This window comes from Apteryx rowi, unplaced genomic scaffold, assembly GCF_003343035.1.
Source record: "Apteryx rowi isolate R43461 unplaced genomic scaffold, aptRow1 scaffold_136, whole genome shotgun sequence".
NCBI lineage: Eukaryota > Metazoa > Chordata > Aves > Apterygiformes > Apterygidae > Apteryx > Apteryx rowi.
In genome coordinates this window covers 1,003,239-1,075,177 of record NW_020447597.1, presented here as the reverse complement: position 1 = coordinate 1,075,177, position 71,939 = coordinate 1,003,239, and the positions used below count along the sequence as shown (strand labels likewise).

Sequence of the window (71,939 nt, the reverse complement as noted above, 5' to 3'; positions counted from 1 at the left end):
ACCAAACTGGTGCCCTGTCTGCTGCCCTGACAGCCTCCAGCAAGTGCTTTAACACAATCATAGATACATTAACCGCACTGATTTTTTGTTTTGTTTTGTTTCGACATTTATAAGTAAAGTCTGCCTGTACATTGGGCCTCTCCTGCTGAAGTTTCCAACTCTTTTTGTCACTTGTGCAGTATTACCAGTGGTAGAAATGGAATTAAAGAGGTTTACCTATAAGACTGTGGCTTTCAACAAAAAAAGCTCTAAAAGTGCACTAGAATAAAGAAAAACTAAGTGTTATTAGGAACAACAACTGGACTTTATTTATGAAGAATGTATTAGATGATCAGAAAAAAAAAACAGACAGTTTTAGTTAAAAGACCTTTTGACAAGTAAAAACAACAATCAGAAATATTTAAAAATAGCAGCATATAACAAATGAGAAGAATGGAAATGTGTTTTATGATTTCTTTCTAATTAGGCGATTGATAAGGGAAGTTAAAGACATCAGACAGAATCCAGATCTGACAAGACCAAAGACAGGAAGAAAGAGGTCTTCTTTAAAGTGTGTCAGGAACAAATTAAATCCCAGTAACAATACAAGTAGCATGTTTCTAGTCTGTTTGTGGGAGCAAGCAGGATGATACACTAATAACACGAGGATGATAAACTACTTTCTGAGCCTTTTATTAGTACAGGAGAACACGAAACAACTCTTTCTAGGATCAGCAGGCCTGGATAACTTTGACTCGGGTGCCTTAAAAGTGAAGCTGGTGTGATCTCTGGTTCCCTGATGTTTTGTTTTAGTTTCACAATTCCCGGGAAAGTACAGATGGCTGGAAAAAATGTTAATTCCATGCCAGGATTTGCTGAGGACAAACATGATGATACAAAGATAGGCTGAAGGCCAGCCAGACCTTCATATCAAGTAAGAGACATGTTCATAAATCAATACAATGGTTAAAGGCTAGGACTATAATTAATGACTACTAATACGTTAATATGGAAAATAACTCTTATCAGACAAAACTGATCTTTTGTGTATACTAGTAAACCGACTGATTAAAGGAAATGCATAGCTTGAACATATTTGAGATTTTTTTTTGTAAAGAGTTTTAGTACCATATAAAATGCTACAAATAAATAAGTAAATAAAGTACTCCCCATACAACACTGAGATACATTGTTGAATGGATTAAACAATCACTTAACTGACAGCTCACTTTTTTTTTTTTTCTTTTTTTTTTTGCTAGGGAGACTTTATCAAGCCATAGGGCTTCTGGTGGATCTCACAGGGATTGGTCAAAATCCTACCCCCTTCCAATTTTTTATTAGGGACTTTGGGATTGAATCTGAAGTTTCCCAGTGACACAAAGATTGACAGATGAATTATCCTGTGACAAAGCAATGGGAAAAGCGTGATGAAACATTTTGTATGTTGGACCCATTCAAGCAGTTGAGTAGAGGTGCGTGCAAAGGAAAACAGATGGGATGAAGGACTGCAGGCTGCACCTGCATCCTCGAAGCAGAGATGATCCTGGATACACAGATGAACTTGAACTTTCAGAATAATGCTGGGTGAAATGGCATTGCTGATGTGATCATCAGACCTACACAGAGGAGGAAAGTGAGTAAGAGAAGGGATGTGATTTCTCCCTGTGTTTGTAGCAGCTGTGTGTACCAGAATACTACATCCTGGCCTGACAGCTATGTTTTGAAAAAATGCTGAAAATTTGTACAGGAAGCAGAGAAAAGCCACAGAGAAAAAGTAAAGAGCTGGAAGAAAATATCTCACAATGAGAGATTTGAAGAATGTGGTTTCCATAAGTTATTAGAAAAGAAGAATGAGGTAACACTTGGTAGCATGTAGAAAGTAAAAAATAAGAAAAGCTGCACTTGAAACAATGGCTAGCAGTTAAAATGAGATTAACTTAGGCACAAAGACTATCAATCTCTCCTCAGGGAARCTGATTAAATCCCTGAACAAATCACCCAGAGGAATGGTGGAAGCTCAGTCTCTTGCAGTCTCCCTACATGGCTGGATGCTTTTCAAGATGACACTTTAGCAAGAGCTGATTACAGGCAATGGATGGCATTCTGTGACTTGCAGTWCACAGACAAGTCAAGATGGCCTTAAAACCTACAGAAATAGCCCTGCTTTCTGCTGCCAGTAATGGACAAGGTGAATCTATCTACATGATACTGTGCAAAGATTTCAGACCTATTGCATTACTGTGTGTATCTCACTGTTTAATAAAACATATCTCACTTTTTAATAAAAAAAATTATGAAGCAGGAGAGATCTCACTCTCCCATTTTTCTCTGCTCTTTTTGACACCTTTCTCTTACATTAGTGATGGCAATCCAGCATGTCAAACGTGGCTGGTCCCTCAGACCCCAGTGTGGTCACGCATCTACTATTGCCTATCTGTCAGTGCTGCATTTCCACCATGTACCAAATTTCCTACTGAAAAAACAAACAAACAAACAAAAAAACCAGTTCCATGGACAAGTGACTTCTGTGGATTCCCATAAAAGTCASTGAGGTGGGGTTGGTCTCACTCCATGGAGATCTCCACAATGAATGTAAATTTGACCAAACAACTCCAGGTTCCCATTGTGGTCRATGGAGAGCCATTCAGTACAGCCAGTGGAGCAGAGGGTTCATCTCCTTGTAAAGTACACACCTATAAGTGGCTGGATAAACTGAACCATAAGCTCCATTGACTCAGCTGGCTATGATGGGAACCCAGACTGCTAGCTCAGGTCTACTTCCTACAATGGCAAATGTGATGAATTCCACCTTTTGTGGTTTAACACATCTTCCCCTACTGATATTGCTGAGGGCTTTGATGTGAGCAGCATACAGGGCCAAACTGAGTACAGTGCTGTGGCATATATCGCAATTACTTTTATTTCATATGGTAAAGAAAACCGAAAGCCTCTGCTTTWTAGGACACAACCCATCAAATCACTTCAGCACGTAGATAAACTCCATGTGAAGGACATGATCACATTAGGAACTTTGGCCAAATTGGAGGAAGAAGGGCATCCATCATCATACCATCTGYTTCAAATGAAAAAATTGATTAGAAAAAAAAATTAAACCTTCTACCTTGATACATCTGTACCTGTAATGTTTCTTTTCCCTTGCTCCTCTCATCTGAACATGGAGCGAAGGAACGGCACCCTGAGTTCCTGCCAACTGCACATGGCAATGTCATGATGTAATATAATTTCCTCTCCATGGTCTGCATGTGCTAAGGCAAAGACTATGCAGATACACCGTATTTATGGGATGATGACAATGTTTCCTGAAACAGAGCAGTGCTTTACCGCTTGTGCCCTGATCCAAATCATTACCACATCTTTACAGCAGTATTTCCCTAACCTCATGATTAGTAGGGTGAATGTGAGGAAGTGCTGCAAGGAATTATTAAAGATCAGAGTCATTTATACCAAAACTGTATCACATTTCATTCTGTTTGCAGTGAGGGAATATGGTAATCGCATAATCTAAGGCTGATTTTAGATCAACCCATAAGCGCACTGGSATATTCAGCTCCGCTATATGTCCTCTGGCTCACTGGAAAGGCARCTGTCCATGAAGCATTGTTCTCCCCAACCATTGCTGCTAGAGAAAAGCTTTGCCTGGTTCCCAAGTGTGGGGTCACGATCCCACATAGGGTGGCAAGCCCCAAAGTTTTTGACTTCAAGTCCCACAGGCTACTGTGGGAGGGAGTTCCCCAGTGCTGGTTCTTGTGAGCCACTGTGCAGTAGGTATGAAAATCATACAGCAAACAGAAGGAATAGACTGAGGATTTGGTGTGCAAATCTCTCTGAGGCCTTAGCCTTCCTGCACGTGCAGGTGCAAATCAGTCTCCACAGACATATTGTGAAATCGCCTTCATTTTTTTTTAAAAAAAAGCTTAAGCAAACATTATCAGTTCTGACTTACCTCTAACCTTGAGCCCACCTCAGTGTAAGCAGTCGGACTAGGTGTTCTCCTAAAATCCCTTTGAGCATTATGTCTGTGATTTTAAGAGTTACGCCTTTCAGGCAACAAAACCCAATCTGTAAAGACCAGATTCTCCAGGGTACTCCAACTCCTTTATGTTGCTCTGGGGAAGCAGAGCACTTATAAACTGCTTCTGCTTGGTTTATAGCTGCTTTGTGTCTCTGGGGCAGTGCAAAGTGTTTGATGTATTTTCTCTTATAAAGCCTAGGGCATGCTAATGGTAGGTGTAAGAGTAAATGTGCTCACCTGGGAGTAGGGAGCAGAAACAATCATGCCCAGAAAGCTTCCAGAGACCCCCATCAGACTAAGGAGAGGTGGACTTACAGCTAGCTGAGGAAGCAGGAGTATATATTTTATTGAGTTTTCCAAATAAATTGCCAAAAGTCTCACTTCCAGCTAAGAATGGGTACAGAATTGCTGTTGGATGTGTGAGGACTAGCACGTGTGGTTTAAGGGATAAGCCGTGGAAAAAATTCTATCATCAGGAGCTAGATTTGAGACTTATRTGCCCACTACAACTCCTTCTTCCATGCTGTAACAGTATTGCACATTATCTAGCCRGCCTGCAGACCAAGATCAGGAAAAGTTCATACATGTGAAACATCTGTTTTATCATTCATGACAATAACTCAAACAACAGATAATTCACTCCAGCACTCTCCTCACCATGCTTCTCCATGGGAAAATATAGTGGAAACATCTATCCCTTAATATGCATGTGCAGTTCCCATGAGTGCTTACTGGGAAGATGGCAAAAGAAATGTAGGCTTTGGGCACATCAGTGTGTGTGTGCTGTCATTTTGGCTTATTCTAGAGGAGAACTTTTACGAAAGCTGGGAAGGGATTTCTGCGCATTAGTATATGTGTGAGACCATTTAATACCTATTCCAATTCAAAATGTCCCAGTTYTCAGGGAAAGTGTGTAATTAAGTGACATTGGTAACTGAATACAGAGGGYTTTTGCCATCTAATGACACAACAGCTCTTTCTTAGGCACCCCCTTCTCCAACCCCGCATAACATTGAGGTTACTCTTCAGTTTGCTTGCAGAAACAATGTTCCTACAATATTTTCTTCTTAGTAGCCTCATCCTGGTGAAAAGGAGTTGGCAAAAGATTCTGGTTCCCCCAAGCTCCAGACTAGAGGTGAAACACAGCCTGTGCTGGTAATGGCTGGCAAYTGCACACATCAGACAGCTGGTCGATGAGGACATGCAAGAAGTGGAAACTAGGTCAATTTACTAAAGATGCATATAAAAGAATTGCTGGAGCATGTAGGGACAAAATCAGAAAGGCCAAAGCACRAAATGGGATACAACTAGCAAGAGACATGAAAGGTAACAAAAAGCATTCTATTAATATTTCATCACAGGGAGGAAGATGAAGGAAGAAGCTGGTCCTCTATTTAGCAAGAAAGCAGAGCTAATAATGCCTGGAAGKCTGAAGTGGTTAATGTCTTTCACATATTAGTCCTCGCTGAAACAGCTAAGAGCTAATGACTGATGCACTAACACCACTGCCTGGGAAGGAAGAATTCAGCCTACAATAAGTAAAAGGGAAGCTAAGAGAGTAAAGAGACTGATTTTTGTTCAAATCAGAAAACTGRCTGGGCCCWACTAGCCACTACCTTGAAGAACACRTGAGRCTTAAGAGAGACAGTGAGGGCAGACACAGATCTATGCTGAGGCAGAGGAAAAATAACACCCAGAGCATTACGAACCAATCAGTCTTATTTCAGCACCTAGAAAGATACTGATACAACAAATGAAAAAGAYTATTTTGAACACTTCAATTTCAGAAGGAGGATAGCAATACCAAGCACAAGTTTGTTAAAAAYAAGCAATGATTAAAACAACACCAAATCTGCGACAGATCTAGAGGATATGGGAGATGATAGAGTATATGCCATAGAAGGAAATGAAGTTGCTCTGATATGATTTGATCCTGACTCTAGAAAGACTTTTGGCACTATCTCATGTGAGATTTGCTCAAGTGAGATGGGAATTTAGTCCAGRTTAAATTCCACAGTGTGGATGGCCATCTGGTAGGAGAGTTATCCTCAACAGGGAGTTATCCGTCTTGCCATGGAGGAACGCCTGGAGTGGAGCTCRGGGATCTGGCCTGGCGTCATTCAAAATCTTCCTGTTTTGGGCAGCAGCATATAGGAGTTACATCTGCAGATGATATGAGTTGAGGTTAAAAAGAAAAACAAAACTGGAGAGATCTTCTAAAACAGTCAGGTTGCAAAGGATGCTGAGATAACTGTCAGCATGGGTTTGGTTCAAGCTCCCTGGTCATGTAAGCAATGCTGAATTTTTTTCTCCAGGGATGAAGGGACAGGATTGAYCTGCCTATGCCATAGGAGAATGAACACAGGAAAAACAACAGAGAGGCACAGCAGGAGTAGAGCCCTGGAGAGGCAAGTTACTGCTTCTGCCAGGGGATATCTGAGGGTGGYAACTGTTGTTGCTGGGATTTTTTTGTTGTTGTCAAACATTTTATTCCATCAGGTTTAACTGATTTCACAGACATCCCCCCTCGCCAGCAGCACTAGCAGCCAGACTTGCTTTACAGGATGCTAACAGTGGGGCCATGGCCATTTGGGTGACTGCCTGTTTTGGCTATGCCTGACTAGGGACTCGCTTGCCTCCACAGGAACAGTCAGCGCGGTGGGAATCRGTGGCCTCATGGAGACCCTGCAGGTCAAGAAAGTGATGCTCCTGGGAAGTTTCTGAACATTGTGATGTGTAAAAAGGAGATCTGTGACCAGAAGTGCTAGGCCAGGTTTTGGGCACCTCAAAGATTAGAGGAGGGCAGAGAGATGATCAGAGAGCTAGAAAACATGATGTCTGAGCAAAGAGTGGGAGAAACAGGGAAGAAGAGAAAGCTGCAGGAGAGATATGCACACTGTCTTTAAACTGGCTGTATGTTGTGATGAAGAGGAAAGAAATAATTCCTCCAACATGTTTGAGGAGTAGTGGACTTAAACTGCAGCGGGGGAGATTTAAAGTAGCCATTAGGCTAAACTTTCTGACTCTGAGGACAGTGAATCCATGGAAAAGGTTGCTGGAGGGTGAGTAGAGGGAAGGAACTTCCCTCTGTGGAGTCTTTTAAGATGAGGCTASACAAACACCTGTCAGGAAGGGTTTAGTTAGTGCTGATCCTGCCTTGGGGCAGGGGAGGTAGGAGAGGACCTCCTGAGTCTCTTCCAACCCTGCTTTCCCTCTGATTGTGCCTCAGATGTATTCCCTTGCCTTCCTCTCCCTCACATTCCCCTTCTGCAGCTCCTGAGTCTGCTCGCTGAAGGCTCAGTGCCATGGCCTTGCTCTCAGCCCAGGATGTCTCCTGCTCCGAAAGCGAGTAAGCCTGGGGTCCTGAGGAAGGAGAGAGGTTGTTGTGACTCCCTCCCAAGGAGGTCTCCTGCCAGAAGCTGCACCCCATCACTGGTACCTAGCAGGATGCAGGTTGGACAYGTACCCCATCATGTCAGGAGCTACCCAGGTGCATCTCAAGGACCCTGACCCAGCACACCATGAATGAATAAAGCCAAGAGGCTTYTAACATGTGAAAGCTTTCCTAAACTGGCCGCTTGATTTATAGTCTCAGCAGCCACCTTGATGCCTCAATTAGGTCAGAGATTTTCTTCTTAAGATGGGGACTATGATCCCCACTGTGCAAAGAGAAGGGTGGTTTTCCCAGGAGACCCTTCACCTCCACTACCTGGAATGGCTTAGAGTAACTGAAGGTCTCCACCCCCAGGGCATTGTGCTGTCTCAGRCATGGCACCGAGCACCATGTTTTCCTGTTTTCCATGCTGAATCCTGCTCTGTGAGGTGCTGGGAGTGCAGCCAGTCAGACCAAGGGTGTCATGCCACAGAGATGCATTTGAGGCTAAAAAGGCAAACAAAACAGATAGAAAGAGACAGCAGAAAAGGATCTCTGGGTTAAGCTAGAACAAGGACAGTCAGTAAGTGGTGGCTTTTGCTTCGGATTCCAGTTTTCTCCTTCAAAACTGAGCACCTGTGGTGTTCGTTCTGACAGAGTTTTCTGTGGGGTCCCCAAAGGACAAGTCTGAGATGTGTGYGCCACATTGTGATGGACTCAGTAGAGTTCAGTGAGTCAGAGTGAGTGGGAGCRATGGAAAACATCCCACGCAGAGCCTAAAGGCCCCAGAAAGGATGGAGAGGCRGCTTCCCTACAGCTGAAATAATTCCCATTGTATTGCATCCCGAAGGCACTATTTAGGAATTGAAACCTTCTTATGATAGGCCCTAAATAACAATCCTTTAGCTTTGCARACTTGCAGACTACACCTCATGACTCAGTAGAAAAGAGCAGTTAAATGAAAAAAGGGCAGAGTGAGAAAGGCCCATGATTCATTGGAATCAGTCCCCAAAGTCCTGAATCTATGACATCGAAGGTCACATTGGTCCCTTCTCAACTCTTAGTCAATGAATTTCTCTCTTGTCATACTAGTAGTGGGTATTACGACAATGTTAGGGCAGGGCTTGAAAATGACTTTATGGAACATGGTAGAGAGTTTTCATTTTTGACATCTGTCTAACAATGCTATTAATGTCAAAGTGATTTCCAGTTGGTGAATGATAGGTGCAACCATCTCAGTAAAACTGGAGGTTTCTCAGGGCTGATGAACATACAGTTTGCATTTTTAGCTTTCCCTTTAAAAAAGAAACGACAGCTACACTTTTTAATGGTTCTGAGAGATGCAGTAGTCCGGTGCTTAGAAACAAGATGCACYTAATGCAGCCTGGAGTACCCTGTAYCACATGCRGGGATCTTTTCCTCTTCCTTCTCCATTCCTGTGTTGTCCCTGTCTCCCCACCACCAGTATCCTGAATCATGTGTCTTCATCATCCAAACTCCTTTTGGGAAGCATATCCTGAACATATGCAGCCGAGCAATTGCTCAGGGACTCAGCAATTTTAGGTGTGATTAAAGGGAGATGGACTGAAGCCATGTAAAGGGAAAGAAATACTGCCAGAGCCTGAGAACCTGTTTTGTTTCTTGATGTAAGGTGAAAAGCATTTGCTGTTTCCTCAGCTTCGGTTGAGTGTTCCCAGGCTTGTGAAGAAGTCACTCACAGMCTCAGGGGAACGGCCCACTTCCTGCTCTTGAGTCAAGGTAGACATCTACTTCTGGACCTCAACCAGCTTTTCTTCTGAGAGCGTAGGTTYGCGACCTTGTTCCAGGGCATGCCTTTCTTCTCCTTTCCCTCAGATTGAATGAAAGTCTATATAATCCCATCTGCCTCAAAATGCTGACAAGAGGAAGGGAAAGTAAAAATAACCCCAGAAGGAAACCTCTGCGTGTTCCCCTTACTCCAGGAGAGTGTGGGAATCCTTCAGTCTCGGGTTGCAATAYGCTGTTCCCTTTCTTCACTTGGGATTGTACCTTCTGGGTTGGTACACCACAGTGCTCCAAATGAAATCACAAAATAAAATCAAAACGCACCCAATCTTCTGTGAAACTAATAWCAAATGCCTTGTGGTCAGCACCCTCCAGGACATAAAGAAGCAGTCTGTTATCTTCATTTCCCTCTTATTGAAATGTTGCAGATGCACTTTTTAGTGGTAATAAACACAAGCATATCCAGAATGCTTTCCATAGGTCTCTTCTGCTGAGATMTCTTCTAAAACAAATCTAAGACCCACATTTTTACTGCCTGTATGAATTCACCTTCCAGAGGCAGAACCAATATACATCCACGGGAAGGGGACTCCATCTTTGCACTTTGAAAGATCCCAGGGAAGAATTTGTGAGAGTTTTAATATTTTCCTTCCCAAAATGGCAGTGTGAAAGTGGACACCTTTGTTTTTGCCCTTTTTGCTTTATAACTGAGACTAAATTCAGGAAAAATATTGATATGGGCTGGGAGGAGAGAAGGCTTTAAGTGCTGCTTGCGAGAAAAAGAAAAAAAAAAGAAGATGAGAACTAGAGAGCCTGTGGACTGCGTGTAGCTAAAGTAGCAGTAGTTCTGCGAGCACTACATCAATAAAGCCRCTTTCCCCGCAGATTTGTATCTGGTGGCTGACTGCAAACTCCAGCTGAAGTTGTTTTCCTKCAGTCGGTCGACTGAGAAGGCTCAGCTATGTGGCTTCTCTGGTGTCTAATAGAGCATGAATAAACAYGCCACTTTTCCCAAGGGTGTCATACTGCTATGGCCTCTTCTTCCCCAGTGCCTCTTTTCACAAAATGCACAGGAATGTAATYATCTGTGAGCTATCTCTCTCTGTCAATTTTGGCTTGATTTTGGCCAAGAAACTCGTAAATTGCTACGGAGGGACACAGACAGACAGACAYGAACACGTATGAAATGATTGCATAAGCTCCATTTCCCCAGGAAACCAGACTGAAAGCAGCTCTGTTGAAAGAGAAACTTTTACTAACTAAATACCAAAGGAAAATTTGAATAAAAAGTTACCAGAGTTAGAATGCAGAATTTGGATACTCGGGCCACAGAGGGAAAACTGGTCCTTGAACATTTCATGTTTAAAACTGARGTTTGATCTCTTGGGGGTCCTATCATACCTCTTATAGACATCTCATAAGGTTTGTTTCTTATTTTCTTTAATATGAAAAAATATATATTTYGTTAATAAATGCAGACAAATTATACATATTACAGTACAACACTTATGGGCTAGAAGGGTAAAGTCTATTACTTTTGAACAGAAAAACAAGCACAGCTGAGATGATTGGAGATGGTTACGCCTTTTAACCCTCATTCTTTTCACTTTATGCAATTTCTTTAGTTTGGGGTTTTTTTCAACCAAAAATTTGTAAAATCTAACCCGACTTTGGAAATGCAGTGACATATTTACAGTGCTGGCAAGCCTCAGTGTGTGATTGAAATGGTCAGACCTGATTCTGACCTTACCTAGACCTGACTGGGAGCAATGACATTGGACACAGTGAATTTCCAGCAGGAGAGATTTCCCTCCTCACATATCCAGCTCCATCCCAAAGTCTCGAGAATATTGCTAAACTAGCAGAAGGAAAAAAGGCCCAGATGAATGAATAGTTCTGCAATTCTGTGGTCACTGATCTAGAGAATAGAAATAYCAGGGTGTGCATATTACCCACAGTGGCTGAAGTCATTTTTTTGGAGCATGCCRTAAAATTGCTTGTCAAGGAGACCATGATATGAAGCAGGACAACCTATGAAGGCAGCAGCCTGTGCTGCTTCAGGAATGTCTGCTGTATTTGCTGGGATTCTTCATCCTTTCATAGTTTATTAGTCAATATATTTTCCTCTCTTTTCATGTGCATCAAGAAAAACATCAGGAGACAGGAGGCAAACCCAAAGGYTAAATCCTCTCCTGCACTTCCTGCATTTGTTCAAATAGTTGAACTAATATTTAGAATAATGCATTGCACCCATGAATGACACAAATCAATGCAGCTCCAAAGACTTCATTTTTATACCAGCTGAGACTCAGACTCAATCTGTTATTAATCCAGCCTCTTTTATTGCTTTGCAAATATTGTGTATATCTTCATTATCAACAAGGATTTCCCAGAGCTTGCCCACATTTCTGACAGGTTCCTGATCCTCCGTATCCTGTTCATTCTCGCCATTAATTTTTCATGGAGTGTGACATCTGAATTGTATGGTGTGGGGTTTTTTTTTCCTTCTTCTTTTTCCTTTTTTTCCTTTTTAACTCTAATTTTTGCTTGAAAGCTTTAATTAAGAAATTGTTATTTTAAAAGCAGGTATTGAGACAGACAGTTGCTCAGGAAAAACATTCGATACTCTTGAGTGCTGTTGCCATTGTCATGAATGCCTGGTTCAAAACCATTGAAACAGCATTTTTGCCCACATAACCGTCAGATAAATATCCAAGAGAAAATTGAAATAATTTAAGACTATATATACACAATAGACAGACTATTGTTTTTCAGGGCAAAATCCAGGAGAAAGAAAAGAGGACAATATATGAAAAAAAATACAATAATTTATTAGCATCAGTCATTGCAGATCTAATATGACACATATTTGTAAATTGACATAAAATTCTACCATTTTTTTTAAACTGGAAGTTACAGAAGCTCATATTTCAATGGCTCATGTTTTCTCTACTGTCATTCAAACACTGGATGTTTTTATTCACAGTGGAACAGCTCAGCCGCCCTCAGCCAGATTAATACTGCTGAAATCAACAGTCACACAGACTGACACCAGCTGAAGAGCTGTCCTAATAAATCCGGGTCTATTTATGGGGAATGAAACCACAGTCGTGCCTCCCCAAAGGCAGTATTCACTTGAATACAAATTGATTTAGGCTGCATGAATGAATTAAATTTTGAAGGCTCCATTTTTCAGACTTAGATAGCTGCRACTTCGCCCATTTCAGTGGATCTGATTTATACCAGTTCATCGGAAAAATAATCATTCAGTCCTGGAGCGCTGACTGTAAGGTTGATTTACCTTAACTAGCAGCAATATAGCTGTTGGGTGTGTTATCAGTCTAAGCTGTATGACAGTGCAGGGAGTGCAAGCCACACAGCACCATACGTACTTCCTCAGTAATGGCACATTTCAAGGTGCATCTCATTGCATGGCACTTTTTAAGGGATTTTTAACATAGGCAATGAGGAAATCCAATGAGGGATTTACCACGTTAGCTCATCCCTCCACACCAAGTAGCAGCTGGAACCAACTGGTACCATCTGTGTCATGGTGCCAGGAATACAAGTCTCCGTAGGAGCTCTTGGCTGTCTATCCATCCTGTGGTCCTGGGCCATCTTCTTTGGGCAGACTGTTTAGAAAGCAAGAGGGTGAGTCCTCTTGCTGTATTTCAGCTTCTTGCTTTCTGTGATGTCGAGTCTTATCTGCAAAGCCCACAAACTTGCTCGAAATGAGATACTCACCTGCGTTGAAGTGGGGCTGGCTGAGTGCTCAGATGCTCGATGCTATCAGGAGTGGGCTAAACCAGATGTTTTCAGACTCCTGCTTCTCAAGTTCCTTTGATATTTCAAAGGGCCAGGCTGATGTAACTCTTCTTCCTATCACCTAATTAACAACAGCAACAACAATAATAAAAGACGGTGCAATTTAACCATCCTGTACAAGACTTTTGGAAAGAGTGAGGGTCCCAGCCTTGCTATGATGGCAGGCACGGCCGTGTCCCCGCTGCGCAGCAGGCAAATCCTGCAGGAGAAGGGAGCCTCCTCCACCAGGCTGGGTGAGGTGAAAGGCAGAACAAGGGCACCCTGATGAAAAACCAACACGCTACTTGTTTGGCTTGTTTAAAAGTCAGACTCWTGTCTCTCAGCCTTTACCTTTTATGAGTTAGTAAATACCAAGATGCTCTCTTTTTTTCCCCCTGGACTTACAGACAGACTCTGGTCTCGCTTGCGTTAGGGTAAATCCACTGCAGGCAAGGAGCTATTCCTGCCACACATTTATAAGCAGAATCCATCCTCCCTGAACTCTCTTTCTGTTCTTCCTAGGTCCTGTTTTCTTTGGCCAGCCACCGCCCTCAGTAAAAGTGTCAGGCACATCAAACAACATAAAATAAATCAATCCATTTCCCAGTTTATTTAGTGGAAAAAGACTGTAAAAGGGAGTCAAATCGAGAAATCAGTTTATGTGGCCAAGGGGCCTGGGGGACTTATTGAGAAAGGAGCAATATTAAAGTGTTAGGCTACCAGAATCAGAGCTATTTTGCACTGCACATGCTGTTTCCATTTCACTGTGGATGGTGTGGATGCAGGGCGATGGATAATTGCATTCACAGGCAAAATGTCCATGGAGGGTAAAAGRTGATCAGGGAAAACTCTTTAAAACTACAAGATTGTTTCAAGGTCCAGAAAACCAATTGGCCACTGAGACTTAAAAGCAATGTGGCTTCCTTGTTTTTCTGAGCAGAGTAAGGGGTGATTTATTCAACCCTTGCAAATTTATATGATGGAAGAAGGTCCTGAATTCTCATTAGACAAGCAGACATTGGCAGATGGATGAAGCTAGCAAACTGAGACTGAAAGTAAGGCAGAAACTTTTAATAGTGAAAGCAACTGAACTCAACAGAATGTGAATCTTCCAGCATTTGAAGATCTCAAATWGAGATTATCTCTTTGAATTAGACAGAGAAGCATCCTTAATGCTTCCAGTTATTGGAGCTGGTGCAAGATTCTCCAGGACTGAGCAAGAGTGAGACATGATTGCGCTGATCTCTTTTAGCATTATCGCCTTTGGAAAAGACTGGCAAAAGCAGATGCCAACGTGTGAGTTGCCGCCATCACTGTGTTCAACAAGAGCCTAAATGCCCCTGTCACTTTAGTCTTAAATGAGGTAGCCTTATCCGCGGTCACCCTGTGAATGCACCAATGTGCCATACACACAGGGGAATCGTTACTGGAAAGCCTAACAAGGCAGCTGGGTATCTGCACCTCTGTGCTGAAGCTGCACCCCACGCCTTGGCTCCTGTCTGATCCACACTAAGGCAGTGTCCAGCTGATGGTCACCCCTGGACAAAGTCCCACGACAAAGAGGAGACAAGCAGCAGAGCCGCAGACAGCTGGATGTCCACGTCACAGGGACYTCCATCCTTCCTGGCACGCTTGACCGCAGCGTTAGTGCAGGAATTAAGCCAGGGGAATGACCYTCAGGGGAAATGGTCTGAAGTGAGTGGAATGACTGAGTGCTTCGGCGGGGGGGGGGGAGGGACAAACAACAGATTGCCATTTTTGGTATCACTTACAGAAATGTTCTTTCCTTCATTTTGCAGTCTGATCACTTGGAGTCCTTGAACTCTTGTTCCTTTTGCAGTTGTAAAGCTACTCGCATGGCCCCTGCAGCTCCAAGCCAGCTCCCTTGTAAGAGGCATTTGCCACCCACTTTGCATCCGAGCAATAACCCCAGGCTAATCGATCTACTTTTTCCTCTTGTAAAAAGGCATCTCACATAGGTGGGAGGAATTGCACTCTCAAAATGSTCCTTTTACTTCACAAACCATGCAGGGAGTCGGGACCCCAAAATCAGATACGATGTCTAAATGGTAGACACCTGCAGATGAATCTCAGCCCAGATGACATGAAAACAGCAGACTCCTTTCTAGACTCCTCAGCAGAGAAATGAAGTCCCCACGGCCTGGTATTGCTGGAGGATGAGGGAAGAGTGTTCAGCCACCCATCACTGCCCAGTCTGCCACACCAAGCAGAGGGGCTTTGCCCAGTTTTAAATTTTCCTTGACACCTCTTTATACCCTGCCTGGATCCCAGCTGTTTCACAGTGTAAGATCTGCAAAGTTGTTTAATGTGACTTTTCTTCCCCTCTGGGAGCACTCATTTCTCTTTTACTATTCTAGGGAAAAGGGTRTTACTAAGGAAGAGACTTTAAATGCTTTCAAAATCAGATTTAGAGGTGTGAGGGAAAACATTATGCCCATGCTTAAGTAAAAAGAGGAGAACGCATCAGAGATAAGAGAGGTAAAATCCTTCCACCAGGCCAGGACGGTCRTTGCAGGTACAGGTGATCAGAGAGTTTAGCTCTGTTCACAGGGGGGTTGCGCTCCCGTGTACCTGGGCGGTGTTTCCTATGCACATTACTGGCACAGAATAGAAATGAAARAATATAACAGGGCCCTGAAAACTGATCCATGCTATGATGCTCACCACCAAAATCACAGAGGGATGTGAGCACGGCATGGCACAGGAGTGCGTGCCAGTCCTTTCATGGCGGCTGTGGGTTACTCTATAAAGAGCAGGGTCCCTAGGGAACGTGGCAGAACRCCTCCGCGGGGCACGCTCACTCTTTGTGGACTTAAAAGAAGCCACTATTTGTTTGTTTGTTTGTTTTTAAAGAGAAATATATAAATTAAACATCTATATATGTTTGCACACATTTAAGTTCATTAATCACAAGCAGCAAAGCCAGTCTCTTGTTATACCAGTGGGTAAGCTCTAGGCATTTAAATAGAGAGTTAAAATCTCAGCCTGCTGGACCACTGCGCTGTAACGTTCCCTTTAAGAGCCCTTTGGCTAACGGCGATGCACTGAAATGCAGGAGGTGGGACAACAACACACGCACAAAAATGAAGAAGTGAAGGCAGGAAAAGTTTCTCCAGAGGAAAAATGCAGGGCTTGTCCTTCACCCTGACGTCAGATCTGTCTTTAATAAAATCCCCAAAGAGCCAAGAGAAAAAGGCAGACTGCCTAGGCTAGGTTGCCAGTTCAGGATTGCTCTGAATTCCCCAAAGTGGTGTTTTTGCGCAAAACGGCTCTAAATCTGGGTTCAATCAATGTATTTAATCCTGGCTTCCAGGGATGAGGTGGCTTTTGCCCTGGCTTCTAGCAGCAAGCAGCATTTTGCAGGTGAGTGTGGAAACCGGAGGAGAGACTCGTCTTCTGCAAACACACTTGCTTTCAGTGCGCGGTGCGCTAGGGAGAGCCGGCGCGTGGTACCTGCGGGAAATTGGGCAGCAGTGAGTTTGGGGAGGTGGGAGATGTGAGAGTGGGGAGGGAAAGGTGAGCTCTGGAGGAAAGGAAAGGAAAGGAAAGGAAAGGAAAGGAAAGGGGAAGAAAAAGGGGAAAGGGAAAAGAGGAAAGGGGAAAGGAAAGATGCAGATGTGTCTCTGAGTTGAGTCCATCTCTGCTCACCATCCGTATGGATCTGCACGGAAAACTGTATTGATTTGTTTGTTTGTTTTTTAATTGCAATTATTCTTATTGTGGGGCAAAACAGGGAGGAAAGCCGCTGCCCGCAGCGGCCAGGTCGCACTGTCGGGGAGCCAGCGGGAAAGGCAGGGGCAGGTCCCGGCACCAGGGGCAGTGGGGGGCGCCTGGGGCCGCGCCGGGACCGGGACCGGGACCGGGACCGGGATCGGGATCGGGACCATGCTGTGCCGACACCGGCACCGGCACCGTGCCGTGCCGTGCTGTGCCCGTGCCCGTGGCCGGGACCGGGACTGGGACCGTGCCGTGCCGGTACCGGGTCTGTGCGGTGCCGGGGCAGGTCGCCGCTCGCCCGCTGCCGCCCCGGGCGCCGGCAGAGGAGRAGGGTTTGCGTGTCCCTCCCTCCCAAATTTCTCTTTGTAGCTGCCCGATTCCGCAGTCCACGCAGGCAGCAGCTGCTTCCCCTCTCCTCCCCTTTGGAAAAACCTGTGTAGGAAAGCCACTCATTTGAGTAGGTGTCCTGTGTTTTTCTTTTCTTGTCCTGGGKCGTGCTTGCTGCTTGTGTAAATCCCCGGGGGAGAGGGCGGCTCGCTCGGAGCACTCGGGGTTAGGGAGGTGATAAGCAAGGCAGGGAGGCAACAGGTAGAGCCAGGGCCCCTTCCCCGGCGGAGAGCGAGTGAGCAGCGAAATCTGGAGCTGTGATGCCCCTCGCCTCATCCGCATCCCCAACCGCATCCCCAGAGGCAGTGCTGGACGCAGGGCTTGGGGGGGTGCCTGCAGGGAGATGCAGAGGGTGGATCTCAGGGACACGCTTGGGCTGCTGGACTCAAGGCTGCAGCATTCCCCGAGCCAAACGCGTGCGAAGCTGTGCCTGAGCACCGCTCCTGGTCAGAGGGCGGTAAAATCAACTGCTTTGCGCAGAGAGGGGTTTGCTTTGCAGGGCTTCTAGCTTCAGAGGTTGGCTTATGCCTAGGCAGATAGCGTGGGGTTTTACACCAAAAAGTGGCATGCATGGTGCGGTATGCCAGGTGCACCTGGTGAAAGCAGATGGCAGAGCGATAAGTCTTGTGTGAATGTGGAGATGGACTGATACGGTCCCCCTTCTAGAAAAAAAAAAAAGCAAAAAAACCCCAGCTAACAACAAACAAACAAAATGTACCTCTCAGATGCTCTAAGGTAAGACTTGACTTTGGTTTTTGATAAGCAAGTAAAAAGTCACACAGAGGGAGGGGTAGTTCCCCCCCCCCCCACATCCCCTGGTGTTATTACAGAAGAGCTGTGAGGGCCCTGTACATTTTATAGTGGCTCTCCTGGGTTCCCTTGATATCAAAGCTGTCTGGAAAAAAAAAGAGAAAGAGAGGAAAAAAAAAAGCAGCTATAGCATAAAAGTATGTGTGATTGCATGCAGACACATGCGGCTGCTGTGGGGATGAGTAATACTGGTGGTATGTTTGGTCTAATGAGTATCTAAAAGAGAGTTCAAATCAGTATCTAAAAAAGTATAAAGAGAGCCCTGGGCCTGGACTGTTTCCTGTCCAAAGCTTCAAAGCCTCCACTGAATGTTGCAGATAGAGCTCTGCCTTTCTGGAGCATCCCATGGGCATAAGGCAGTGAAGGGAATGGGGATGAGAAGTGTGACCAAGTGCATGATGGATGAGAGGGGTTGGGGAGAGCAACTTAGGGAAGAGTATTAATATTAAGAGCAATAATTAAAGGACTTTGGGGAGAAGAGCAGGTTTGGTCTGGTCAGCTTAAGAGCAGGCTGTCTGCAGGAGCAAGGGGTATYGCCAGTGGTATGGGATATTGTAAATATTATTTAACGTGCATGGCCACGCTGCTCATGAGAGATGTCCCAGGTAAGTCACACAGACTGTAACATATGAGAACTGATAAAGCCCTAACACAGCCCCACCTCACTGTATATTTCGTTGGCTCTTTGGTGGCATCATTGCATCAATGACAAAGATCTTCCCAACACCCCAGATGCAATCCATGGAGTGACGGTGCTGGGCAGACCACTGTGTATATACAAAGCCCTGTGGTCTCCATGGGGATGTATGACTCCCTAGGAGTGCTGCACATATGAAGAAAGAGGGAGAGGAAAAGATGATACACTGGAATAGAAGAGGTTTGACTATCCGGTTTTATTTTGTATAGCTGGGATATATGTGCTTGTTCCAGAAAGAAGGGGAGAGGAGTTAATATGGGAAGATSAGCCACATCCTACAGGGCATTTAGAGTACAGCTACCAGGTTCTGCAAGAGCTTTTTCCTCCCACTCCTCAGTTCTGTATTAAGCCACAGACAATTATYGAGTTCTTGAACAATTTTATTGACAATTTTATTGAAATTTATTTGTTTTTATTGGGGTATAACTGTACAGGCAACGGATTTGAAAAGAGAAAAATAACTGAGTGTAGTTAGAAGTTCAGGAGTAAAAAGCAAGGATCTTCTGCCTTTAGCCCTGACAGCTCAGTAGATATGGGATCCCTTATTCAGATAAAGGAAATTCATCAGGAAGAAGGGCAGCATCTTGGGTTTCTGAAACATTTAAAGGGGGGGAATGAGTAGAGTGCAGGTAAGGGGTTAATGCAATTCTGTAGACTTTTCCTTTAATGGTGCTGGTAAACAGTGGGTCAAATAGCAAAGAATGACATTTCTCATTACCAAATAAGCCAGTAGGCAGTTTTTGACACTTTAATTTGATGTGGATGCCCATCACAGCACACAAACTTTGGCTTTTGGCTTTAGTGGGGATGAGAGGGAACGACAGAGATGTTCAAAGATGGTTTTAGATAGGCACCATATCCTCTGTGTGTGTTGATTTGGTTAGATAGTCACTGATAATGACCTGAGCTCAGGGCTGCCTCAGGTCATGTGGAAGGTGGCTTGAGAATTGTAATGTGTGTTTTTTCCTTCTCCTTTTTATAAGATTTATTGGCACAGGTTAGATGCCAAGAATTTCATTTGCAAAATGTTTGGATTTGGTGGCAGGAAAAAACTATTACATTTCTTTAGGCTCTTCCAGGAGAAACCACATTCTGACCAAACTTGAACCAAAAAAAACAACAAAACAAAACAAAACAAAACAAACATGTCTACAGATCTATTTATTCACTTATCTATGCTGTTTGCTAGCAGCTTGTATACTGTTTAATAATAATGATTCCAGGCACCTTTATCATTGTCTGCAAAAATCCCATGACTCTCCGTAGGAGGTGAGCTGAGGTTTGAAAACTGAGTGCTTCTCAATGGAAGGTTACAGGCTTGCTGCTCCTCATAACGGATAAAGATTCATGGATAATCTTATGCAATGTAGATWCAAAGTTGTCAAAGATGTGACTTGGCACTCTAGCCTTCCCACCACGCTCTGTTGCTTGACAGCATCTGTTCACCAAAGGCAAGCTAGCTACACTTCTCCCCTTTACAGGGGACCTCATCTTTCACTTACAGAAGTTGTAGTTGTTGGAACTACTCTGGTTACACCAGCTGAAGAACCTGCTGTGCAAGTAAGCGTCTTGTGGCTTGAAGCTGGTAAGTGTCACCTCTGCAGGTACAACTGCTTCATATGTGTGGTTTTCACTAAGCTAGTCTTTGATTCAGCAGTCCCCTCTCACAAAACCCTCATGCATAAAAAAGTCATTGCCACTTCAGAGGCAACATCCTGAAGGTAGCACTGAAYGGCGTTTCAGATGGATCGGAGGTCCAGACACAAGCCTGTTCCTGAAGAAGTGATGATACCCCCTAAACACAAGCACACACTGATTTTGTTGAGAGCAGCAGGCCTTTATGCATTATTTTTCAYAACTTCTGCCATCCGTCTCTGAATTTGCTTTGACAGCCAACAGCTGCCAGTCTGCAACCATCTCTTTGTCAAGTGACAGCATTAACCATGACAGAGCTGGTGAGAGAACTTGGCTTCCTCATCCCCCTTATTTCCACTGCTGATTAGTTGTGTCAGCTTGGGCAAGTCCTGTAACCCACTTCGTGCTGCAGCATCACCATCTGCAATGCTAGTACTCTGATATCGGGTGTTCTCCGATGAAAGGCATTATTTAAAGATAATGCCTGTGGGTTTTAGCAAGAGCATGAGATTTACATGATTACGTTGTCCTTTAAAAGAGTCACATGTGTTCAAGTTCTTCTACCTTCCCAAGCTGCTAGGAAGAGGCACTGGTCAAAAATGTCAGAAGTGCTCCACACTCACATGCGGTGTTTGACTTCTTTTTTCAGAAGCTTCTGGCTCTCCTGTAGGGACGTTAAGAGTTGTTCTAGCATCTTGCCAGGGCTCAGCTTACTGAGAGCTGCTCTTTCTGGATGGCCTAAGTGTCCCAGTGGGCCCTGAGCATTCCTGTCTGCATGGCCCTGGCTCTCATGCATGAGCAGAAATGAAGCTGCTTTGAAAAAAAAGAAAAAGTATTCTGCATGCAAACATTGGCAGCAGTGGCTTGGCAAAAGCTGAACACCCACAGCTTCAGCTGAAGATGCTTTTGAGAATCAAGCCTGCCAGTGTCCTATGCTGTGGACCAGAAAGCAGGGTAAGGTGGGGTTTCTTCACTCTTTTGATATTGTTTGTCACTAGGTGTAGTTAGGCACCCTATATTAGGATATCCCCCCCGACTCTCCCTTTGCTTTCTTACAGTATAGCTCTACCATCCTTGTTCTTATGGTGCTTATGTTAAAAGTAGAATTTTCTGTTTCTATTAAACAGAAACTTTAAAGCTGTCAGCTTTGCAGTGACAGGCCCAAATAAATCCTGCCCATTTATTGGGTTCTGTGATCTGATGCTCACTAAGATTTCAGCTCCTTCAGCCCAGCTCCTTGGCCTGGGCTTAGGACATCCGCATTTCCCCATCAGTCCCTCCTCCAGGTTCTCTCCTGCTGACAGTTTGCTAACTTGYGAGATGAGTTATGTTCAGCCTGGCATTGCTGCATGTTGGCAGAGGGCTCACAGGGTTTATTTTTACAGATGTGTTCTTGGGTTGACTGCATTAACAGCTCTGTGCATATATTCTCCATCAGCTTACTAGCTGTGGGTGAGGCTCACCATTTCTCCTGCACCCTGGTGGTCTCCCAGTTCTGTGAGATACCTCCACTGGTGTCTGTTATTTACTGCATTTATACTGAAACCGTACATGTTTCCCTCTTGATTGTTACTTATTCTGACATCCTGGTTGAAACTTCAGGACTCCTCTTAATCCATTGTGCCTTCTAATAGACTCCTGCTGGGCTTTGACTGTCATCCTTGCTTCTGGCCCAGATGTGGGAGAGCAGAAGGGAGAAAAGGCAGTCATATTTCTCTGGGTGCCGACAACTGTCTCTGCTCTATACACAATTTTTCTTGTGTATGGGGAAGAAAAGGAGAGCCTTTAGGCTGAAACAGCTGTGGAAGAAGACAACATTTAAACTAAGCTTTGCAGCACAGTCTGAATAATGAATTTCTAATACTCGGGTTGGTGATGCATTCCAGGACTGTGCGGTCATCTCTCTCTTCCTTTTCACTTTCTCAATAGCTCCCACATTATTCTTTTGTTTTATTAGCATGAGTCTGTCATTCTACTTAACCTAGAAAGCAAATGAGAGATGAGCATGTTGGAAGGCTAAGATTCGTGAACTCCAGGATGGCTTGTAATGAGCCCAAAGGGAAACCTGAGATGTTTCATAGAATAATTGTGGGTTCATGCATCATTCGTGAGTCAGCTAAGCACACCTGAATCCTGATGTTACTCGGCATATGTGCAGTTAGGACTTTGCTGTTATGGAGCAATTCCAGCCTTGCAAAATGACCTTATCCTAAGAGCCTAAGAGCTTAGTTCCTTGCAGCTTTGGAAAGGGTCATAAGAAAAAATGACTCATGTTTGATGATGGGGCACCATAGCAAGGTCATGTGGTCCAGCACTTGATTGACACTCAAATGAAAAGAACTCACAATACCTGTAATGCTTTGGCAGCTTTTATACCTTTGTTTCAAAGATGAAACAAACTCCTTCTCTTCAGTTTATAGTCACTGATATTTTAGAAGTTTTTCTTTCCCATCTTAGCCTATTGATATCATCTCCAATGAAATGCATCCAGGTGGTTATGAGCATCGGTTTTATTATTCCACCTCTAGCATGCAACAGTCTAGCTAGACTGAGTTAGTAGCTGCATTAGGCTTAGAAACATGGGACTACTCTATCTAGTATCTGTATACAATGGGAAGAAAGTAGTAAAGACAGTTGTAAGCAACCATGTAATTCTGTACAATATTTGACACACAGCTTGCTCCCTGTCACCAAGAACAGTGCAATCCACATAGACTTAACAATTTTGACCAAAATTGCTCTGGATGACTCAGAGAACCTTTTCTGTGTTAGAAGGCAGCAATTTTTTGAGCAACATGTGCATGGTAGCACTTTCTCCTTTCTAGAATTTACAAATGCATCTCAAGCTTTAATTTTTGAGTGGTTTAAAAGTTTCAGTTCCTTTCTGTGCTCTGCTGGCTTTCCAGAGCACCATCCTGCTTTCAGTTTTGGTGTTTTTGTACTGAAGCTTTTTGAGTAACAACAGACAGCAAGGTGAGTGGGGGACTGTTTCTTTCTCTTGCTGAAGCTTCCTCACCCATAAACTTAGAYTGTGACATGGTGATTATAGAAAAAGAACATGACTTTGCTTAAAACCCCTTTGGTCCCTTTTGGGGACAGCACTAATCACCTGCAGCAGTAGTTCTGGTGAACTCATTTTACTTCATGAAGGAGCCAGCCTTCTTGCACTGGGCAGACAGTCATGTACCAGGGCTCTGCAGGGAGGTAACTTCCCTGAAATGTGCCAGCACAGTCTTAAAGCATCTCCTGACTGCGCTCTGGATGCTGGTGCTGTTGTCACTGCCACACTCTGAGATAAGAGTGCCCTTGGCACGTACTTGTGGTGCAGGAGGTTACTCTGCATCTGTGTTTTGTGCCTGTGGATCCTCTTTTCTGGGTTGGGAAGTCCTCCAAAATATTCCTGGATGTATATGATGACCAAGCAAGCTTTATTTCRCATTTGTGATCACCAGATAATAGCTGTTGTGACAAAGGGAACCATCTGTATTTGGTTTGATATRAAGACAGAGACACAGAAATCCATATGGGGGGAATTAAGCACTGCTCCGAGTGGCTGGCACATGCACTTGGGTGCCTGTGGGCAGCCAAGTCCCCGGTTCTAGAGTAACAGCTGGGTCATTTTMGCTGTTTAGCAGGGACGGACCAAACCGCAAAAACTGTAGCCAGTGCTAAGAATCTGCAAGTGGGTTACACTGCAAATTCTTTGGTTACATGTTTATGAGAAAAAGGGTTGGAAAATTAATTAGGAACATATCCATGTTCCATTAACTAGTTTGGCCATTTAGCAGGCAATTTCTAAGCATTGCCAGCAACCTTTCCTGCTGGCTTTTGGTCTTGGAGGACTAGGTCATACCCACAGCATGCGTGTGTGGGCCGGTATACACTGATATGAGAGAATGAGGGCAAAGTCAGTTGTCTTCCTTTTGTCAATTTTTCTTCCACCTTTCACCCTAGGTATTGTAGTTACCATAATTAGTTTAACATAAAGTGACTCCCTGCTGTTTAATGCTGCAGCTTATTTATGGAGAGAGATAATTTGCTATCATTTTGCACTGTTCTATTAGAGTGATAGTTGTACTTTTTTTTTTTTTAATGTATTTAGTAGATCTTTTGCTTAAGGCATAGCTCTTCATGGGTCTGGGGAAGGAGACAGAGAAGCTGCAAGCTGACATCTATGAGGTGGTGGATTACTGGAGGTCACTTGACTTATTTTTCAAGATTTTGAATCAAAATCAATATTTAGCTTCCTCATTGCACTGGAGTTCCCCAAAGAAAGGTGGTTGAACTGTGCTCATCCAAGCTGGTGAAATCCCACCATCCAGAAGGTCCCTGGGTGTGGGCTGACTCCTGAGTTTGCAGTGGAACTATCTATTACCTGCCTGGTTTCAGGGCTCAGATGCTTCTACTTCTTTTAGATGATAGGCTTAATTCTGTATAATTTACATATTTTTATATATGTATATATAYACACACACGTATTTTTATGGTTTGTGTTGGTTATTCTGTACATGTTGTATAGGCAGTTTGTTTTCAGCACAGGAAGTGTTTGTGCCACATTTTTGACTGACATTTTTTTCTTTTCCAAGCTACACTAAAATGCTTTCCAGAGTGTCATCTTTGTGGGCAAAATTCTGGGAGGCTGATTTTAGCTGGAGCATTTGATTCGATGAATAAATGGATATTATGGCAGCACAGCTAAGATCTCTTTAAAACCTCTCCATCCTTGATAATTGTACCATTTGATAGAGGAATACTAAAGAGTTACATATCCCGCCCCTTCCTCCGTGCGATCATACCATTAYAAAGCATTGATCCCGGTTTTATAGTTCACCCTGTAAATTAATGAGGAAGCTTTCTTAGAARAACTGCCTCTGCAGTGGGAGCTGTGTGGATATAAATATTTTGGCTTAACACCTCCCTCCCCACACGCTTCCCAGGCACAGTTCGGCTGGCACAAGGCCTGCGTGCGGAGCAGCTTCAGCCCGGCGGGATGCTCGGCCGAAGCGGGGTGCTGCGTCCGGGATGCTCGGAGACGCCCGCGATTGCCATCCGCACCTCAGCACTGCCCTCGCGTGTTCACGGCTTCGCCCCGGGCGCTGCTGACAAGCACTGCTCCGCTCCGGGTGGCTGCGGGCTGCTTGCAGGCAGCAGTAAGCTGAGTTATTCAGAGCCGGCGTCAGTACTCATTTAATTAGAAATTCATCTTTATCCTCCCTGAGACAAAGCACATAGCCGACGTCAACTCATCTCCTCTGTGGGAATGCAGAAGCGTTAATCGTTTGAGGGCTGAGATGTTCCCATTTACCAGTTTGAGGTTGCTTAGGATTGGGAAGTAGCAGAATTTGCACATCGTGTTTTTTGAGAGCGCCTGAAAGCTGGGGAAATTTGGGTGTAGAGGAGCCCAGCAAAGTCTCAGCGACTTTTTCCTTTGTACCTGCCAACGTGCTTCCATGCCGGGGTGCAGGACCCACCTATGTCAGCTGGTTTCAGTGGAGCTGCAGCAACACACTGGCTTGCACAAGGGTTTTTGGCTTGACGTCGTTCGTGGTGTCAGCAGGTCTGTGGATGGGAGAGGGGAATTTTGTCACCCAGTCAATTTAGACCTGCAGGTATCACAGCCGTGTGCGAACGAGAGTGAATCATGTGCGGAGCAGGACCTACTACATCGCTTCACACGAACGCAGCAGAGTGTAAACTGCTGATCCCTGCTGATTTGTTCCATCTGAAGGTACTGGAGAGGTGAAAGAGTCTTGCCCTCTTGCAGGCGTAAGGTGCCTGTGATCTTGAAACACAAAGAAGGGAACTTGTACAGTGTGTGCAAGTCTGCTCGGTGGAATGATTTCTTCTGCGCATCCAGTAAGAACTAAACAGTTTATTAGCTGTGTGTAGGAGGCAGGATCGTGTTATGGTTACAGTGTAGGAGCAAGAAATCTCACTGCTATTTTTGGCTCTGCCACAGACATCCTGTCTGCCTTTGGGACAGTCACTTCATCTTTCGGGCCTCAGTTTGTGGACAGATTAAAACAGGGTTATTCAACAATTTCCTCCTGAAAAGCTTATGAAAGGTACTATTTTCCACGGTAAGCAATCACTCCTGAAAGCAGAACATGTTATGCTCTGATTGCGCTTGCAAGTGCCATGTGTGCATTCCCATCTGGAGAGCTGGTACACCTCTGAGTGTATCAGCCTTGACTTTCATTGCTTGCACCAGTTATTTCAAGTTCTCTCGCTGGCATCTTTTTTTTACCAAAGCGCTGCATTTCAGTTCTGTTTCCACTGACTTCAGGGGCAGGAGGATTCATTCTCCAGCATGGTACATAACTTTCCTATACTAATAACTTCACTCCTTTCTTTTTTCTTCATGAATCCGTGCCAGGAGGTGTTCTAGTTTCACYGCTTGTAATTTCCATTGCATTTAATTTGAAAGCAATGATTTTATCCCAAAAGCCTTTTACAAGCCAACGACTGATCTGCTCTGCCTCTGTCTTTCTTTTTTCCCCTTTTCCATTTGCAATGTGTATGCTTTCGTGTGCTGGGAATGGGAGGGAAGGTACAGAGGCTTTTGGGGGCTTTCTGTTGCATACGGAAAGAGCATCTGAGCTTCTGCCGTATCTGGAATAGTGTTTGTCCTGCAAGGCCCCGGCCAATTTGACAGCTGGCTCTGACCTCTTCCGAGCCCCCCTCCTTCCCATCATCTGAGGTTGCTCCTTTTGCTGTTTCTGGGCCAGCTGCTCAGGAACAGCTTGTTCTCCATTCATCACCGCCCCCTCCTCCTTTTTTATAGCACATTGAATAAGATGCTGTCTGTAGCCATCATGTTGCTGACTGCTGCCCTACAGTGGTTCCTGCTAAAAAAACAAGTGTCCCTTAGAGGAGGTGTTTGGATCAGCCCATCTGTCAAGTCTCACGAGCAGCAGGACAGTCTTACGTGGGTGGTCTGTTCGCCAGGCCCCCCCTGTGCTCTCCTCTGCTCTGCGATCCTGCTGGCTGCCTCCTCCGTGAAGCCCTGCTCAGCCACCACTGCCTGCAGCCAAAAAGGGGGCGAAAGGACCCGCCACAGAGGAATGACCCGACACGGCCTTTCTCCCACCCGACATTTAAAGCAAGGCCACCCTGTGCCAAGCACGTGGGTCATGGTGTTATCCTGCTGACACTGAGGGCTACAGTGCAGGGCTGACCAAGAACACAGCTGAGCAACAACCTGTGGCCTGAGTGAAGGGCTTGTCTTTGCTCGTGGCCAGGTTTTCTGCCCTTGTAGTAAACAGGAGAGGTGAGGGGAAGGTGTGAGACTGCCGTTTGACCACAGTGAGCTTGCACACAGCCTCGGCTGCCTATGGACCCGCAGCCTCAGATCATGTCCTGTAGATAAGGGGCTGCAGAGCAGGAGATGGGCAAGTGCCTGCTGTGAGAGTGTGTTGCAGTGTAACGGCCCTGTGAACTTGCATTGGGGCTTCACCAACTTTATCTAAGTCTTGCAAGCTATTCTGGGCCAGGGCCTGCTTATATTCATTAAGGGAAGGAATTATGCTCATAGCAATGAGCTAGGAACCAAAAGAGTTCAAGAATCCTCTCCTGAAGAAACCTAGCTTTGTCAGCTTCTTCGGGTTTTAAATGCAGTGCACCATGGCAATCCAGCACCATACAGACAAGATGTAGAGAGTTTGTCCATGGCAAGAGCACAGAAATTAAGGAAACTTGATGACTGCATGAGAATGTGAAGGTGAATATTTTGAATCTAAACTCAAATTTCTTCTGTAAAGAATGCTGTCAGGTGAATGACAAGAATGCCAACCCGTTAAGAAGCAGCTTCTCTGAAATTCAGAGATACACAGAAGATTTCAGAGCATCTGTGGATGGGAACCTCTACATGTTCAATGCCAAAAAAAGTACTGTTTTGAAACAGAACTGTTCTTTAATTCTCTTCTCACTAATACCAAATAAATCTATATAAGGTATTTGAATATTAATCATTCTGAAGGTTCTTAAGGTTACAAATGTACATGCTGCTTCTTAGCAGTTGCCCTAACTTTTTGGCCTCTGCCTGTGGAAAGCCCCAGCACATTTTTACGTCTTTTCATCTCTGAAGCTTTTTCCAGTCATCTTATTTCCTATTAGCTCCATTAAAACTCAAATGGTGTACACTCCCTACAGTTTTTACTCATATTTTGCCAAGCTGCTATCTTTACAGGTTATCTGATGCTATTTAATATATTAAGTTCTACTAGATGAAATGATACATCAACATTTACCCATAATGGGGTAATCACCTAAATAAAACAACAGGATATGGAACTAAGTCACTCTTAAAGACAAAAAATAAGGTGGAAACGTGGCAGACCGAGCCCCAAACCCAGGCAGCCTCCTTTAAGAAGCCACGAAACAAGCAGACGAGGCTCTGTTTCCTTCTGTTTTYAGATGTTAATGGCTATGTGCTCAGTGAATATTGGGTGCGAGATCCTGGTCCCCAAAGGTCAGCTCTAAAGCTCCCACTGACCACGGTGTAATTTATAACAGTTTTGAAATTATGTGCTGTTGGCATAAAACAGAGGGTATTGAGGAAAAAAAAAGTTGTTTCTTCTCATTTTGCGTCTTTACAAGGAGACTGCTATTTGTAAAATGTTTTTTTGCTTGTGTTTTTGCATTTCGTTTTTCCTACAAAAGGAGGCCAAGAAAGAAGTATACTTCAAACATAATGAGTAACAAAACTCAGATTTTGTTTGCCTACCTTCTGACTTAATTATAAAGACAAATGCATTTTCTATCCATTTTTAATGTTCTGATGAGCTGGAAGGCTTTTAGACAATGAACAGCATTCCAGGTTTACACAGTACATTGCCTATTTATCAGCCCAACAGACAATTTCTAGTACAGAAATAGAGGGAAAAAAAACCCTTGTGTATTACAGTTAAAATGCTGAATCCAACTGTTTTCTTGGAAAGCTAATGGGAACTCAATAGAAGATCAGGAACCTGAGAACAGATCCATGCAAGCGTTTTAGTATCTATTTATCTTTTTTCTACTGTGTGTCTGGATCCAGACTGAAATCAATGAGATTTGGACGCTCCTGCATTTGAGGACATGAGTTTGGCTGATAAAAGGGAGAGATGGAAAATAAAAATTATAACTTTACGGGGTTATTCAGCCTTGGAGAGCAGAGGAGAAAGGAGAAGAGTGACTTGGAAACCAAGCTATATTTGGGGGTGTATGTTGAGAGAGAGACAGAGAGTCGTGGGAGGTCTGGTCCATCGCACTTTGGCCGTTTCTGGCTCAGCTCGACCCCAGGGCCTGGCAGTCATCCCCGAGCCAGTAAATTCCCATTGGGTGAGACTTCCTTGAATCTTTCATGGGCTTTATTTCCTAGCGGTGGCCTGGAAAGTGGATGCTATTGCTGATAAGTGCAGTCCAGCTGCCAGCACACTGGAACCGGTGCTCTCCTCTCCCTGCACATTGTTACTGCAGAACTTATGCAGTTGATATGTTTCTTTTTATTATTAAATCTCAACTGTTAATCTTCCTGGTGCATTTGGGGAAGAAAAGGACAAGTTAAAAAATGCAGTTTTGACTCCAGATTCCACTTTCCTGTTGATACAGCTGTATGTTTCCTACTTTGTGGCTTAGTAAACAGAAAGGAGAACAGAGAACAGTTTAACTCTTTAAATCTTGTGGTTGTGTTGCTTCAGCATCACAGGATTCTCTCCTTAGAGCAAACTTCCCTTCTTGTCTCCTCCACAGCAGCCGTCTTTTTGTTTTTTTTGCTTTTTTTTTTCTTCACACATCCCCACACATTTTACATCCTGTTGTGGTTCAACAATTTATTCAAAAAGAGCAGGATTTCCTCAGGTGTTTGGTGAAAACTCATGTCTACTGAGAATTTCTGCAACCCCCACTTTCTGGCGTTGCGTTCGTGGAGGAGAAAGCAGTTAAGCCTTCTAGTTTTAATTTAAAGTAATTAAAATTCAATCAATTACTTCCCTGGCAAAGGGATCAGYGGAAGACCAGTGTACCAAGCCCAGCAAACAGAACTTTGCCTGTATGTGATGAGACAGCTTGTGTTGGACTTCAGCTTGGGATAAACTACATCCCAAGGGAGTTTCAGCCCTTCATACCAGAACAAAATCTCGATCACATCTGTGTTTCATTCTGGTATTGCAATGACTACTCTCATTGATGGCATTGGTGGTATCCCACACTCTGGAGGTGAACTGGTTGTGTTTGGCTGTGGTGTCCTGAGCAAAACGTCTGTGCTACTGCTGTGGAGCTGCAAGTATATCTGAGCTGAGGGATATGAAAATACTTTGTAGACATGCTGGCTATTTTGTGGCCTAACCTCTTTAGTGATCAAAATGGAGAAACCTTGCCTTTGCTCAAACATAGATGGGTCTGAGGTGCTCACTTGTGGTGTCCCCCTGTGTTTGCAGTCCACCAGACAGCTTTGAAAGTCAAAACCAGCAAATATTCACATGCTACAAACTGAAACCTGTTTTTCCTGTGGAAAGTAGAGATAGAGATAGAATAGACATCCTAGACACATGACCAGCATAGCCACGGGCCCTAAGCCCTTTTAGTAGCCCTGGCTTTCATACTTCTCCCTACCAACTTAAACATCTTCACAGAGGAATTCTCTTGGGATCTCCTTTGTCGATACTTTCTGGCTGGCCATCCCCTTTGATGGCAGTTGCACATTCCTCTGTGGTCTGGGCAGTTCACAGTCTTCAGCGATTGTTTCTTCCAGCAAAAGAACTTCTACTACCCCTGTTCTGCAGACACAGAGAGGTTAAAGACTGTCTTCAGGCAGGCGAAGCTGTGCCTTAATCCTTCAACCTAGAGTTTACCTTCTAATTTTAGCTGCCTTAAAGCTAGGCAGTTTGCCTGGAGTAGTGATCCGGTCTCTTCTATTGTCAGTGACAAGATCTCCTCTGCTCCTGTCAGCTGGGAAGAGCCCATGGGTTCATCTCCAGCTGCTGGGTGTGTTGCTAGTTACATGGAGAAGCAGGGGAAAATGGGATGTTTTACACATAGTCCAACTAGCACAGAAGATCCCACTAACCTCCTCACTGTCTTACTAATGTGGTTTCTGCCTACAGATCTGCAGCCTTTTACAACGCAGAGCAATGAGTAGGTGAGTTGCACAGGGACATTTTCAGAGCCATTGTGCATGTGCATTTGTTTCTCCATGGTTTTTATTTGTGGACTAGCTCTAAATTAACTTTACTGTGTAAATCATCTGGATTTCATTAGTATCAATATTCTTTTAGGGCATTCATATTTTAGTCACGCTGTTCTGGTTGCAATTTATCCTTTTCAATGATTATGAGAAGTGAACAAGATGCATCCCATGTGAAATAACAGTGTGCCTATGTGGTCTACATTAGAAAGGAACCTTCCTTCTCTTAAGCAACTGCCATTAAAAGCAAGCTGCTTACATTGGCTCAGTATAGTAGTCTTAGTTGTAGTTGTGTCTTATTGTACTAGCACCGCCAGGTCCCAGTCAAAACCRATTTCCTCCCACTCTCCTTCTCCCTCCATCTATGTTCCCGGATAAACAAAACCAAATAAATTTTGTGAGAGGTCTTTTTTCTCTCATATGCCTTTTCTGGGGGGAAGATGATCAGATATCCTCTTTGCCATGTAAAAACCAAGTAGCTTCCACCTTCCATACTGAAAAGAAAAACATCTTTCCTTGTTTCTTTGATGTGATGAACTAACCCTCAGATGGCTGTGTACTTCAGAGCTTTGCCCTCCTGATGTACCTGTCTTGAAACCAGCACTTTTTCTTTCTTAGGAAAGAAGTGGAGGTTTGTTTATTTGTTTATTGCTTTTTACCTATAGCTCAGGTGAAGTTATTGGAAATTTTCTAAAAAATAATGATAATAGAAAAGCACTTCATGGTTTTCCTGCTGGTAAAGTTTGTCTTATTAGATGCCCTCTTAGGAATTGTTTTATTGTTTGTTCATTTAGCTGGAAGCAGTGGTGGGGTTGATTTCTAACATGATCCATGGACAGAGTCGCTAATGAAGAAAGATTCTGTGTCAGACTGGCCCCAGCTTTAAGGCATGAATTTTATACTGGAGGGCCTTTAGTTTGTAGACTTCTGATGTTCTTTTGTAGTAGACTATAAATTATTTGGGCAGGCCTGTCTCTCATAACAGATCACAAAACACTCTGCACGGCACTGTCCTGGGTCTGGTACATCAAATATACTCAATTTGCAGTTGCCTCCTTTCTTTTTACAATCTCTAATCTACTTCAATGTCTTGAGTACCATCTAGAAAGGTTAACAAATCCCAGATTTGTTTACTGGTTTCTTCCATCCTTGTAGCTTTATCTCTCATGATTTCCCAAATCATCTGCGCAAAGGGTCTTTGTATATGTTTTGGCAGGTAACGTCTCAGCTCCCCACTGAGCTAGCAGTTCCTTCAGTTAGGCTGGACATGGTCCAGGGACTTGGGGCAGATCATGAGCAAAGCGGGCCACTAGCTAATTGTGACACCCCTGTTAAAATGTCTTGCAGTGAATTTGGCAAGATYGGCTGTGCTCTAACTTCTCATATAAGCTAACAGTGATTCAGCCTTTCTCAGACTTTGGTTTGCCATGTTTTTGGTGAGATATCTACCTGGTGTACTGCTGGCTGTGCTCTGAGCACTTCTGTACGTCTGACCTCATCCAACGCTTGCAGCTACATTGTTATGGAACTTAGTGTTGTTATTTAAAAGTCCTTAGTGATTTTTATATTTTTGGTCTGTGGATTTCTGTTTTTTCTCAAGTCAGAAGACAAAATGCTCAAAAGTGTTTGTTTTGCATTCTGCTGCTTGCTCCTGGTTTTGGACCTCAGATCTCATTTTCACAAAGGGTTTCATANTGGTCTGTGGATTTCTGTTTTTTCTCAAGTCAGAAGACAAAATGCTCAAAAGTATTTGTTTTGTATTCTGCTGCTTGCTCCTGGTTTTAGACCTCAGATCTCATTTTCACAAAGGGTTTCATATTTCTTTTAGAATTCCTTTTTGGTACATTCTAAAACACAGTGACGAAAAAAAAAAAATCTAATTAAATCCATTGAGGGAGATTTTAATAGGCAGTTGTTTGACATTGGTACCCTGTAATATAGCTAAAAGCTTTGTATCAGCCTAAGCAAGAAAACAGATTAAGAAGATAATGTGTCTCCAGAGAATTCAGTGTTTCATTACCTTTCAGAAGTGATTTARAGTAGCATCTGCTCTATGGTATATATTCTTTTCTACTTTTCTTCAGATCCCTGAACCTGAAGCAGATTATTTGGATATGTGTCTATTTGTGTGCATCACAGTTTATACCACTTGGACAAATGTAAGAGAAATATTTGCAAGGATTTTGAAAGAAGCAGAGGGGACTTAACGTGCAGAGTGAAGTCAGAAAACTTGATGATTAGAAGCAACGCAGGCTAGGTTGCTTTATCTGCTGTGCTGCCTGTGTGGCAAGGAGACACCAGTAGAGTTTGGTGGGTTATTGGGAGAGGCAGTAGAAGATGTTCGCTTCTGTTTTCATCTCTGTGACAACAGAAGTACATAGGTAGGGTTATTTTGTGTTTGTGCATTTCCCCCCTCTCCCTGTTAACCATTTCATATATATTTAAATTGCAGGGAGGTTTTGTGGTTTGTCTTCTGGCTATGTGAGTCTCTTCTGCCTGTGCACCCTCAGTGTGATAGCATAACTCTTTCACTTCCCATATATCTTAGCACCCTTGTAGTCCTGTTCTAAGAGACATTTAGATGCCTGACACATGTTCAGGATATGATTCTAAATTTTTGCAGTCTGGATGCACCCCCATCACCTTCAGCTCCTCTTTCCATTGCTTAATTTAAATCCTACCATTCCTAGCTAAATAACTTTTTCCCATCATAAATACTTCCTTCTCCTCCTTGATCTTTCTCCTCTCAGTCTTTGCATACTGTGCACAGTCACTGTTGAGGAGGGGTGAAGATTTTACCCTCTCTTTAGTCTTCTCTGTAACTTTCCAAATTAGTGAAATGAAAATCATTACCTTTGAGATTAAAAAAACAAACAAACAAACTGATTTTCATTAAAGCTCCTTTACTTTATACAGAGGTTAAGGTTCTGTTACACTGCTATAGCCTTATAGAAGATGACTAAGCTGTCTGTATTTGCTGTAATGTTATCAGTAACTCCATGTCATCAGTACCACTTGCAGAAACTGGGAGCTTGTTTTTCCTCTCTGATGCTCACTGTACTTGTTTCTACCTGCATGCAGTGAACACTGATGATTTAGTAGGTTTTTGCACAGATGTTTCTTGGTATAGGAAGTTCAGTGCAATAAGCATCAGTCTGTGATCTTTGGAATTTTATGTGTTTATTCTCATGCGATCTCATGGTGGGTGATATCAGCTGAATCTTCCACAATACTAATGCCAGGGAAGCATCACAAGTCCACCAAGCATAGTGATATTATTAAACCTGCTAAACAAGGATAAATGGGTTTTCAAGGGGCTGTGAGTGAGGTTCTGCATGTGTCTTTCTTCTTTTAATCTCATGTTTCCCATTCTCTCTCACCCTCCTGGAAACACTTTCCCCCTTCTGCAATCAAAAGATCTCCTCTAATCTAATACCTCCTCATCATTCATGAACTCTAYAGCAGTTCTGCTCTGGCACTTTGCTGTTGAGAGGAAGAAGTGTCACAGTCCAGGAGAAAGACAGAAGGGGGTCATATTTGATTGCTTCCCATCCTCATTGCTGAAGCAGAGAAGCTGTCCCAGCACCCTCAGGGAAATCAAGCTGTCTGTGTAGTGGGGAGCTAATGAGAGGATGGGGCCAGAAGCACAGCAGAGCTAAAGTGTGCCACGCAGAGTGGTGGAGACCAAAGCACAAGACTGATATCCCCGACACAGCGATCGCACAGATGGGGTTCTGCATTATCTGTACTTAGAACGGCAGTATTACCATTATTCTGTGCTACTGCCCAGTATAATATCCAATCTGACATTACCTGTCTCCCACACTGGGTTTCAGAGGGTTCCTGATCTGTTTTTCTAGTAACTGCCTCAGGCTCCAGTTGGATACTGGTTGAACATCTGGATTGCACATTTCTGTGAGAGTTCACTGCTTTCATCTCAGGAGTAAGGCTATACCATATCCAGATCAGATGATCAGGCTGTGAGAGATATCAGTGTGGATGACTTTGTTTCAAACCTACTAATGCTGCTTTACTGATTTCTCCGCAGACACAGAGCTAATAGACTTCAGATGCTACAGGAGACTGTTGCCATGATTTTGCCTGGCAAAGGATAAGATAAGACATATCATTTCAAGCTGGGTCGTGCTGTTCTGCAGTCAGACTCTGAATTAGCTTCAGATCCTCCTGGTGTCTACAAAAGTCTGGTGTCTTCTGTTGGTCCTAAGTACGTTGCTGTCCTACATCTCTTTCATCCACATTGTCTGTCTAACAGATCTTATGAAATTTTATGAGATAGAGGTACCAAAATATGCCACACTGGAGCAAAAAATTCTCTGTATGGGACTTTCTGCCTGGAGATGCTGCTGTTTATTCAGTCATGTTGTAGGCTCCATCTGTTTTTTACATAACTACAAGGATTTGGCAATGCAGTCTTACTGCTCATCTTTCACTGAGAGTCTTGAGGTGGCTTTGATCTAATGATATGACACTGTATTACACGGCAGTTGTGTTTTTTGGATGAATCCACACATGCCGTGCATTCCAAAGAGGCCATGAAAGCAGTAGTAGTAGTAGCAGCAGTTTCTTTTTCCTTGTATTATCTTGAAATCCACTAGCTACAAAACCAGACTTCTGGTAGGCTTCCTCTTGTCAGATAAAATAATAATTAGGTACTGAATATATTTATCAGCTGTGCTCATGATATGAGAGGAGATGGACCTGCAAGACAGATTTCTTTTGTCTGCATTAAATGTACTGCTTAGCAAAAAAAGATCAGTTTTTATTTCTCTCCACAAGAACCAGACTTCAGGTAACGCAATACAGGGCTGAGCTGGTGAAGATGTAGTGTTGGTTTTTTGGGTTTATGGCCGTATCCYACATGTGGTTTTGATAAGGTATGCAGGCATAGGGACCTAGAAGTGTTGGTTGTCAGTGCCCTCTGGAGGTCTTCAATCCAATGTYCAAGGATGGAGATTTCACAGCCCTTCTGCATGACCTGTTTCAGTGCTGCACTGCTCTCCTGGTGAAGAAGTTGCTTTCCTGGTGTTCAGACTAAACCTTCCCGCTTACAATTTGTGGCTGCTGCCCCTTATTATACCTTCTGCTACCGCTGAGAAGAGTTTTGCTCAGCTGTTTCTAGCTCCCTTTCAAGTAGGTGTAGGCTGCTATTAGATCCCTCTTTAGCCTCTTCTTTGCCAGACTACACAAGTCCAGCTCCCTCAGCATCTCCTCTGAGCTCATGAGATTTAGGTCTTTGACCAGCTTGGTTGCTCTCTTCTGGATTCCCCTTTTTCTCAATTTCTCAAAGTGTTCTGGAAATTTTGGTAGAAAATTAYTGACACTTGAAAATGCAGATTTCTATTTTGAATAGAAAAACTGTGGAAACCAAGGTGATTTTGAGAAAGACCACCAAACTGCACTATTTTTGCCATTGGGGTGGGGGGGAATGTAGCTTTTTAATTTTATTTCCTTTATTTTTTGCCCATTTGGGGACAGATTTTCTCCAAGGGAGTAATAGGACATAATGAGTCATCCCCTTTGACTTCAGGGCCATGGCTGAAAAATAAGAGACAAGTGAATGCAGAACATGGTTAACTGTAAAGTAAAACCTCTGCCAGAGCAATCTGGTCTTGTCTAGAAGCTCAAGCTATAATACCGCTTTTGTTACCCAGCTTGTGGCTGATATGTCAACATCCTGTTCTGTACAGTTTTAGGATGATTTGTAACCCCACGACCTTGCACAGTCCAAATGCACTAATATTTATTCTCTCCACTTTCCTAAAATTAAAGAYTGTTTACTCCTTCCTTCTGGAGACCCTTCTCTGTTGCTCCCCCAGATGTTCCCTGTTACTTTTCAAACTCTGCTCATTTTACCAGATGAGTTCATTRAGCACGTGCAATGCAAGATGTTGAAACATTCTTAGAGCTCAGAGAATGTGCTGTTTAATACACAACCAGTAGAGCCCATGGTGGTGCTGTCAATTTGTTAACGATGTCCCAACATTTTTAGGTGGACTTACTCTAAGCAAACGCTATTCTGACTAGGACAAAAGTTATGATACATCAGGTCACTTTCTAATAGTGAAGTTTTTTCTTTCTGGATGTTCAGAAAGATGTGCAAGGAGAGCTTTATGGAAAAAATATGAAAAAGTTGCAAGGCCACACTGAGTTTGCCAGTATAAGCAATATTTTGGCAGAGATGAGTATACGTAATCTTTACTTTGTAATTGTCTAAACTGAGTTAGAAAAGACTATTCCAAACATCTGCCTACATTCTTCCCAGAGATATATTTCCCAAATAATGTTATGGGAAGTTGATTGTTCCTCACTCACAGATGCACAGAAATATTAATGGTTAACTCGCTGTGGATATTTTATTTTCTTAGGCTATTGAATGTTATGCTTCAGGCAGAACTTTCCTTTCTGCTGTGCCTAAACAGTGCACAGTAAGAATAAATCTGCCCAGCACCTGAAATCCATAAAACTGTCTTATATTTTCTATATTCAGTCTATTATTTTACAATATGTTGAGGAGATCTCATGTCTGGGATCTATTTTAATAAAGTACCTAGAAGTTCATACATGTGTTGGGGTACCTGAGATCCTAATAATCATGTCTTCCTCCTACCATTACGTGTCCTGTGGAATCTGATTTATATCTCTTTGCTGATGCTACCCACTTGTGGCTACTATTATCCTGTGGCAGAGTTTCTGAGTGCTCATGGGGCCTTGGGAATTTGTAGCAAGAGTATAACAGTGAGGAAATGTTGATGGTGCTGTGATTGCTGCTGATCTCACTGTAAGAACTGTCTCTTTGTCAACCCATCCATCTCGGGTGGAATAATCATGCAAATATGCAGTAATATTTAGCTCAGAAGTCCAAATCGAGACAAGTAAGAAACAAACTTCTACTTTGACAGCCTAGTTTAAGCGCACTGATATAAGCCAGGTCCTGCTTTTCATCTCTGATGTGCATATCAGTGACCCAGAAAGACACCTTGCTCCCTTGACTTTTAGTGACTATTGCTTCTCCTATTACACCTCGGCGATACATAATGAGATACCTTTTCTCTTGAACTATATCTAAATTCACATTGACCCACACTATCTCCTGGCTCCCGGGGTCTATCTTGCAGTCCCATGAAACCCATTAGCTTTCAAAATATTTCTTCACTGGCATGCCTGCTCCCCTGTCCCCTGTTTATGGTCACAGATCTCTGATGTGTCCTGTCCTTTCTCTTTCTTTTTGTATCTCAGGGATATTTAGGGAACTGGGGACAGATGTAAGGTCCTTTTTGTGGAAATTGCGTAATGTTTAGAAACTGCTTGGTTTTCTTGACAAGCTAACCAGTTGCTCCAGCAGATTGACATATTTGCTGTAGCCATTGGGGTCCAAGTGCCAGAACGTCCCTTTCCACAGAAAGACCACAACCAGTCTGGCCTTTTAGATTCATTCTGTTATCTTACCTATCACACAGTAAAATAAAAACTATCCCCTTTCCACGTTTTCCTTTTCTTGACCTTAACTGCATTCAGGAATAATTTTTTTCAAGAGGGAAATACTTTGCAGTGCTGTGGAATGATATTTGGTGGAGGGGGAGATAATACAAAATGTTATTCTTTGTAGGTTTGAAAGCTCCAGGATTCCCAAGACCTTCAAACTGGATTATGAATAGAGCTCTCACATGTCAGTCAGGGTTGATATAAACTTGTCTTCTCTCCTGTGTGGTTGTGTGGTGGCCATCCATGTATTCCATGGACAAGGGTGAAAATGCTTGTATCCATAAGCCTGGGATTCGCCACCTTTTTTTAGAGAGGCTGGTAAAGAAATCGCCACMTTAACACATTATGTCTTGCTTAGACTGGGGCTGTGCTGCCCATCCAGATATCCAGGCATCACAGCTGCCTTTTTAACTAGATGTGAAATCTAGACCTTCAATATCGTTAAAGGAGATGATAAGTCCAGATTGTGCACTGTCGGTTGTTAGCCTCTTTCTACCCCAGGCTGAAAYCAAGTAGTCTTTGTGTTTGCCCAAAGTTGTGACTGAATAATGGAGAGGTCAGTGGCTTCATTGAATATATGACTTGTATTTCATTTTGTCCTTTTTGCTTTCAGTTCTTTATAAAGTTCCAGGCACTGCGATCCCATTTGCGATGTTAAATTAGGATGTTTGCAGTTCTATGAATGTGGACGTAAGTCTTCTGGGGTGCTTTTTTAACCAAATTCAGTTTGTGAGAACTTCTAAGGCGTTGTGCAGTGCYGGAGCTGGCTCTACTGGTCGTGTAGTCTAAATAGTTCAGCCAGTAGGTGGACCCATAAGAAAGCAGATGCATTGCCCTACTGACGACAGTAAAAATTTACGGTGCTTTCCTGGGAGATGCCTCCCTATATGTCCACTTTAAGTTGGTTTATTAGCTTCAGGGTTACTGTTTAGGACAGCCAATCTTGAAAAAAACAGTTATTTCTAAACAAAGGATGATGCTGGCAGGTCTTGGCACAGGAACTCCCACTGTAAGGCTGTTTGGATCAGGCTGCAAAACAGCTGATTTGATCAGGTAATCTCCTTTTTATCATAAGGATGACATTCTAATAAAGATATCCTCACTGACTGCTTCTCTTTTGTGAAYGTGTCAGAGATGCAGGACAGCAGATAATGAGGATCACATTGCATCCCTCCATAGATAACATCTGGTGCTTGTCCAGAAAGGTAGCATCAAAAATGTAGCTTAAAAATATTTCTTTAAAGTGTATTACTGTTAGGAAATTAAAAGAAGTCCACACCATGGCATGTGCCCTGAAAACCRCAGCTCCTCCTTGTGCAACTAAGAGGGAGCTCTCAAAAGTCCTTCTTTTACAGCAATCTACAGCCAAGGAAAAAACAGTGAAAAGGATAAAGTGCTATAATTTGAACAGACCACTGCTTGGTAATTTCTCATAACCCCTTTGCCAGCTCTGCCAATAGAGGATGAATTGAATTTAGGACAAGTCACTGACCTTTCTGGACTTCAAAATTTTCCCTATCATTAAGCCAGGGTGGAAGAAAATGGACAGCTTCTCCCCACCTTCGCCTGGCACTTCTCAGAGCATTTAAGTCAGGAATGAAGGCCAGTTAATTTGAAAGGATGCTTCCTACGAAGAGGAGTAATTCCAGCTTATGCTAGCTGGGAATTTGATCTGATAAATATAAAGTAACAGGGTTGTTTACCCAGAGCTATCTATCTTTGCACAGACTGCACASGGAAGGTGTAAATCCCATCAATCACTGATCATGGACGTGATGAATGGGACACGACTATGTAGTTTAAGCTCATCTCAGTGAGAGAAATATCTGAAAGAAAGAGAATTTAAGAGTAAGATCTTGCAGTGCTGAAACAGTGGGATGAATGTACTCATACATATTTTTAAGCATGAGTAAGATCTGGAAGTATAGAAATTTATTGTAATGTATTTGGGGCTTTGCTGCTTAAATATAAAGCTTGAGGTTTGCATTATGTAAAAGCACAGCTATATATCTGCTTGGCTTGCRTTTGGACTCTGTACACTAATTTCARCACTGTAACTTGATGTTTCAAGGTTTCAGAACTAAAACAACCTTACAATTATAGTATTTTCCAGCAGATTGGAAATATACTTTGTCAGTAGGTAGAAAATGCTGCTGAAATGCTGCCATCCGTTCTGTATCTTTAAGCCTCTTGTTAATRTTGAGGCTGTGGCCGTGTCAGGCTGTCATTTATTATTTTCTCCTTCTCTCATCTGGAATGTGAACACATAAACTAGCTGGAAATTGTTGCCTGAGAAATATTATTCTCAGCAGGTGCAAAAAGAAAGGCCTTTTGGTGCTTGCCAAACACAAGTCATGAGCGACTTTAATAGAGAATTATCAGCCATGGCAGGGCGTGAAAGGTATCATCTTGATTTAATGAGAATTAGTTTGTATCTCCAAAAAAAGCAATGTTAGAGCTCATAATTAACTTGCAGTGGAATGTTTTTTACTTGTCATCCAAGATAACAAATCTGCAGACCCCCAGTAATCATACAAAACAAGTTAATCACTGGTATCTGAAAAAATTAATTTCCTAGCAGACATATTCTTTTATCTTTCTCATATTTTAAAACTTGGCAAACCCCCATCAACTGTGGTAATTGGTTTTAAGATTCTTTTCACTCTCATTATGAATTTCTTAAAGAACCATTGTTCTCTTATGCATTATATTGACCCTAAAGACATGATTCCTGAAATCTTAACTTAAAATGAGTTTTGTTCTTTTTTTTTTTTTTTAAATAATTAAGGATGGCCATGGATGAGGGCCATTATAGTGTGGTTTCTTCTTAGTAGCATCTGTGGAAGGAATTGTTTATATTGTGTTATTTATAAAGCATTATTGCTCACGGTGTCTTAACTGTGGTAACTATTAATAGGAGAGTGTCCATATCTCAAAATGTTCTGGGATATTGGAGTATTGTGTCTGAACGACTTTTCCATAGGGATTTAGATATGCAGSTGATGACAGCTGACCACAGAAGAGGAAATGCCAAGAATTTTATAAATCTGCAAAATTTTTTCTCCCATAGCAAAACTCAGAGTGGCTTAGAAGGGCAGAGGAGAGTGAGGAAGAGGTACAGCTTTTGTACTTGTTCTGGTGCCTAGTGGATAACAGTTTCCAGAAAAGGTCTGAGGGTAATGGAGCCTAGGACAGAATGCTGCTTCCATCTTTCCGTGTTTTCCCTGTTTGTAAAATAAGGGAGTCAGAATATTTCAATACCTGTCCACCCTGATTATTGTAAAGATGCACATGTAACCCACACTAAGTGTCCTTCTTATGGCTTGCTGGGCTAACATCACCTGACATTTCAGCCAGCGTGTCCAAGATCCGCAACAGCTACCTACAGTAACTCTAAAGACCCCAAAGCTTCCTTGGTCAGCTCAGGCTTTAGACCTAGAGCAAGAGCTGTTAAATAATTTATTCTGAACTCCTGCCTAACCCAAGCCACAGAATGGCCCCCAACTACTGAATCCTCTACAAGAATTCAGCCTAGATCCTGCTCATATGAATGTCTGAGGTTGCATGACTGGAGTTAATAGGCCACCTTTTAAGGTGGAAGTCCTTGGCAAACCTTGCAATGCTGTCTCGCTGAGGGTCCGACTCACAGTGAGTGATCAGGACGATGTTCTGACATGGCTTTTCTGCTTTATGCAAGTGGTTGTCCACCTCCCCCATGGGTAAGGCCTCCTGAAACGGGGATGACCTAGGCAGAGCCCAGGAACTGCTCCCAATATGCAGAGCCAYCACTTCCAGACACAGAATAATTTTGGCAAAACAACGGCCTCTCATGCCTCTGCAATTTCTGAGCACCAGAGCAAAGGCCCATAGTCCTGGCCCAACAGATACCATCACCCGCATGTGCAGGGAAGTTATGGTAGGGCCACCGTATGAGCCTCACTGGGTAGTGTGGACTACAAACACTTTGCTGAAGAGGGCACGGGTATACATGTACATCAGTATGGTGATCTAAACGGTGAACTAAAACCACAGGACTTGAAGGGCGTATTGTTTTCCCCTTTGCTACGTGTGTTGATTCACAGATTGTCTTATATCTACACAGGGCGGAAGCTTTCTAATTCCAGCCAGCATGTTTGCATGCTTGTGTTGAGAACAGAAACAAGGGACTGTGAAGAGATTTACTTACAGGATTGGGCCACGGTAATGGGCTCTTTAAATAGCTGTATKACTTTTCTCTGTATATCCGGATTGGATTATTAAGTACTTTTTTTTAATGATCATCAACAAAGCAAATGGGATTATTGCATTTGAAGAGGCCTCTCTTCTCAAGTGACAGATTGTTGCATCTGCTCAAATTGTTGGGAGTGGAATGGAAAATACTAACATTAAAGGGCCCGGGTTTTTCATTGATCCAAATGTTCCTCTTTCAACAGCTTTGGCACCATCAAGGAGCCTTAAAGTGGGAGTAAATTATATTGGTATGTTTTAGTTTAAACATGAGTTTAAATGTGATCTTTAGACAACTTTAAGGCCAACTCTATGTAAAAGATCCTTAATGGAACTGGGAATTATGCCCAGAGAAAACATATTGCCTGTTTGGCAGTGATTAGCAATGTGTTAACAATTTAGTTTTCCAAATAAAGGGTAACTAATTACTAAGATGCTTAAATACATCTTCAAGTACTGCAGTAGCAGATTTCAAAATGTATTTTAATTAAATCCAAGACTGTTAACAAGGAAGCTGTAGAAGATACTGAAAGGGCAGCTCATGGGCTGTGGGATGGTAATTCTTGGGGGTACATTTCCTAATGGCGCCTTGGGTTGGGGCACTTTCTGTGTGGTGGTGGAAAGCTTTTTGCTTGAGGCATCTGGAACTGCAAAGAAGACAAAATGCTGGGGCATATATAGCACAGTACAAGGCAGCAGGGAATGTATGAGATTGCCTGAGTAGCCTCTAGACCCTGACTTTCCTCGCTGTGTGCATTCTGCAGGTTGTGCCCTCATCTTTGAAGCCTGCACATCCTGTCACTGGAAGGGGACTCTGGAATGCATCTGCCCAGGCAGTGTTGTCTTCTAGATGCTGCTGATAGCCTGTAAATAACTGTGTTGCCTTTGTGCCTGAGCTAGTGTGCCCTGCTCGACACACATGGGCAGCTCAGGTTTTCTGTACAGTAATCCTGGTAGCAAAGACACATCTTTGCTTTGTCACTGAGCTGATTTGCACCCTACCTGCACCACAAGCATGGCTGATGCTGTTTGAAGTCACCCAGACCTTGGTCTTCAGGGACTAGATGAGTGCAGAAGGTGATGAACCTCTGCTCTCTGTGGGTTTGCTCTCTGACTTTGTATGAGCCCAGGGAGGTATCCCAGGCCTTCATTAATCTCAGTAATAGTGTCTTGAGTGTGTGTACTGGAGCAACATCACTGCCTAACACAAAATCACTTCTCTACCGCTATTCACAACAGCAGTTCTCAGATATTGCACTGACTTGCAGTTTTGTTTCCTCTTTTATTTGCCAAGAAAACGGAGAATGGGAAGTGGAAACTTGGCAGTATATTCCCCATAAAACTTTTCCCTCCTTGCTCACCATGTTAGCAAATATTTGTGCACTATTAATGAGAGAAACTGTAATATTATGAAGTTTCATTTATACTCATCAAACTGCTAGCTCTCACAGTGACTCCACCTAGGACAAAAGAATGTGCCAAGAGATATAGGCAGAAAACCACTGCAGAAACATCCCAATTGTTTGATTGTGTGGGCCAAGGCAGTATCGTGGGAACTGCAGTGTGAGACCTGSCAGAATCCATCACCAGGCAATGCACAGAACTAAGAGCCTCATGACTACTTTAGGATTCACAGATAGCATCTCTGCTGTATGTGGCAGTCTGGACACTGCAAAGGAAGAAAAAGGATGTTTGTCACATAGTGCTTAGAGGAAATACATGGTGGGGAGGTATTTGTTTTGAAATTATAGCTGGAGTATAACTTCATTGTCTAGGACTGGGAACCTCTCAGGGAGCTGAATTGTTTGTGTGCTGTGTTATAGCAGTGTAGAGAAACAAAACATTTTTCAGACAGAGGTGGGTGAAATTGTTCATTAAAATATTTACAGCCAGTTAGCTAGATATTGGGTTCTCCAGCTATTTTTTTCCTATCTCTAACCTAGTCTTTATCCAAGTGAAAGGGCTTGGATATTGCAGGAAGGCAGTTGTTGCCGTATTAGTGGTATTGCTAGAAGAAAGGAAAAGGCCAAGCCATCCTCAGGAGGTCCATGATGGAGTGCTAGGCCTGTGGGTTTCAGATCATCCTGGTAACACAGGGGTTCATGCCTGGAAGTCTGTGAGGAGCAGTGTGCTCACAGGCCTCTCCCTGTCTCCTTGGGATTTATGGGATCCCATGTTTTGGATGCAAGACCCACACAAACGTGGATAAGCCTGAGGAGGAAGCCAAACAGGGCACATCTCATGTGCTTGCATGCTGCAACACTGCACACGACCCTTATCTTGCTCTGGGACTTGAAGGGACAGCTACTGCTGGCTGGCGAAGCCTTTGGGAGGAGAAGAGGCCCTAGAGACATCCCTCAGCCAGCAGGCACAGCAGCTTTGGGGTGGCACAGTCTCTGCCAGAGCCAAACACCACAGTGTGGCACCAACAGGAGACACACCACACCGTGCTGTCATGTTGGAGGGGTCTTGGCCCATGTGCTTGTGTTCCTGCACGGAGAGAGACCTCCGTTCAGGGAGGAGGGGGAGTCAGGTCTGGGAAAGGCTGAAGGCCAGCAGTCYGAGCTGCAGTGTTTGCCCTTGGCTGGTGACAGAGGGTGCTCACAAGGGAGCAGCGACTGCTCCCTTGCCATTGCTCTTTGATACTTGTCCTTCGGTTTCCTTGCCGTTTCTTGAGACATGACAGGGGTTTTACGGAGGACTAACCGCCACAGGCTTCACAGCCCCCTCTTCTGCGGAACAGGTTCCGAGATTTGTTTCTTTGTCCGTAGGCCATTGCCCAGACCTCCACCAACAYGACCCCCGCCGTCCCTTCCACGACAGAGGCCTACACGCGGACTCAGTACTGCAAGTGGCCGTGCGAGTGTCCGAAGTCCCCACCTCGGTGCTCGGTAGGAGTCAGCCTGGTCACGGACGGCTGCGATTGCTGCAAGACCTGCGCCAAGCAGCGTGGAGAGAGTTGCACTGAGGCCGATACCTGTGACTTTCACAGAGGCCTGTACTGTGACTACAGTGGAGACAGACCTAGGTACGAAATAGGAGTATGTGCACGTAAGTGATGTACATATATTTTTGACTTAGATATACAGCACTGGCAGCTTCCCTCGGTCRGAGCCCTGCTGAAATATATCTCATTAAATACATGACTGTAAATCCTTCAGCTTCTCCATTCATCCTYTTCTATGTCCTTATAGCTGTTTTCATTCTGACAGTTGGCTGGATGAAAAATGACCTCTGAATTCTTGCTGTTTGAGTTGSCTACAGCCGAGAATAAGAAGGAACCAGCATTTGAACGTCTTCAGATTTGCAAGGAGACGATTCTGTGATCTCCATAACAGAATGAGGTGCTGTGGTGGGTTGGGGATGAAGGAAGGATAGGCAAGCAGTCAGCTTTAAAGGCAAGTAATAYGGATGTCTGACAAAAAATCATGCCATTAAGGAATGATTTTGGCTTATTCCCAGCCAAAAGGCTTATTCCCAGATCCCAACGAAGAATAGAATATGGCATCCTGCCAAGAGGGTCAGGGGACGAGTCATCTCCTAGCCAAGTCTCTCACTAACTAGTCGAGGTCCCAGCCTTAATCTTGTAACTGCTACAGTCAGGCTGGCTATCATGAAGCAGAGGGATTTCTTCCTGCCTGCCGAAGCGAACACTCGGTGGGACAATTCATGTGACTGGAATGTTTTTATTCAAGAARAACAGTAAGAGGAAAAGGAAATGGGATAGTGTTTTGTGTGCCAAGGATGTATCCACATGTTCTGTGGACTAGAACACTGAGGGAATTAGACCCGTTGAGAGGCTCTGGGAATGATTAAAAGGAAAAGGAACACAAGGGCTATTACAGAGATAGCTGATCAGAAAGGACATCGACTGTTTACTAAGTTCTTGGAATTTATGAGTTACGGTTTTAGATTTGTAAACAAGATAAAGCAATTAATGGGGAGAGTCTTCTAAACCAGAATATAACCTGGAATGAGGTACTAATTGAAAATGTAAAGGTGGAAGGAATCCACAAGGAGCGCTGACTTTGAAATGATAGAATAACCAACCCACAGAAAGGAGAAAAGATTGTAAAGTAAAAAGAGTGGGCTTCAATAAACTTAACAAATCAGTAGAAAAAAATTCGTAGGGGACTAGTCTGAGGAATAAAGAAGTTCAGGGCAGCTGGCAGTTCCTCAAATAAATGATACTAAGGGGTGCTGTTCTTCAGCAGAAGAAGGATAGGAAGTGTAGTAAGAAATTAACTTGTCTTTGCATTAGCTTGGACATGGAAAAAAAAAATGCAGGAAGTGCAGCCTGACCAGATTTCTGTGCGATACATATAAAATAACAGCAAGAGAAAGTATGTGCAAAACCAGAAAGGGCAACACACAGAGCTATTGGAAACCTCCAGGGTAATAAGAAGTCTTTCTGTAATACATTAGCAGAAAAAAGACAACAAAGGAAAGTGGTGATAAGCTAAAGAGGAGAGGAAGGAAGCAATTAAAAGGTGATTCTGAAAATTTTAAAGTGCATAGTTTTTTTCTTCGTCAGTGCCTATTAAAAAAAAAAAAGTTCAACTGCAAGTACAATGCAAAATGAATGTAACACAGTAATGGCAACAAACACCATAGTGGAGTGAAATCTCACTCTAGAATAGAGAAGACATTAAAGAACTTGTAGCTGTTTTTAGACCACCTTGAGCTGATGATATTTCTTTTAATTATCTTATGTGTTTCTCCTTATGTACTCCTACGTGCTAGGTCTTTGAGAAATTATGGAAGATAGATAGCTATAGGGTGGAGGTGGAAGAAAGAGAAGCTGGAGAATAATGAGTTGCCAATTCAATTTCAGTTTCCAGAAAAAAAAATATAAAAAGTCAAACAACTAGTTTTAAGAATGTGGGAGATAAAAAGGAGATGCTCTATCCATCTAATTTCCTTCTATGACAAGGCCTTTTGGTCAGGGAAGAAAACTGGTTGTTGTATATCTTAGCTTTTTAGTAAAACCTTCCACTTTTTCATGTGATATTCTCACAAACAATCTTGGAAAATGTGATCTTGATAAAATTTCTGAAGGGTGGGTGCAAAACTAGTGCAATAACAATACCTGAGGGTATTTATCAGTGTTTCGCTTTCAAGATGGAGGATGTATCAAGTGAGGTTTGGCAGATGTCTTTTGTGGGTTTGTATTGTTAATGAAAACATTGCCATTCTGGTTGGTAGAATASTAATTTTATTTATTAGATTTCCATAAAGTTTAAAAGGATAGGCATTGCAGATGTGTTGGAGGATAGGATTAAAAGTCCGATTGCACTTTGTAAATGAGAGTGATGGTTGGRAGGGAAAGGAGGAAATTCAACAGAGAAGTGTAGTGCTACACTAAGCAGGAATAATAAGCTCACATAAATATAAAATGGGAACAACTGGTTCAAAACCAGTAATTTATAAGTAAATCTGGGAGTGGGGGGAGCAGATCACAGGCTAAACAGGAGTCAGCAGTTTCCTGCTGTTGTGAAAAAAATATATGCCTTATACTGGAAGGAGTAAGTGGAATAGTTGCCCACCAAATGTAGAAAGAAGTCTTCCTGCTCCACTTCGTAGCAGACTCGATGGGAGAGCCGGGTCTAGTTCAGGTACCATGCTGCAAGAGAGATGGGACTGAGTTGTGGAGGTGAGTAATGGAAAAGATCAAAGATCACAGAAGTGTGACTGATGAAGAAATTCCGAAAGAACAGAGTTGCTTCAACAAAGAAAGATGGAGGGGAATTCAGAGAAGACCACGAAGGAACCTATATAAATTTTAAAATACAAAGAAGTTTCTGCAGAGAAGACGGATGCCGTTCTCCACATTTGTGGTAGATAGGGCAAGGAGCCTYGAGCTTAAAAAGTATTTTTCAAGATTAGAAAAGATCCAAGATTAAGCAAAGAGGATGTGAGAGCATTCARATGGCTTGTCTGGGGTGTGTGTGGAGCCACCATGGGAGGTCTGTAAGAAGAGGTTAGACAAGCATCTGTCAAGAGTGGCATGGTAACAGCTGGCCCTGTGTTGGGGTAGGAAAACAAGCTGAATTTTGTCTCAAAGCTTCCTCAGCCTTTCTAGGCTTTTTTAAATGCCTTCATATTGCTTCTCATTTATTTTTTTATTTGATTGTCTTCTTATTTGGATTTTTTATTTGTAGTCTTTACATACATCACAGGCATTCAATATGCCTGCTGCAGCCAGCACTGTGATGCAGGAGGAGTGATCCCCAGTTTCCCCAATGAGTCCTGGAAGAATTCCCAATCCAATGCACCTTTTGGATCCTTACTGTTATGACAACACATTCCCTATTACGTGACATTTTGGGTTATTTGGTGAGGGTGTACATTGAGGTGTGCGCACCTGAGGGTCATTGGAAGTAGGTCCTTCCATGATTAGGTGGCCCCTCTCTGGCTGCCATGGAAAGCCATGGTCTTTCCCTTGCTTTCGTCAAGCAGGTGGATGCAGATGACAAGATTTGCTGACCTGCTCTTTCTCCTGAACTGGATCATATACAGGCTGAATCACTGCACTCTGAACACACAAGCTATTGCTCTGACTGCAGGGTGACTCAATGCAGGACTCCAGTGCTGGGTGTGGGGGACTGTAACTGCTGTGGAGAATTTACTTTTCAGCTAGATGCCAAAAATTAACTAGATGCCAAAAAGTAGAGAACRTAATGCATGCACACCTATAGGAGCAATATAATTTATGGAAAATAAGGATCCTGAAGGAGCTAGGAATTGGTGTTAGCAAAGGGTGTAGGGTGAAACTGTGGAAAATTCAGGCTATATCTGGACCGGCTTGCTGAAGTATGTCCCAGGGCCTGGACCACAGACATCAAATGGGAGGCTGATGGGCTTCCCTGCAGTTCTCCCTATGTTCCTGGGTTTCCTCTGCACTGCACCAGAAACAGCAGGATGCTGAGTACACTTCAAGGCAGCCGTGAACACCTGGAACCAGGAGCTGGGAAGTGCTCCTAATCGCTGAAGGTAGATGCAAACTCAGCGTAGTTCTGCATTAAGGCCTTCAACAGCACCTTTTGTCTATGTTTGAGGATTTTCTCAAGATGAACCTCTTGATATATGAGGCCTACAAGAGGCTGAGTTAGCAGTGGGGTAAACTTGTAGCAAGAAAAAGGGAAATAGAGCATTTTCCTTGAACTGTCATATTCTGTATGCGCACCCACAAGCTTAACTGAATCATCTGCTCCAGCTCCAGCATGGAGTGATGTCTGTCAAACACAAAGACTGAAGCTTATCAGAATTGGAGATGAGAGATCTGGATCTGTATTTCAGATTCCAAAAAGTCTCATTTTGTGCGGAGGAAGGGATTTGGGTTTGATGGTTTTGTTCAGCCCATTCTAAAATTAAGAAGCTTTTTCAGAATTATAATCCAGCATTTCAGTTTGTGCTAGCCCTGAAGAACACTACATTGCAGCTCCATTTCTGAGTGGACTTAAAGCTTGAGAGATTGGATCAGTGCGTATGCACTGCCTCCGTGTGATCAAGTAAGAAATTGAAGATTGAATTTTCCATTGGAAAATTTCTGTCATTGATTTCAAATAACTGCCCATAACTTCAAAACAAAAAAAAAAACTTGCTGCTTTGTATAACCTGTGTCCTATTTCCTGGATCAATGCAATTTCTGTTTGTGGGCAATGAAAAAGCTTGATCTTTCATGGGTTTATTTAAAAATATACTGCAAATATTCATTTTCATGGCAATAAAATATATTACTTCATTTTCTAACGAGTTTTCTGTGATAAACTGGGTGGGATCTAGTTGCCTATATAAGCATCTAGTGCCATTTTAGGTGCTCTTTTCTACCTTGGTGTCTTGCTACTGCTCCTTCAGAAGGGTACAGATGTCCTTCTTGTGTCATATTTGCAACTCCATATAGTTGTCTCAGAGGGCACAGAAAATCTCAGATGTCACAGAGTGTCTGTTTTAATTACTTGGATTGTTCCTATTGCRGATATCGTTTGCCAGCATACCATGAAATAATTTTTTTAAGGGAGAGTTTGTACATAAAATTTGTTTTATTTTCTAACTTTTTTCTACAAAGCATTGAAGATTAATTTTGCTGTGATTCAGACTGAAAGCATTTCCTAAATGATGTGACCACATTTGGCTTAGCATGATGCTGAACACATCACTCCATGGCGAAGCAATGCTGCCATGTCTCCATGCCGGCTCTGTTGGTCTGGTGAACAGATTGGCAAAGAAACACAATAATGCTGTTTGTTATTAGCCCTATTTTAATGGTGCTCCGTGTGTCTTCCTCTCTTTTTCTTTCCTTTCAGAGATTGTCGGTGTCGGATGCGTCCTTAATGGAGTCAGGTATAACAACGGGGACACATTTCAGCCCAACTGCAAATACAACTGTACGTGCATTAATGGGGCTGTGGGCTGCATTCCCATGTGCACAAACTCACGGCCTCCCCTAGTTTGGTGCCCGAACCCAAAGCTAATTAAGATGGCAGGAAAGTGCTGTGAGCAGTGGATCTGTGACGACTCCAAAAAAATCAGGAAGACGTCTCCGCGCCACATCGCCTCTGCAGGTATGGTGGGAATGTCGCAGGCCTCTGCTTCATCATCCAGGGACCAGAGTATCAACCCATACTGTCAGACCTGCCAAGCATCTAGTCTTTATGTGAGTCAGGTGCAGAGACTTCTGTACAGCATGTAGCAAAGAGCAGGACGTGCAAATGCCAGGTTGTGCTTAAACTCCTTACCAGCAACATGAGATTCACCAAAGATCCTTGTGTGACAAAACCCACTTTGCAACACACATCTGCACTTGGAAGATGTCTTAAATCCTTCTTACTTCATCATTTTTTTCTTGCTCTGGGCCCTCTGGAAAACCAAATGGACTGAGTCTGGTTTGGGACTGAGACATTGTTGCTGGGCTTTATCAATTTAGTATTATAACTTAAAGCCCCAGGAGCCCCAAACTCAGATGCAGCTTGGGAACAATTATTGTAGTGGAAGATTCACAGCCAATTTTATAATTGGTCTAACTAGTCCTTGTGTCAGTGTAGCTTTTTAGCAATTCTTTTCAATGACTGATGTAATTATTGAACAACCTACTTCATTTATCACATCAAGTATCTTATTCCCCCATCCCCACATTCACAATGCTGGATCATACAGCCCTCTGCTAAAGCAAACAGGGGTGGTACCGCTTGCCTCAAACATGGTCCCAAAACCTTAGGATGTGCTCACATTGCCACGTCATGAATTTACCCTCATAACACCCCAAGAGGCCAGGTAGTGCCATTAGCCCCACTTCACAGATAATCCCTGCAGAAGCAGAGCTCAAGGAGGCATAGGATGCTTGTGGTGTACCAGGGAACTGGAATTTTGGTTCCTTGACAGTAGGGTTTGTTACCCAATCTTTGGGCTGTATTTATTTTTGTCATACAAAACAAAGGCTTCAATCTCCACTTTGTGGTTTAAAAAGACCAGAGCTTAGCGCTTGCTTGTGTCCCTGGTAGCTTTGAACTGTGAGGGAATCAACTGAACTGTCAGAGAACCAAACCTTCACAGTGAGATCAGATCTCATCTCTTTTTTTCTTTTTTTTTATGCTGATTGGTACAGTCTTTTATAGTTAAGTGTTTGTATTGTGACAGCACCTGGAGGCTCCAGTCAAAGGCCCCCTTGTGTTAGGCTGTAAAGACAAATAAAGAAATGAGTCCTGGCCCTGAGCACTTGCAGCGCTGGAGGGGCTGGCRCAAGGAGGTCAGCGGCAAGCGGGGTGGGATGAGGAGGTAGTGAAGCAAGTAGGTTTGCAGCAATGCAGAGCCTCTGTGCTGTGATTTAATTATTTGGGTTAGTGGCCTGAATGTGGCATGGTCTGGGGCAAGGGCATTTATGTGGAAATTTGCCTGGATGAGTAATGCCCTGTTAATCTGGTCTCTGCAGCATATGAGGGAGAGGACGAATCCTGGCAGAAAAACTGCATCGTTCACACCTCACCCTGGAGCCCCTGCTCAAGGACCTGTGGGCTGGGCATCTCCACGAGGATTTCTAACGACAACGACCAGTGCCGGCTCCTGAAGGAAAGCCGCCTGTGCAACATGCGGCCCTGCGAGGTGGATATAACCAAGCACATTAAGGTGGGGGCTGTTTCTCTGTGTGTTCCTAAGTCCTTGAGTTGGCCTGGGACACAGGTCAGTCCTTGTTTCTCAGTGTTCAGACCTCTGAGAGCTGCACTTCTGAACCCAGAGGTCCTTARCAAGAACAGGTGGGCACACTGTGTTGCAGAGAGGTCAAAATGTCTCCTCCCTGTGCTCCCACAAGCCGTTATGAAAACCTTCCTCTGAGAACTTTAATTTTAGCAAAAAGTTCCTTACAAATAAAAGGAGGCCAAATCTACTGTGTTCACTGCTAGATCAGAGAGACCTGTGCCTCAGCTGGTGGAAAAGCAATGGTGCGGGGTTGGTTGTGTCTGTAAACTGTATTTTGCAGCTATCCTGCTTACAGCTATTGGGTTTGTCTGTCTAAGCACGTAGATCTGTCACACCCTCTAGCTCAGAGGCTGTAAAACGCTTTCTAACAACTTCAAACCCTTTAAATGTTGGGAAGGGGGTTTGCATGTGCTACCTGTGTCAGTATGAACAGCGATGAACATTAATCTGTCTCTTTTTCTGTTCTTCTCTAATTTAGCCTGGGAAGAAGTGCCTGGCTGTCTACAGGGCCAACGAACCAATGAACTACACTATCTCAGGATGTGTGAGCAAAAGTCCATACAGACCCAAATATTGCGGCGTCTGCACAGACAACAGGTGCTGCACACCCTACAAGTCCAAGACTATTGAAGTGAGGTTTGAGTGCCCAGATGGAACTGAGTTTTCCTGGAAAATCATGTGGATAAATGCTTGTTTTTGCAACCTGAACTGCAAGAACCCCAATGACATCTTTGCCGACTTGGCTCATTACCATGATTACTCTGAAATTGCTAATTAAATTGGCTGAATGCTGGAATTGACCCATTGCTCTGATTTTACAGAGGCTTTAAAATAAAAGGAGAATCTTTCATCCAGTGCCAATGTTCAATTTGTTTTTTCCTGAGTTAGGAATTTAAATCTCTTTGCTTTGCCACACTGTTCTTGGAGAGGCCTTGAACAAGCAAGGTTTTCAGCTGTAGCAGACCGCCATCCATTACTGGCAGCCAGAAATTCCTTTATGCGCAGATTCCAGGACTTCAATGACAATCCTGTTGGCACTGACATTTATTAGGCCAGCARTTTAATTGCCCAAAGAAAAGAATAGTATGCTGTTATGATAGCAAAAGTGTGGCTGTCAGTAGTGTAGAAATGAGGATATATAGTCTTCAGACATCTTTACTGTCATCTGTTGAATAATGTGATCTAAGCTAGAAGATAAGCACTGATATATATATATATATACACACACACACACACACACACGTGTGTGTGTGTGTGTGTGTGTGTGTGTGTGTGTGTGTGTGGTTGGTGACCCTCAGGATTAGATTCTGGTCTCTGTCTCATGGAGATCTGTCCTAGAAACCACCCATGCTGTCATTATCAGCCAGATCCCACCTCATGGTGAAGTCCATGGAAAGAACCTAAGGAGAAGAGGATTTATCATGAAATCTCTATGCAAGGAATCCCTCTCTTACTGCACCTGGCTGGGTCAAATATCCTCTGTGTCCTCTGCTTCTTGGGCTCACATTCACCTCTTGTAGTATCTTGTGCCAAGGACATTTTTGTAGGTTCTCTACCAGCTCTAATCTTGAACAGCCTGAGTTCACTGCATTCAAAATAACCTACCCAGAGGCCGTAACTTCAGGATAGATCCTGTTGCCCATGGCTTATTTATTGTTTGCAGGTTAGCTTTGTAGATCTGGAGGAGGAAATGTAGCAAGTTAGATAAGAGATGAGGGGCAATAATGTGTGTGCTTCTTTCTTCATCTAGAAATGGTATGGTCGGTGTCTGACATCTACCTGCTCCTACCCATAGCGTTATCACCAGGCAGGTCCTGCTCCCCATTTACACCTTGCCAGTGGCACTCATCTACGTTTTGCATAGCCAGAGTAGAGGAAAAGCAAATGAGAAAGCAGACCTTATGTTTCCCATCAGCTCTGTGGATGAGTGGGTGTGAAAGGAGAGGACAGCCCTTGGCACAGCCTCTGGTGCAACATTTGCAGCTGGGCTACCACTTACAGTCAAAACCAATGTAAACATTTTCTGTAAGAGTGGTTTCACACCCAAATGACAGATAAGAAAAGAAAAAACCTGTCATTACCACTCCAGGCAATACATTTCTCATCACTGAAACATGTTGGAGCCAGTTATTTTCCCAGTGAGTTGTTGCTACTGCCCCTCAGCACCCTGGCACGTATGCAATTGCTCCACTTGGGAGAGCTGGGTGGTAGAAATGTGTTTGTGCCTGATGTTTGCCCAGGGAACCATAGTGTCTGCTTGCAGCCCTCCCACTGATGTCTTAAATCAGTCTTATTTTGCTTTTGTTTCAGTTGGCAAGTTGTCTTTCTTCATCTTGATAACCCAGAGGAAGTTAGATTAGGTCCCAGGAGACAAATCTTTCTTGCTATGATAAACTAATGCTTCCTGGGAGCAGGTGAAGTACGTGCGTGTGTGTGTGTGTGTGTGTGCGCGCGCGTGCGTGTCTGTGTGTGTGTGTGTGTGTGTGTGTGTAGATAAAGTATATGTGAATGTATCTGTGAATATACAAGTGTATATTTACATATACATATTCCTATGATGCAGCCTGTAATATATGAAAGACAATGTATATATAATGTGTATATTTATATGCACAATCAGTCTTTCTCACTTTTGCGTGTACACACAGGGAAACAAGAAAACAGGATCAAAGGACACAACCAAAACTGTGGCATTTAATGTGTTTGCTTAACTTTGCAATTAGCTAACACTGAAAGCACTGTAATCAAATGCTGCTGTGGCTGGAACACACAGCATTCATTGAGAGATAAAAGGAGCTATTGTAAGCTAATGAATGACCAACAGCTCCAGTGCATGTCAATTCTTAGTGAAGTGAATGCCTAGAAACCCCAGCTCTCCCCCCCACGCACCCAGGATGATCCTGCTTCTAGCCTGGTTTCCTAAGGGAACAAGGCATATGCAGTCACGCTGTCCCTCTGCTTTTCTGTCAGTCCCTTGTGGGAGATTTCAGAGGAAGTAGGCAGACAAATAAAGAACTCAGAAGCACTGTGATTTCTGATATAAAAAAAATGAAATAAAGGGAGCACTGTCCCTATCAAGCACATGCACAACTTCCAGCCAGCCAGCACATTTGCAGTGCAGCCCAACCACAGCAACAGCATTAATGGATTTTGAACAGATACGCCAGTGGGAAACAAGCAGCTGTGGAGAGAGGAGAGCTGAAGGTATCACGGAAGGGTCAGGGAYGGAATAGGGATAGTGGTTATCACAGTTGTAGAGCAGTTTGTAAGGCCATTAGACACAAATTGATAGGAAACAAGCACCATTAGTTCTACTTCTTGTGGAACTACTTGTCTTTCCAGTGACACTGAAAGAACCAGACTAATACTTGTAGTCAGTGAACCTGGCTTACAGTTTGTGGTGTATTAGAGATCCTATATTTTAATAAATGCATACAAGAAAATTAGCCTCATGACTAAGGCAATGAACTAATCTTTAGATTCAATTCTTGTGAGCTTGGGCAAATTGTGTGTCTTTACAAAAAACACTTTTGTGGTTAAGAGGCATCAGGGTGTCATTTAAATTCACTGAGGGGCTAGATCCTCAGATGCTTTAGTGGATCCAGCCCTTTGCTTCGCTTTTCCTCATTTCTTCATTAGTGGAGCCAGGACAATGCTCTACTGTTCATCAGCTCTATTTAGAGTACAGACTCCTCCAGCAGGAACTGRTGTTCACTGTACATTTGTACAGTGCCTTGTACAATGGGCTCAGGTCTCTGCTGGGACATGAAAGTGCCATCATCATACAAGAAAGTAACAATGATAYCATTGAGGAGATACCAGGCTCTGAGCTGGTGCGAGACTTCTTYGGTGCAATGGTCCAGGGAAGGAGGGAAAGGATGGGAGTGGCAATTTTGAAATCCATGCTAAGCTTAGACAGTTTGACCTGAGTCCTGCTCACCCCAATAATCCCATTGGTCTTGTAGGCTAGAACAAGCATAGAGGATGAGATTTTGAGGGTCAGTCCATGCTGATGGTAATGGCAAGACTCCAGTTAGCTCAAGGGACCATAGCCACTTGCCTTCAGCRCAGGCCTTACCTCAGCCAGTGTGACGGCTCAAGCTGCCTTGTTTCGGAGGTCCAGAAAGCAGGACTTATACTCATTGCAAGAAGAAAAGAAGCAAGTATATAACTTTAAAAGGTGCCTTTGCATGGAGTGTTGACTAGAACTGAAAGCACCAATTCAGTGTACAAACAGCAGGAAACCGGGTGTAGAGCAGTTGCTTTATTTTTGACGTGCTCACTAAGATTGTGCTGCATACACAAGAAACACTGGGAGACTGTAACATTTAGAAACACTCTGTCATCTTGTAAATTAAATGCCTGTGATTTTTTTCTCCCACTTTTCTGAAAGATTTTTAAGACCAACAGCTTATTAAACTGATGGGGAAAGAGTGTTCTCATTAACTACAAACTTATCTTCATCCATATGTACACCTTTTCAAACTGTGACTTTCGTGTTTAAATGGTCTTATAGAGCTATTTTTGTAAGTTTAATATAACAATATATATGAAAAATTTATGGGCAAAATGGACTGGTTTGACAGTGGGTAAGCTGAGTTGCACCAACTGCGTAACAGAAGTTACTTGTTTGGACAGCATCATGGTGAGGTTTCATAGGTGGCATGCTGCTGTTACATTTTATTGCTATTTAATAACCCCATAAAYGGTTAATGGTTAACAAATCTATAACTGACACCTCATTAGGAGCTTAGGCAAGGAAAAATAGGCAAAATATGTTTGCCATTAACATTTTCTTCTTCCTCTTCCAGTCTCCTCACCTGGCCAATGTACAAGTGGGAGTTTGTAATGTGTGGAAAAGCTCTGACGTGAAGGACATATAAAGATAAAAATAAAGAAGCATTAATATGGAAACAAAGGATGCCCTGGGAGCATTTCCTTTAGCGTGAATACTCTGGCAGCTTGGGAAACCCAGGTGTTCCCCAGCTCACATCTCCTTGCTTGCTGGCGTGCTTGTGGCTCTAGGTTTTTTCCCAGCACTCCCACAGGACTCAAGCTAGCTGGCCTAGACTCTTGGAGTGAAGTCATGTGTGTTGTTCAGCCTCTGTGAGCATGTCTTCTTTGTCACCYCTCTTGAGAATTTGCAGCTGCCATATGGACAGAAATTGTCCAAGCAAGGTTATAAAAGATGAGGGGAAAAGCATTTAAGTTAAAGAGGCATTACTTCATATTTCAGCACTTACATGCCTTCAGAGCTAACCCTGGTAAGGATTCTACTACTGAATTCTGGAAAAGATAAATGATCATACATACTGAGGTTTTTCACAGTTCTCCAAAAAACAGATTTTCCTTTCAGACTGAAGTAGCTTACTCTCAGTAGTCACTTAAAGACCTCCAGTGGCATCCTGTCCAGTGCACTGACTGCTCTGCGGTGGGCTTGCTTATGGTTACTGGGTTCATTAGGTAAGAAAGCATCTTACTGCAAGCCTTCTCCTTCTCTATGTTTTTGCTTGGCTGGGGAGAAGTCCTCTGCATTTTTAAGCGTTCTCATGCCAGCTGTGCTTCTCACAATAGATTTTAGCAAAGGTAGCACATCTTCCTGCCATCTCTGCAGGTATCAGAAGACCCAGCTGTCTGCTGCTTCTTCTGCTTGCACATGTGGCAGCCTCYGAAGCAATTCATCTTGCATGTAGGGCTTTCTGGCTGCTTTCTCAGCCACTGCATTTGGACTAGTCCGGGAAACCCATCATCTGCTAAGTACTTTGCACTTTGCAAATTAAATAGTGACCCTGTGGCAACYGTGCTAGGCTCTACTCCCATGAGACATCCCCCCATTGAGCCTGTGTGAGTGGCAGGCAAGGAATCACTGCAGGATCAAGGCTTTAGAATTGGCCACTTCTGGTAAAGAACTAAGATTTTTTTATTTTTTTTTTGGATTTGGTCACTGGCTGTCATTAAAAATAAATKAAACCACCTTTCAATCAGTCAATAGTTGACTATTTCCCAGTTAGCAAGATACAAGTGTGAGCCTGCAGTAAAGCAAAGAGGTTTATCTATCTGGATTAAAATAATGTCCCACGTGAGGTGTCAGGGGGAGACCATCTGGCCCTGTTATACCATTAGTAGGACCTATGTGCACCACAGCTGGAGCCCACATAGGGTCCAGGGGCTGAGCGTGCTGGGTGCACATGCCCTCGGCCAGTGCAATCTCCTTGCCACTGTCAGGAAGATGCAGAGCAGGACGAGGGTGGCCTGACCAGCTGGCCGAGCAATGAGCAATCCCAGTGAATAAAACAGACCTCCCTCCTGCCTCATGGTGGCTGCAGCTGCTCACGGGATTTCAGCCAACCCGGAGCACATTTCCGTGGCTGCCTGGTCCAGGAGGGGCACTGGCCGCTGCACTAGCGGAGCCCGAGCGTTTCAGCCCTCCCTTGACTCACACACACAGACAAGGGCTGCAAAACCCCCCAGGCCAGYGGTGGCTCTTGCCGTGTTTCTGAGACCCCTGGGCAGCGCTCCACATGGCTGMGGGCTGTGCGCAGAGCTGCCCTCCCTGCCTTCGTGCAAAGCCCTTCCCTGCCCCCAGCCTCTTCCTGCGCTGACCTTGACCTGAATACCATAATCCACCCCAGCCACGAGCAATTGCAGAGCGTGGCAGGTCACCTGGGGATGTATATATATATTTTTCCAGCTATGCTGAAATCACTGTGATGGGGCTGACTGCCCTAAGGGTTGTTTGGGAAGAAAGAGTTGCCTGCTAGCTCCCCTTCCAGCCCTGGGGATACACAGTCACGTCCCCATCCGATGTCTGATGGGTCTCTTACGTCCACGAGCTTCAGTACTGGAAGGATGCAGGGTTTTTTGCATCAAGAGCTGCTCCTCTGGCYGCCGGGAGGTGCTGGCTGAGCAAGCCGAGCCCATGCTGGCTTGCAGGGAACAGGCATTGAGCTGTTTGGCTGTTGCAGTCAAAAGCTTTTTTTTTTTTTTTGCCTACACTGGTCAGCAGCTGTGTTGTTTATAAAATGAATGCAGCCCCTTAACGAAGCAAGAGCTAGCAACAGTGAGAGGCTGTGCTTGTCTGCTGCAAGGGGGCGAGCTGATCTCTTAAAATGCCCTGACATCCTTTCTCTCGGCTATTTAAACACTAGATATCGCGGTTATCAGCTTGYAACATAAAGCCTATACTTGGCTCAGTGGGAGAACTAAATTCACACACTGAAACAGCCGTTCATATATACAGACCTGCAGAGAGAGACTTTCGGTTCCACTAAATATGGAATAGTGAGGGGTGGGGAAAAAAAAGTAGCCTGCATATCAGAAGGGGGAGAGCAGATCAAGTTATAAGCAAGACTTGCGAGACACTGCTGAAAGAGTTGCTGTGCTGAGAGCGACCAGACCCGTTAGCAGCACTCCAAGGACTGTGACAGATACACTCTGCCTAGGAAGCGAAAACAGGCAGGAGGAGGATTCCAGCACTGGAGAGAAAAGTAAGCAGCTTTGCTGTAAACTGTTTTCGCTCCAGCTCAGTTCGTCGCTTGCAACACTCACAAACGCCCAAAACATCTGGGTTAAAGTTTCCAGCCATTTAGTTTCCAGAGACTTTTAAAGAGGAAATCAGCATCCTTCAGCACAAAAGTCCTGTTGCTTCRGCATGGTGTTGTCACATCCTCTTCCAGTCCAGCTCTTCAAGGATAGGGAGGGGGAAAGCTATACTGAAATTTAGCCAGCTTTTGGCATAGTAGATGTTGAGGCCCAGGCAGAGGTGGAAATAACTCAGATTTCACCAGTTACACCCTTTATATCAGTGGGTTTGAAGAGCACCACTATAGCAAAGATTTTATACTGAGCTGAATTAATGCAGTGAAGAAGCTTATTGGTTCCTGAAACACCATTCGCCTGTCCCACCCTTCAAAAGCACAGTCGGGGTGAACTGTTGCTTTTCTGGTAACCTCCTGTTATCCACTCAGACTTGCCCCTATGCAACAGGAGCATCTTGCTCTGTGGTGGACATTCACGCTTTGAGAAAAAGATGCGATACCCCGTCATCTTTTCTGGTTTGTCACCTTGCAGTATCCAGGCTAACCCTGTCTCTAAAAATAATGCAGAACTCAGCACCCAAAAGCTCTAGAATAAGCCTCCACAAAAATTTCTGAGATCTGCAAGCCACCCACATCTCTTCAGTTAGAGCACAAGCAAAGGATGAGAGGAGAGCAGGACTGCAGATAAGGAGGAGCCATACCTCCTTTTAAAAGTGGACCACCACTCCTCTGCACTGTCCTCCAGGCTTTCTGTACAGGTACACACAGTTCCTCACCAAATGAATGCTTTTTATTTCAAAGCTGACATTTACACTGGTCCTAGCAACTGAGAGCTGCCCAGAAGTGCTAGCAGATGTCTTTGTGCTGCAAGAAGGATTGGATGCGTTCCTCCTTGTTAAACAAAAATTAACTGCTTAAGCCTGACAGGCACACCATGGTGWCCTTGCAGAAGGAACGATTAGCCATTCCCAGAGCAGCTCAGGCAAGAACATAACTTTGCTCTTCCTTTGTAAGATGAGTTGGCACCGGTTCCTCCAGTTTTCACTGGCAATGGCACAGGCTATGGTTAACCAAACCAAGCTTTTAGCTTCCAATCACTGCTGCTGAATAAGCACATTCAGCAGAACCCGGGCTCAGATATTTGCTTTTGTCTCTTCAAATCATCTTTTTTTTTTTTTTTTTTGGAGATACGGGAAGAAGGAGAAGCCCAAAATAGTCCTAGAAAAGCCACAAACCCACTTAACCCTGAAACCCCCAGCACATTAAAGTAGCCACAAGGGAAGACCACCACATCCTTACCAAGGTCTCCATCCAGAAAGCAGAGCTGAGACACTTTGGTGACTGGGCTCTGTTGTCTCCTATCCTGGCTCCCATGCTGAGCAGCAGCAGCCTTCCCCAGCTCCCCTGCAATGCATGGAAGGGACCTTCCCAAACCTCACAGGGGTGCTCATCAACCAAGGGAAGCCTATGTCCAAGGGAACAAGAGATATTCTTTTAACAGGAAATCACCAAGGTAAATAACACTTAAGGTGACCAGAATGGTCTACCAGCATTCAGATTGGCATTAGAAGGGAGAACTGTAATTCTGCATAGAATAAAATGTAAAACAATGACTTAATTCTTTCCTGCATCTGTAGATTCCACTTCCCCTCTTATTTTGGGAGTCCTTTCAAGACTTATTTGAGAAAAGTATTGTTACCCCTTCACATCTCCTGAAGTTAGCAGTTTGATTCTTGCAAGAGGTCAGCACAGACCAACCTTTAGAAATGCAGAGCAGTAACTGCAGTGCAGACAAGAGGCTCATATGCCTCCATCTGCTGGCATGGACATGTCACACCAAGGTGTTTATAGATCATGTTGGGAAGAGAAAGGCTTCAGCGGGCATGGCACTGATTCCTGCTAGGAAGTCAGTGTACAGACTAGGTCTATGCACTACACAGTAGCATATGTAGGGAGACACAAAACCCTTCAAACAGCAAATAAGTAGTACTCTGTATTGAAGCTCAATTTTTTTTTTTTTAAATGCATTTGCTAGAGCAAAATYATCCTTTAGTACTTCAGTATTAAGTGCTACTGGCTATTTGAAGTTTGTTGTGATTTGTTAGTGTAAGACAGTAGGCTGGAGTGCAAAACAAGCTCATAGCATAGAAGCAGGAGAGGTCAGAGATAGGAGCAAGAAAGAAAGAAAGAAAAAAAAAAGATTACATTGCTACAAAGGGGTGACAAGGAATATATTCCTGCTGAGAAAAACCACTGTACTCCTAGTGAGAGATTAAGACACAAGACATTGCAAAGTTACAAATTTATTTGTTTTGAAATAAATACAAATACTTCATTAAGAAACTTTTCTTGATAGACTTTACACAATAGCTTTATTCTTTCTTGAAATTGTCTGTTCTTCCCACAAGCCATTACGGATATTCTACACAAGAGCTGAAGTTAGTCAATATAAAGTAATGTAGACAGTGTTCTTCTGAATAAGCAATCCCAAAGTATTAACATTTGCTATTTAACTGCTCATCATTTGAGTTTTCATGTTTATGTGAGGACTGCAATGCTGCAAGTACACACTGGAGCACGTGACAACCTGTCCCACTACATACGGAAGGACATACACCCAACTGTGAAAATCTGACTGGCAGAAAGGTATCGAGCCACTGGCATCCAAAAAAAGTAGCCCAGGATAGCAGGAGGCCACGTAAAGATGCAGAACCAGCAGCTCACTGCGCTTATGCGGCCATTAAACACCGTATTTCTCAGTTACAGCGCTGCCGGCACCGCTGCTTTGTGGAATGCACTGCTCAGCACCAGCGAGTTCTAATCAGAGTTTCCAATCTGTTAATTAGTGGCAGTTGAACGTACAGTATCTAATTACATGCCATCCTACAGTTATTCATCGCTCTTGACAAAGAACAGCTGGATCTGGCTTCGCTTACTGAATTCTGAAGTTATGATTACAATTGTGCTGGACACAAAAACTTGAGCCGCAAAGATAAGAAGCTGTCTGAAGTAGAAATCAAGCTGCTTCTGTTTTGCTGGCATGTACAGCTACTCTACTTGTTAAAACCACACCAGCGTTTGCGGTGTTGTAAACCCTTTGGCCCAAGATCCCAAAGAGGAAATGCTACCTCACTTACAAAACTTAAATCTTGCCCTCATTCGTCTAAGCAGGTTTTCAGTTCTGGGTGGGGTGGGGGAAAAGGAAGATTGGAACTAAATCTCCAAAAAGTGAAATAAAAAAAAGCATAAAGATTTAGTTTGTCTCGAAGTCACATTAAAATTGCCTATTTTAGTATTATATTATTGTACATAGGAAAACAGGTTTGAATACTAATGAATTAGAAGGCCTATAAATGCACGATACATTAACTTCTCTATCATCATTTGAAGTCAAGCTATATACAATAAATTCAACTCCAGCTTCAACATGAGGCCATAGCACATTTTTGTCTCCCTTTTTTAAAAGCCATCCATAATAGTGATTTTTCTCCCCCTCTAAAACTCATCTCAAATTGTGCCAGTTTACTTCAAGAGAATAAGAGATAAAGGGGCATGTAACAGTTTCGATTTGAAAGGAGGATATTAAGCAAGTCTGCTTCGACTCTGAAGTGTTTACAACCACATCAACTTTTGGCAAGTATCCTTTAGAATTTGGCATCCATTGAAGGAGGGCACAATAGCAGCAACTGTCTGAGTTAGGAGAATAAAGACAGAGCAAATGAGATGCTTCTTTTCTTTGGTCCCTGTCAGACCCTGGTGAACAGAGTTCATCCTACGGAAAAAGCTTGAGATTAATACCAGTTATGCTTTGTGATACACAGGGGGCATCCGTTAATATTTCCAAGTGCGACCAGTTTAAACCACCCATGCGCGTTTAACATGAGACTTCCATGGACTTGGGGCTTGATTGTTCGGCGTTGCTTGCGGAGTTTGGCGTCAGCTCGATGCGCGTGTCCGTGTGCGAGCGGTTCCGGGCACCGTCACCGGTGTGGGACCGGCTCCTTGTGCCCTCCCCAGTGTGAGACCGGCTCCTCGTGCCTTCCCCGGTGTGAGACCGGCTCCTTTGTCCTTCCAAAGAGGTTACGCTGGAGCCAGATGCTGTACGGGACCTCATCAGCCTGGTCATGCTGGCAGAAGGGACTGAAAGAAGGGTCTTTCATTAATGCCTTGCTTCCTGAGCTTGAAAGGTAGCCCCACCATTGCTTCCAACCCTAACCACCCTTGGAGAAGCCTTTGGGGTAGAATATAGACTTTTCAGGCTAGCTTCATGTGTAGAAGTACCACTGCTCCAGGCATAGACTCAAGGAGGCCAAATCACTTTGGCCAAACTGGTGGCCAGGGCTGAGGGATTTGAGACAGAGCTGTGGTATGTCACTGTGGCTGCAACAAGCCAGAAGACTGAACAGAAGAGACTCATTAGACTTTGCCTTACTTTCAGGGGCTTAATCTTTGCTGGCAGTCCAGGCAGGAGTGCACCTATACAACAGCAGTTGTCACAAGCACACACATGAAGTACAAACAGCTACAGGTTAAAGAGGTCTCTGAACTAATGAGGTCTGTTACGTGCAGCATATGAATCATCACCCATGATGCAATAAGGAGATACTATTACAAATACCCACTCTAAACATGTCAGGACAAAGCAATGAAGATATTTGTAGGCACAGGACAACATGCATGGTTCTCATCACGTATTAAAACCACACAAGCTCCTGGCTTTTGCAGAGGCCAGTCTGGTTAGCAAGCAAGTATAAGTTTCGCACAGAAAGGGACTGTTATTTCTAGATTCAGCTTGAAAGTGGTCAACATTGTGCAAAATTAACTTCCAAAGCCTACAGAGCAAAATGGAAGATGACAAAAAGGGGAAGCAGTAATGCTATACCACCATCCATGTAGCAGGCTCAAATYGGACTACATGCCTAGAGGCAGATATTCTGCAACTTTAACAAGTTTTGCCTGCTGCACTCTTTGAAATGAAGCAGTTTTGTTTAAGCACATCTTTATGTCTTCTCTGAAGCACAGGGACCTCCCCTTCCATGGTCGTTAAAGAATTTACAGACTAGGATGTATTAYGTGTAACAGAAAACACAAATTTGACTAAGTGCCTTGGAATCACAAAAAAATTACATAGATATAGCAAAGGCAAGGTAGAGGAACTTTACCCTTACATTGGAGAATTACTTGGTGATATAAGACTATCTACAAAGCTCTCCACTATTTAATAACACAATCTGGTCTGCAAACCCTTCCCCCAGGCACCATAGGTATTTTTTCCCCTTGCAACTACATAGCCAACAGGGGAAAAAAGATAATATGTCTGGGATCAGMAGAATTTCTGGATGTTTAGATTCACAAAAAGTTTTGACAGCCGTATGAAAATTAAATAAAAATGATACTTACTGTATCCCATTCCCTGAACAAAATATTTGAAGGCTTCTGCAAGTTTTGCAGGCTGCAAAAGAACAGGATTTTTTTAATATATGCAGTGCTCACCAAGTTACATTGCCATTCAATAGAGACCATAGATGCTCCATGTTATCTTAAATAGTCTCTGGATTCTACTGAATTTGTATAAAAATTCATTTACACACAAGAAAATTCCACCAAATCAGACTCTTCCCCTCCCTAATTTGCTCCCCCACCCCACTATTTTAATCAAACACAMACATGCTTTGGAGAATGATGTTAGTTGGAGAAGTGACTGCAAGTGGTCCAAGCCGGGCCCAAGCTTTGCTAATATGGTTACTGAGGCAGAAGAGCCAAAGTAAAACAACCGGCCTCACAAAATATACAAGGCAGTTTGCACAAGGTCAGTAATTCGGCAATTCCTAATCAGCAGAGAACAAATTCAACTATTCCRAGCTGATAGTTATGTTTATAGGGCAAAAAAAGCTACGCAGTAATATGCGAGCACAATTACATGACTGACATTCTTGAAATAAGGCACTCTTTTTGCTGCTACTGTCACAGCGGCCAAATAAACCTTACCCTCAATTACTGAGCTTGCAAATAGTGCTTATATTTTGGTATAATTTTATGTGAATCATTGCAAGGAATGGAGTCTCTAAAGCAGAGGGGCAATGCACATATTCCTGTGTGATTTTTAAAAAAGCCTTCCCCACCCTGGCCCACCGCTGTAAGAGAGCAAACTGCTAGCACAGGTACTTCTCAGTTGCAGGAATTTACAAATTCAGGTTTTTCCTTAAGTTCTAGAATCCCTGCTATATTGCTGAGAAGTTGGTTTATAAAACACTACATAAAGTTAATTTACATGTCCGATGTTTCAGTGAAGAAACACTAAAGCACAGGTAAATTTTTAACTTCCCTAGCCTGTTTTTGCTAGCAGCCTTGGAATTTATGCTTAAACATATTTCAGAAACTCCAGTTCATTTCAGTCAAGCCAGGTCAGTGCATGCAAGAACACAGCATAGTTATTTCCTGCCTCCCACTTTCCTGATCTATCCTAAAAATAGCCTAAATAAGAATATGTTTTTAAAATGATAGTGCAAAAACCTTAATCCATGTTAGCTTAGTAGATAAGCATAAAATAATACCTGCACATTCCCACCTCAGACCTTTACTTGGTTAATGCTTAATTAGTGGAAATTTTATCCCTTTCTAATCTAAATTTTGTGCTTCATTGGGCTTTAAAGAAAAAGCTCAGATGACCAACTGACATCATTATTCATGAAATCATAACTATCCTTTTATCCTTTTGGCTGACTTTTGGGAACAGCAAGTACCCCGCAGGAAAACACCCATTTGTTGCAGGCTGACATGCTGCAGGACAGGATTAGGAGGATTTCTGTCGGCCGAATCATACCTGGGAAACTTGAGGGAGCCCACCACAGTCAGCCATCTGAAATGAGAATAAGAACAGCAGGTTAATGCAATGCCAGAGGAACTCATTTAAGCTCAGGATATATTAAAATGACCTTTCTGGATATCTGGCACAAAAACATTTCCTTTAGCTGTCTGAATAACTACTTGCTTTGGTGCTTTTATCTACATATATGTTAAAAGTCTATAAAAGCTAGTACTGCACCCCAGAAATCCCAGAAGTGTCCTGACCCTCAGGCAAAGCCATCAGCCAGAGCTATAGATAAATGTTTTTGCTAGGAAGTGATTACCAGTTTCTTAGAAAGCAGGCTATTAGTCCTGGCTATGGGTTCGGTTCTGAATTACAATAATGTGACGAGGTATTGAACAGACTGGCAAACCAGGGAGAGAACAAACACCTAAACGTTGGAGGTGAGAGGGAAAAAAAAGATTTGCTGAGATTGTGGATGGTAAGCAATAGTCGGAGCTGCCAAGGGAAGCAGGGAAAGCCAAATTAGAAAAGCCAGCTTGAGTGCATGCAATATTTTTGGAGCACTTCATTTTTCCTGCCACTCCACCCCTCAAAGTCAACCCAACAAAAACAGTACTGTTCCAAGGGACACCACAAGCTGAAAACAGTTGACTTGTGAATTACAGGAAACCCCAAATCCTATCTAGGAGTAGCTAGCAGCAAAACAGGCCTGTAGCAAGGTTTGGCACCAGCCATATCCTCAGACTGAGCAAAGGCTGGCCACCAAAAGAGCATTTGAGATACTGTCAGTTTTTTTTTATGGGGTGAGCCTGCCATTTCTGTGTTGTAGGTAACTCCTCAGTGTTAGGACCATAAAAGCATTCAAAAAAACCTACTGCCCATTAGCACTTAGCAGTTCAATAAATGAATCCCACAGAGATATACGCTAGATGTTCCCAGCAGAAGCATGAATAAAGTAGTTTCACTATTTGCATGTTATTACACTCATTACAGCTTACTTCCTCAGTAATGAGCTGAAGATTGAACCCACATCCTGAATGCCAAGTGTCAGTTGAAGCCTTTGCAGGGTGCTTTGCTGTTTGAAAGCCCATTTTATCAACTTTGGAGGAAATATTTAAGTCATCCTGGACTGTATTCATGTCAGAGACAGGATGACAAAACCATGGTTGGTATATTAGCTATCTATTCATCTTACCCTCTTGTTGAGAGAAAGGCAGGCATGGAAACAGAATAAATTGGTTTGCATTTTCAGTCTGCTGAAGGCTTTTTCAAACCTTTCCAAATACCTCGAGATCAACTTTGCCAGCTCCAGTCAAATTCATTATGGGTATGTGAAATACTGAGCATTTCATGTCTCACTTCTAGTGTTTTAAAATGGAGGAGCTGTAAAATTCCCTGCTGTTAACTATGTCAAGAAGCCCCCAGATCAGTTCATCCCACTAAAATACTCTTACCCTAAAGAAACTGCCCTTCCAAATCACAATAAGCCCACTAAGCCCACACACCTCCCTTAATAAGTGACCTCTGACTTCTCACTAGGTTATCAGTACTGTATGACATCAGTCTGCTTCTGCTCTTTTAGTTATTCTGACTGATTTTAAATGAGGGGAATATTTCATTGCAAAAAAAAACAGCTTTTGTTATTACCTTCAGAAGTGTAGTCTTTGTTGGGTCCAGCTTTGAGTTACATTCAACCTGTATTGAAGAACAGCAGCATAAGGCATCATACACAGGATCATATTTATGAGCTATGAGATTAAAATGGATGAAATATTTTCTGGCTTAGTATGAACTAAACTGAGTACCTTAGGCTTCCTCGATAAAGAATCTCTTTATGTATACATATATACAGCTATAAACCCAAGTTCATATTTCTGACCACATTCTTTTCCATGTGCAAACCCGCTTTCTGGGAATTAGAGATTTTTTTTATGTGTTTCTGGACTCTACTGGCAACCAGTGCTGTTTATCTCATGATTTGGGGTCATCTGGTAGAGTCCCAAGTGGTTAGAAGCCATATGGCCAATGGCCAGGAGACTGGCCATGTCCATTAAGGCACAATATCTGAAGTCATCCTGTCATCTGAGGCTAGTTATAATGGCCAGAAAGAAGCTCTTCGCTTCCACAGTGACCCAGGGCAGAGCTCCAACACCACAGAACAAGTTAAAATGCCAGCAACAGATTCCTCTCTAAAGGAAAATATTTGCGGTTCACTGGAACTGCTGTGGCAATTGTTCCTAACACAGTAGCTATTAAATAATGGTGTGCAGACGGAGGGTACAAACAGCTAAGAATAACAGCAGCTCTCCCGTGGTCTGAGCGAGGAGAGCCATCTGGGCTGGATCAATAGCCAGCGAACCTGCCGCACGGGGTGTGAGGTCTGCCGGGCTCACGCAGCCTCTCGGTTTGCACGCCGATTAAACGCAACAGCAAAGAGCACGCCGCTATGGATTTCTCAGTGTACGCACCACAGCATCCACGGCGGGGGAGCTGTCACCAACCACCAGGAGCACAGGACATCTGCAAGGAAGTACACAAAACGGGCATTATTTCTGTAACCCAACCCAAATTTCCCCTAACCTCCGTTTTGTGTCCCTGGAAGGATAAGACAGTTAAGACTGTAAAAAGGTCAATTTTGTATTTCAGACACCTTAAACACACTGTATTAGCCACACATCTACTGACACACTCCTATGCCATATGTAAGAACCTGTTCTTTTCCTGACCTCTTAGCAATCAGCCCTTTCTTGTGCCAGTATGTCTTGTTTCGTAAGAAAATGAATGTGTGTATCAGCATCAAAATCTTATCCCCCCACTGCCTCCAACTTTTGGACCTGTCAGACAGTTTGAACCAGTCTGGCAGAAGAGCAGAGTCTCAAGATTTTCTGTGTGTAAACAGGCAGCAGAACAGAGTAGGGCTTGAAAACTGTTTTGTTGTGCAATTGCAGCATAAATTAAAGGTTATTAGATACCAGAAAAGCTGGCAGATAACCATTCCCATACCGGCTTCATCTGCATGAAGTCTGGGGGATTTTCTATAGTTTTGGTTACATTTTCTTGGTTGTGCAGATATGGCTTATTGGCATTCAAGGCTATAATTTTCATTAACTAAGACAGATTTCCAAGTTAAGCTAAGTATATCTATTTTTCAAGCAGTTTAAGTTCTCCAAGCCCAAATTTGTAGACACACAGCAAGTGACAGGCACTTCTTAACTTCATGTTTGCAGAGGGAAAGTCTTCCKAATGAAGTTCCTGACTTGCAGGAACCTTTTTATTTCCTAGACTAAGTTTCAAGAGCTTTTGCTAGCACATAAGCCCAGCAATTCAGCTACAGATCTGGACTGTGTGCACAATGCATCCACAGGTTGCACCTCTTAGCTCATATCGCATACAGGTGAGCTGGCAGAAAACATAGTACTTACTGCAGGGTGACAACATTTATTCCGGGAAGAGGCCGCTCAATCTCTAGATCTCGACGACTAAAAAAAGAGAGGAAAAAAGTTTTTGATACACTGAATTTTTACAGATACTTCCATATTCATCCATTTTAGAGAAAGCAAACATTTACATGTTAATCTGATACATGTAGCCTCCACGGCTGATGGATAATTAGTTTTAGACTGAAACTAATATCAGTGTCTTAATTCAGCCCAAGTCTACCTCTTCCTCCACACTGCACAAGAACCTTCTCCCATAAGCAAACCACCTGAGATCCCTAAGGCACTGTCAGGCCAAACTTTATGCTGGGGGAAAACATAACTCCATCACAAGCAATATTGAATCAGAGATATGGACAGCATCTTCAAACAGTTTTCAGTTAAGAATCAGGTAAATGTATTTACCTGTTGTAAGAGTTGACAAAGAGATGAAGGTTGGTTTGATTCATATCATTAATAATATGTTGACGGTAAGTATGGATCAGGTCATGGTTGCTGTGAATCTCTTCCTACAGTGGAGACAGAATCATTCAGAATAGGGGCTATTTTCTGCAAGGATCTGAAGACATGGCACAGCAGTTTTCTWTCAGACTCATATCTACGCAACAGGAGTGCATCTTTAGGGAAGGGACAACTTCTCGCCCTCAGTGGCATCACCCAGAATTAACATTTGCCCCCAATTTCCATACTGTGTTTTTTGGTTCATGGCTTCAGTATATTGTAACATCAAGATCTTACAATTGCAAAACATGCAGTTGTAGTGCAGATGTTTACATTCAAACAAGTGTGAGGTTTTAAAAGCTGAAAAGATTCAGAGTGAGAAGTTCAATACATGTTTTCAGGAC

The 71,939-nt window shown here is 43.3% G+C and overlaps 2 protein-coding genes across 3 annotated transcripts in view; one reads left to right on the top strand and one right to left on the bottom strand.

Moving 5' to 3' along the window:
* Positions 1–16,181: 16,181 nt before the first annotated feature.
* Positions 16,182–54,155, top strand: WISP1 (WNT1 inducible signaling pathway protein 1). Its single transcript, XM_026057064.1, has 5 exons — positions 16,182–16,337; positions 45,886–46,165; positions 51,421–51,678; positions 53,043–53,236; positions 53,787–54,155. The coding sequence occupies exons 1-5, from the start codon at positions 16,290–16,292 to the stop codon at positions 54,084–54,086; spliced, it is 1,080 nt and encodes a 359-aa protein (XP_025912849.1). The 5' UTR covers positions 16,182–16,289; the 3' UTR covers positions 54,087–54,155.
* An 8,981-nt stretch (positions 54,156–63,136) lies between these two features.
* NDRG1 (N-myc downstream regulated 1) overlaps positions 63,137–71,939 on the bottom strand; it is a 39,194-nt gene continuing 30,391 nt past the window's right edge. For both annotated transcript variants that reach the window (XM_026057079.1, XM_026057080.1), the window contains exons 10-16: positions 71,500–71,603; positions 71,080–71,136; positions 70,126–70,177; positions 69,305–69,352; positions 67,670–67,705; positions 66,247–66,298; positions 63,137–64,986 (exon numbers count right to left, since the gene is read on the bottom strand). In XM_026057079.1, the coding sequence (XP_025912864.1) occupies positions 64,721–64,986; positions 66,247–66,298; positions 67,670–67,705; positions 69,305–69,352; positions 70,126–70,177; positions 71,080–71,136; positions 71,500–71,603 (615 nt within the window). In that variant the 3' untranslated portion in view covers positions 63,137–64,720. The remainder of the gene's footprint in view (positions 64,987–66,246; positions 66,299–67,669; positions 67,706–69,304; positions 69,353–70,125; positions 70,178–71,079; positions 71,137–71,499; positions 71,604–71,939) is intronic.